Source organism: Notolepis coatsorum (genome assembly GCF_963971535.1).
Source record: "Notolepis coatsorum genome assembly, contig: SCAFFOLD_1333, whole genome shotgun sequence".
NCBI classification, from domain to species: Eukaryota; Metazoa; Chordata; class Actinopteri; order Aulopiformes; family Paralepididae; genus Notolepis; species Notolepis coatsorum.
Window position 1 is genome coordinate 1 of NW_028174703.1, and position 55,307 is coordinate 55,307.

The following is a 55,307-nucleotide window of genomic DNA, read 5'->3' on the forward strand; positions in this document are numbered from 1 at the left end:
GGTACTTCTCTGGCGTGGGGCAGCAGGTGGAGGCTCTGGGTAGGGAGACGCTGCAGTGTTTTATTGATGGATTTTCTTTTCGTTCTTGTATTTGTTTTCTTTTCTTTTTCGACTTTGTAACGGACAGACTTTGGCCGTGGTGGAAGAAGTACACAGTTCCTTTACTTAAGTAAAAGTAAAAATAAAATTTGTACTCTGGTAAAAGTAAAAGCCCTCCATTCATTTTCTACTTAAGTAAAAGTAGAGAAGTATTTGCTATTGAATGTACTTAAGTATCTAAAGAAAAGTATGCATTCTACATGATGTTTGTGTATTCTAGTGCTTGGGAGCATTCAATACTTGAACCATTGACCTCTACAGGTCATGTTGAAGTGGTATGTGGTCCAGTTATGCTGCTCTGACTAAAGGTCATGTTAAAGTGGTATGTGGTCCAGTTATGCTGCTCTGATTAAAGGTCATGTTGAAGTGGTATGTGGTCCAGTTATGCTGCTCTGATTAAAGGTCATGTTGAAGTGGTATGTGGTCCAGTTCTGCTGCTCTGACTAAAGGTCATGTTAAAGTGGTATGTGGTCCAGTTATGCTGCTCTGATTAAAGGTCATGTTAAAGTGGTATGTGGTCCAGTTATGCTGCTCTGATTAAAGGTCATGTTAAAGTGGTATGTGGTCCAGTTATGCTGCTCTGATTAAAGGTCATGTTAAAGTGGTATGTGGTCCAGTTATGCTGCTCTGATTAAAGGTCATGTTAAAGTGGTATGTGTCCAGTTATGCTGCTCTGATTAAAGGTCATGTTAAAGTGGTATGTGTCCAGTTATGCTGCTCTGATAAAGGTCATGTTAAAGTGGTATGTGGTCCAGTTATGCTGCTCTGATTAAGGTCATGTTAAAGTGGTATGTGGTCCAGTTATGCTGCTCTGATTAAAGGTCATGTTAAAGTGGTATGTGGTCCAGTTATGCTGCTCTGATTAAAGGTCATGTTAAAGTGGTATGTGGTCCAGTTATGCTGCTCTGATTAAAGGTCATGTTAAAGTGGTATGTGGTCCAGTTATGCTGCTCTGATTAAAGGTCATGTTAAAGTGGTATGTGGTCCAGTTATGCTGCTCTGATTAAAGGTCATGTTAAAGTGGTATGTGGTCCAGTTATGCTGCTCTGATTAAAGGTCATGTTAAAGTGGTATGTGGTCCAGTTATGCTGCTCTGATTACATCTTCTTGAAGTTGACAGGCTTCAAATGTGAAAGTATATAATCTTCATACATTTTTGCCATGTTTTCTATGCAAAATCTTTCAGATACATGTAGTGGAGTAAAAGTATAAAGTTCCCTAAAATGGAAATACTCACGTAAAGTACAGTACCTCGAAATTGTACTTAGTACAGTACTTGAGTAAAAATACTTAGTTACTTTCCAACACTGGTCTTTAAACCTTTTCAGCCCCAGGGCCCTAATCCTCAAACCCTGCCATCTTTTGTTGATCCTCCAATCACAACCGTTGTTTCCCTCAAAGCAACAGTTGCGATTGGAGGATAAAAAAAGAGGGCAGGATTTGAATAAACCTGTTGTTACAGTAGGACGCAGACCGATGAGCCCATATTACGTTATTATCCCGTGGAGACCAGACAGAATTGTAGTGTGACCAATACTGTCCCATGTTGTATACCATAGTAAATATGTATTGTTATTTTTATTCTAACTAGTGTATATACTTGACCACATCTTGTTGTACAGCCCTGGCCTATGTAGATTTGTTTACTTATAATTATACTATATTCTATTGTGCTTCTATTTAATTTAGTTTATATCTAATTTATATCTAATTTTCTTTTATTCCACTTTAAAAAAAATCTTTTTACAGTTGTACAACCCTGGCCTATTTCTATTTCATAATTATATTCTATTCTATTGTGCTTCTATCTTAATTTAGTTAATATTCCATTTTATTTTATTCCACCTTTTCATTTTATTATCTGTCCGTTATTGTCTTGTCCGTTTAACGTCGCACCGAAAAACCGACCAAATCAAATTCCTTCTAAGTGAAAACTACTTGGCACTGAAGACCTTTCTGATTCTGCTATAACAACATCAGCAGTGTGTAACGTGGTTCTGTGACCGTCCCCTTGCCCAGGGAAGGAGCTGTGGGCCGTGGTGAGCAGCGGGCTGGCTCTGGCCCGGCAGAACCCCACTCCCTTCGTGTCTGCGGTGAGGATAGTGGAGCGGGAGGAGGCCTTGGACCAGGCCCTGCTGGAGGAGAGAGGGGGAGCCGGGGGCCACAGCAGACCTCTGCCCAGGGGAAGACCTCGCTGCTGGAGGGAGCGCTTCTTCCAGGTCACTATGCCATGCTCTGGTCAAGGGCTAAGGGGACGGAACGTTTGGCACTCAAGGGAATCATAATCATAATCAACTTCATTTATATAGAACAGTTGTGACTGTACCAAAGTGCTTTTCAGATAAAAGCATAGAGCAAAGAATACATACAGTACATATACTAAACGTAATAAGTGCAAGGGTTCAGATAGAATAAATACATTTCTATTTATTTTATTTTAGAATAAATAATTAAGATAAAAGAAAGTGCAGCAGATTACAAACGGCATAAAAGGACTAGTAGCGACCTAGGAGGCAGGCTCAGCTCTGGTCAAAGGCCAGGGAGAAGAGATGAGGGAATGTTCCGTTCTTTCCATTAGAGATGCATAGATACTGGTATTGATAAGGCAATTGGTATCAGAGAATTTCCCCAATACAAAATTCCGACACCAATCCCAAGACAAACATGTCAGATATCTAAACAAAAATGTCAGAATTTTTTTACACATACAAGCCGGCTTCTTTTTATCTCAATTATACAGTAGTAGGTCAATCATTTTTTGTCCATTGACTCCAACACGAATGTTCTACAACTAACGTTCTACAGAAGTAATGGATCCGATTGGTGCTGGACATCAGCCAGTACTTAAAGTTCAGAGGTTTTAGATTTGGTGCCGGCTGGTGAGTAGGTGGCTTCAGCACAGTGTTATTCCTCATTGTTTTACGTACGTCATTGATCACGATCAAGCTTCCTGATAGGACGTCAGGACAATATCACATGGGTGTTTGTGAGAAGTCTACACTAGCCTCCTTTTAGCAGTGTTAGTAGATAAACTGCTCAGTGCGTTATAATGCAGGGGTGTAAAAAGTACCCAGAAATTATACTTAAGTGACAGTATGGGTACTGTCTCAAAATCGTACTCAAGTAAAAGTCAAAGTATCTGGCTAAAAACACACTTGAGTAAAAGTCAAAAAGTTTCTACTTTTAAATGTACTTAAGTACTAAAAAGTAAAATAAACACTTTTCGGGGCAATGAAATGTTCTGTTTCGTCCTCTTCATCACTCGTACTATCGTTTGTGGCCATCTTCTGTACCTTGTCACTCTGACTGTCTATTCTTCAGATAGCAGGTGTTTAATCAAAGATCCCTGCTTTCTAGTCTTGCACAAGGACCAATCAGCATGGGTATGGGCGTGTTAACTTTCCATTGATGGAGATTTGATTGGCTGTTTTTAAATAAAGTGAGACCGCAGGATTAATAAGTTAATAATGTTAACGTCAGTTCAGCCAGAGAAACAAATATACTAATTCAAATTGTTGGACCTGCAACATTTGTACTTTGTAGGTCTGCATTTTAAATGTAAGGAGTAAAAAGTATGTTTTTTTCCCTCTGAAATGTAATTGAGTAAAAGTACAAGTATAAAAACCTAATCATACTTGAGTAAAGTACAAATCCCTAAAAACAGTACTTAAGTATTGTAACAAAGTACTTTACACACAGTTTCATCAGAGAAGTCAGAGCAGTTTGGGGGTTCAGTGCCTTGCTCAGGGGCAATTAGGCAGAGATGATGGTGAGCACCGTACATGTAACACCAGCCACCCTTCAGTCACCAGCTCACGGCTGGAATACACTCTCCTGTCGGTGCCGCGGCATCGAACCAGCGGCCTTTCGAGTACCGGTCAGCCTCTTTACCTCTAGGGCCGTCTAGGCCAGTTTAAAGAGATGTTGTGGAAAATGTGTATATGGAGTGAACTAGTTTAATATAGGTCAACTAGCAGTACTGAAAGACGGTCCGGCTGATGTTCTTAAAACAACTTTGAGATAGACAGATAGACATTTCAGTACATCACATCTTGTGCTTTTAATCTTGTACATCACATCTTGTCCTTTTAATCTTGTAACATCTTGTTCTCTCTTTCACACACACACATATACACACACACATCTCACTCAATCATACACACACACTCATTTTAATCTTGACTCTCTCTTTCACACACACACATATACACACACACATCTCACTCAATCATACACACACACTCATTTTAATCTTGACTCTCTCTTTCACACACACACATATACACACACACATCTCACTCAATCGCATCTCTCTTCGATGTTAAATCTATGTTCTTCTTAATGTCTTTATCTCTCTTCGATGTTAAATCTATGTGTCATCTTAATGTACGTCATGTCATATCTGATATAATATGTCACGTCATCATATCTGTCATGTGGGGGCAGGGCTGAGAAGGGGTTTATCTGACAAGCACAGGGGTTGAGGAGTTAGAGTGTTTTTGTTCAAGCTGTGGTGACCGTCTGCTCGATCCATAGCTCTGCTGTTAAAACTTTCTTTCATTAAACAAATTGCCTGTTGAAATTGGAAATATCGTCTCCTGCTGTGTTAACAACCATCAGCCACAACAGAGACTTGTATTATTTTGCCTAACACGACATCTCCTCGTTGTCCACCAGCAGGGGTGTAAAAAGTACCCAGAAATTATACTAAAGTGAAAGTATGGGTACTGTCTCAAAATCTTACTCAAGTAAAAGTCAGAGTATCTGGCTAAAAACACACTTGAATAAAAGTAAAAAAGTTTCTACTTTTAAATCTACTTAAGTACTAAAAAGTAAAAACTTTTTTTCTATTCTTCTGATAGCAGGTGTTTAATCAAAGATCTCCACTTTCTAGTCTTGCACAAGGACCAATCAGCATGGGTATGGGCGGGTTAATTTTCCATTGATGGGGATTTGATTGGTTGTTTTTAAAGTACAAATCCCTAAAAACAGTACTTAAGTATTGTAACAAAGTACAATTACTCAAGTACTTTACACCCCTGACCACCAGGTGCTAGAGGAGGCGGTGTCCACGCGGTTCCGTAGCGTCTCCTACCTGCACACGCGCGGCCCGGGGCTGGCGGGCCACCTGTCTGCTCTCCAACACGGCATCGCGGCCGACCTGGCCACGGTGCAGCACCTGCTGGAGCACTGCGTCCCGCCACACTACCGCCTGACCGGGGCCTATCTGAGGGCCAGCCACCGCTGCCTCAAGGCCCACCTGACACAGGTCAGTGCTGCTCCCAGGAGCGTCCAGCAGGGGGATGTGTACCAGTCTGCTGGCTGTCGTTGTCCTGCTGGCGTGTGGCTTTTTCCAAATCCAACAGTGCAAAAATGCGGAAGCATTCGTCACCGCACGCCACTACGGTAAAGCGCCTTTCTTTTCAGGCCCGCTTTGGGAGCTGTCGCGCGGAAATAGGCTGTCTATTGCCATTCTCTTTGACAAACTCTAACCTTAACCAGCTCCTTAACAGCGCCTAAACTTAACCGTTCTAACCTTAACCAACTCCGAAACAATGCCTAACCTTAACCTTAACCATGCCTAACCTTAACCATAGAAAGAATATTGCCATTCTCTTTGACAAACTCTAACCTTAACCAGCTCCTTAACAGCGCCTAAACTTAACCGTTCTAACCTTAACCAACTCCGAAACAATGCCTAACCTTAACCTTAACCTTAACCATGCCTAACCTTAACCGGCGAAAGAATACATGTTAAAAAAAAATCACGTTAAAAAAAATATATTTGACGGGATTCAAACTCACCAGCAACTAGCTGTAGGATCCACAGCCATGGCGTCTTGCCAATTGAGCTATTTCTGGATACTGAATTTGGGGCGGTGACTTATATATATTGTTAAGGCGGGATCTCATGCGCATGCGCGAGCACCTCGCGAGCACGCCGGCGCACGCACGCACCTGAGCGAGCACGCCGCCGCTGGGCGCTGCGTGAAGGAAAATGAAAGGCGCATTACCGCACGCCACTACGGTACCTCCGGTGACGAATGCGGAAGCATTTTTGCACAGTTGGATTTGGAAAAAGCAAAAGGCGTCCTGCTGTCTCTCTGTGTGTGAGTTGTCATATTGTCACCTGGCTGCACCATGTGTGTCTGTCTCTCTGTGTGTGAGTTGTCTATTGTCACCTGTACGTGTGTCTGTCTCTCTGTGTGTGAGCAGTTGTCATATTGTCACCTGCACCATGTGTGTCTGTCTCTCTGTCTATCAGTTGTCATATTGTCACCTGTACGTGTGTCTGTCTCTCTGTATATCAGTTGTCATATTGTCACCTGTACCAGGTGTGTCTGTTGTACACGAAAGTTACTGAATTTCTTGGCCAGTGTTGGGCAAGTTACTCATGAAGTGTAATTAGTTACTTATTACTGATTACTCCTTTCAAAAGTTACTTTACTGATTACAAAGTAATTAGTTACGTTACTCGTTATGTAACTTTCACTCACATACCCCCCCCCCCCCTCCTTCTGTTGTCCAGATGTCTGAGTGTGGCCTTCAAGTTAGCTTCCATCATATTCTCTCTCGCTTATAATAAGGAATTACTTTTTTTTTAAGATGGTTAACTACGTAATTTTTTTTCATTATAAGTCTGACCATAAAGAGAGCATGTAGTTATAAATCAGTAAAGTATGATTTGGGATTAAAAAGGGGTGGGATTAAATAAGTATATACTTTTCCCCCACTCCTTTTCAATTATGTAATGACAACATTTAGTTATATTTCTTTTATACATTTATATATTTGAATGGCTTATGGCTATAATCTGTACTTGTTGTTTGTTTGTTGTTTGTGCAAATTTGAAATAATCTTCAATCAATCAATCAATCAATCAATCAATCAATCAATCAATCAATCAATCAATCAATCAATCAATCAATCAATCAATCAATCTCTCAAGGTAGCCAGCAAACGTCTTTCTCTGTCGGCAGCTTGGCATTGTTCCTTGTGGGTATTTTCTCTATAATGCTGGAGTTACATCATCACTGGTAGAGGCCTCCTCACAGCTGGAGTTACGTCATCACTGGTAGAGGCCTCCTCACAGCTGGAGTTACATCATCACTGGTAGAGGCCTCCTCACAGCTGGAGTTACATCATCACTGGTAGAGGCTTCAGCTGGAGTTACATCATCACTGGTAGAGGCGTCCCTGTCAGCGTCAGGTTTCACATTGTCGTGCTGCCGTGTCGGATGCTTCATCAAATTAGATGTATGTATGTATGTATGTATGACCTGCTGGCTCGCACGCATCATCTACCGAGGACAGCGTATAAACGTAATCAACGTTATGGGAGGGTGAAAAAACAAGAGTTAAGATAAGATATTCCTTTATTGATCCCCTTGGGGAAATTCAGGCATCATAGCAGCATGGGGGGAGGGGGGGTACAGGTAGTAAAACAACAACACAGTGTACAGGTAGTAAAAACAACACAGGCAGTGTAAACAATTTGGTCAATATGGTCAATATAATTTACTATCTGACTAGCTGAAGAAATATTCACGTTATTCACAGTGTCACATAAGGTGCAGTATGCATAAGGTAGTGTTATAATTTACTATCTACTGAGTATACATTATTCACAGTATCACGGTATCCACTGAAATATACATTATTCACAGTGTCACAGTATCCACATAAGGTGCAGTAAGCCTAAGGTAGTGTAGGTTGTCCTCCTTGGGTTCCTATAAGTCCCAGGTAGCATTAGTAACTGTAATATAATTGCTATTTTGGAAAGCCGTATACTTTACTCACAACTAGGATAGTAATGAAATGACAGAGAGTAAGGTGTTACTGCCCAACACTGGTCTTGGCGCTTACATTCATTGTATTCATTGTAAAGTGTAATGAACAAGTTTCATAAGAGACTATACATCCATTATATATTATATATATATTTTTACTTGAATTGGAAGTTTACATAAGCCCTTATGGAGCATATGAACCGTGCAAAACAACCTCATGTAAATCAATTCAAAACACTGTAATGTATTTCTAAAACAAAATGTTCAAAATTAACAAAATGTTCATATATAACTGTTGTGAAGGGCCAGATTAAACCGAATATATATATTTATTTATATATATATATTTAATTGTATTTGTATATTCTCTAATATTCCCTGATATCCCTTGTATATTCCTTGTACAATATGCATTGAATATCCATTCTAGCCTACTGAACATCCCATAATAGTCTCCATTCTACTATTGGTCGAGACCTTGGTGCCAGGCTGCCATACCCCCCAGACCCAGTTCAAACGTACCGCTCAACATGTACGAACAAGTCCTAGTTCCGCGTAGGAATCTGGCTACCGCACCACTAACGGTACTATTTGTTCATAGTGCGTATATATACTGCGCTACTAAAGTAGGACTTTCTTTTTAGTCCAGTTTCTTACCCTCCAATAGAGTGACAGACGTAAAGCCTCCCCGCGACGCCACGTGTGGGAGTAAGGCCAAGTTCGGCCTACCATCGGTATTGAGACATTGTGTATATTAATATTTGAATAGTCATATTTGGCACTATATCGTCGAGTTGGACGTAGTCTATTAAGCTAATAATAGTCTGTTAATATATAGTGCTTCGTACGGGGAGAATACTACCGTAGTCAGTACCCCATCGTTTCGGGCAGAGAACTGGCTGCTTATCCAGGATGGTCGACCCCATGTGAGATTGCATCTGAGGAGCCCCAGAGCCGACGAGCGAGTGGACCTGTATACCGGATTATTCTACCGACGACAGCCCGCCTTCCCAGGCACGGATTATGCTTTGTGTACAGTGATTATTCCATGGATAAAGACCCCCGACACTGCCGTGTGTTGGAACCCCCCCCCCCTGGAGAGGACGCAAGGTGAGGAGACGCTCTGCAAGACGAGGTCGCTTCACGTCTCTCCCCCGTGGACCGGAGAGAGCCGGCTCACAGAGAGTCCACCTGCTTTCATCCGTGGTCCAAGGATCGCTGGCGCACCGAGCTGCACTACTGTGGGTTCACCCAGGATACCCTTAGCCGGACGAGGCAGCCAGACTCTACCCCCCCCCCCCCCCCTCCTACTCCTGTTGTCTTACAAGCGACCGGATTAACCCCCCTAGTGTATCCAGTCTTATAATCATTAAAGTATCATTGCTGTTATTCCTTAACTATTCCAGGTCGTATATTTACCACCTGCGCCATCAGAGATTGGACATTCTCTATTGATATACCGACGAATACTCTTTGCCATAAAAGTGCATACTATTTCAATTCATAAATGTAATTAAGTGATTAAGTGCTTGCTCTACACACCATTGCTGTGTAGGAATAAATACATACTTCGACTTCGTACATTTGTGTTGGATCCGTTTCATCTACGTGAGAGTGTTTATCATAATATATTTATGCCGAGTACTGGGTGGCCGAATATAAAGTACAAAGGTAGTGGTAGTAAGTATCATATCTAGTAATACAGTCAGGGAATTGTACCCCTCAGTTACAATTGGTCCTTCGAGCCGGAGGGTAATTAGTGTAATATTAATATAGTGTTATTAATATTGAAATGGCCTATGATGAACACTCCACGAAACGATCCTCCTAACCAACACCCGCAGCGCGAACGACGGCTCCCTCAGTACTTAGAGGCTTACGCTGTCAGTCAACAACCTAGTCTTCTACTAACAGTAAACGCGGTAAAACTAGAAAGTAAAAGTATGTCTAACCCCAACGCCCAGACTACCCCGACCATAGAGGCCCCTACGGGTTCTAATGTAACTGACCAAGTTCACGGTGGGGACCAGTGGGAACCAGACATGACTTCACACCCCGCCAGTACTGAAGAAGTAGTCCCCGATGAGTCCCGGGAGGAATACAACGCTACCGAGAGAGAACTCGGCACGGAAGAAGACGGGGAGAGCACCGTGGAGATAGAGCTCCAAGGCCCCGCAAGGAGTACCCCGAGGGAAGGCTCCCCTATACAACCGCCTTCTCCCAGCGAGGCAGAGAGGACCCTACAGCAGGCCTTCCTCATCAGCCTGAACGCCGCTGCTGAACGCGACCGACTGCAGATCCAGCAGCGGAGCGAAGAAGAGCATATACGTCTAGAAATAAGACGCATTCAGAGGGAAGAGAATGTGGCCCGAGACCGAGCAGACAGCCAGCGAGCAGCTGCTGGTGCTCTACGGGACGCAGAGCGCGACAGACAGCAAGCGCAACTAATAGAACAGCTGATCAGACGGACAACACCCTCTCCCTCCGCCAGAGGCTCCAGGAACTCGTCTAGACACACCTCCAGGGCGGCATCCCCTAGCCGAGTAAACAACCCTGAACTTGACCAACAGACGAGGTCTATACCCCCCACAGACCACCTCCCCCCACCGGTCCAAGCGAGACCTAGCAACCGGGAAGGAGCAGCATATCCTGTGGAGAGGCTAAACCAGAGACTACAAGCACTGGATGACCTAACTGAAGACGAAGAGGAAGAGGAGGAGAACCACGCCCGACGACAGCACAGTACTCTACCGGACCAGGAGGTCCGGTACAGCCCAGGCTATACTCCCGCGGAGCTGCGCTACAGACCCCCGACTCTATACACGGGTGAGCACGACGCACGACCCGCACCTGGAGGAACAGCACCTGGACAAGCGGGCCATGGTACACTGCCGGTACCAGCCCATACCAAGGAGCGGGAGGAGACTCGCCTAGGAGGCCTCTCCCCCAACGCTCGCCGATGTATCCACAGTCAGCGTCATACATTGGCACGCCTATGGTACCCGACTTCACCCAAGAGAACCGGGCCCAGTATACAGAACTCCGCATGTGTCTGGAGACCATGTTGGTGGATGTATTGGATGAACGCCATAAATACGCCATCCTACTGAAGCACTTAAAGGCACCCCGCGCACATAATATAGCGCTCGCCTACGCGACTTCCACCACCCCATACACAGCAGCGCTGGTAGCATTGGACCAGAGGTATGGGCGCATATGGGATTACGTGATCCAGGAGATCCGACACATCGACCGATTACCCCCAGCAATAGACAATCGAGCACTGGACGACCTGTCCATCAGAGTGCAGTCCCTGGTAGGGATGTTGGGAGCGCAGAGAGAGAAGGGGAGGCATGAACTTTACGCCAACTCAAATGTGGAAAGGATCTTGGAGAAGCTGCCGCCCGCTCGACAGGAGCGTTTTAGGCGGCAGAGAGACCACCGAGACCCGAATGGCCCCGAACCGAACCTCCTCGATCTAGCAGACTTCCTGGCGAGAGAAGTCAGCAGCCTACGGCTAGATACATTCGGACGGAGCACCCCTGGCTCCAGAGAAGGAACCAGACGACTAAATGATGGAAGAAGATCGGTGACTGTGATGCACCAATCGGAGTCAGTACCGAGCAGCAGGAGCCACAGTACCCCCTCCAGAACGGAGAAGTGGAAGATAGTGTGCCCCTACTGTGAGAAAGAACACTGGCTAGCGCAATGTGACTCCTTCCCCAAGCTGAACGCGGAGGAAGCAAGTCAATGGATAAAGTCCAACAAGCGCTGTTTTCGCTGTGCGCGCTCACACATGGCAGCCGAATGCCGCTTAAAGAAAAGGTGCACCAAGTGCGATGGAGCCCATCTGGACATACTTCACGACAGTAACAGACGGCGCCCTTCACCCGCACCATCCAGCAGCAAAGCGAGCGTCATGTACAACGATCCCGCCAGCAGCAGTGGAGCCCGAGTACTCCTAAAAGTAGTGCGTGTGACACTAAGCTACCAGAATAAAGTCCTGGACACTTACGCCGTCCTCGATGACGGGTCAGAGAAGACCCTTCTGCTCGCCTCCGCTGCGGCCCAGCTAGGGCTGCGGGGAAGCGAAACCCAAATGACAATTCGGACAATAAGACGAGATTTGAAGACGATAAAGGGCGAGAATGTCTCATTCTCTATCGCAGCAAGCGGCCAGCCTGAGCGACGGTACCAGATTACAGACGCTTTCACCAGCCAAGAAATAGGACTGTCGCGGTACACATACCCCGTCGCCAAGCTGATGGAGAAATATGCACATCTGCGCAAGTTACCGATCCCGCTCATAGACAATGCTATGCCGACCCTGTTGATAGGCTCCGACCATGCAGACCTCATTGTCCCGATAGACCGGGTTCATACCGGACCCCGAGGCTGTCCTGCAGCAGTCGAGACCCGTTTGGGATGGACTCTCCAAGGCCCGCTCGCCAAATCTCTCAACCGAAGTACAGCCACTAGATGTCTCCACTCCCGAGTCACAGAGGGAGAAACCGCACTCCTGCAACACGTAGAGCGGTTATGGACCTTGGAACAAATGCCCTTTAAGAACGGAAAGAAAGACATTCGCTCTAAAGATGACATTTACGCCATTCACCTCCTCGAGACAGGGACCAAGAGAGTCCCGGTCAACGGCGTGTTGAGATACGCCACGCCACTCCTGCGGCGAGAAGGAATGCCTACTTTCCACGCCAAGACAGACGCCACAGAACGGTACCTGCTGAACACGGAGCGGCGCTTAGCCAAGAACCCCGCCCAAGAGAGTGTATACCGCGCTGAGATTGAGAAGCTCATCACAGCGGGACACGTCACAAAGATGGACATTAAAGAGGCTGACCAGACCACTGAATCGTGGTACGTGCCTCACCACAAGGTCCATCACAACGGTAAAGACCGCATAGTATTTAACTGCAGCTACCAGATCGGATCCCAAAATCTGAATAAAGAGTTACTGCCCGGTCCCACACTCGGCCCCTCCCTACTCGGCGTTCTACTCCGCTTCCGCCAGGAAAAGGTGGCCATCAGCGGGGACATTAAAGGAATGTTCCTGCAGGTGAGATTAGTAGAGGAGGACAAGCCCCTGTTACGGTTCCTATGGAGAGAGAAGCCAGGAGATGAGCACCCAGCCATCTACCAATGGGAAGTCCTCCCCTTCGGAACGACGTGCAGCCCCTGCTGTGCTACATTTGCACTACAGAAACATGTAGCAGAGGACCCAGCAGCGGACGAAGAGGTCCGACACAGCGTAAAGAACAGCTTCTACGTAGACAACTGTCTACAAAGCCTTTCAACCCAGGAAGAAGCCGAGGCTCTCCTGATTAAACTCCGCGCCTCATTGATCAAAGGCGGCTTTGATCTCAGGCAGTGGGCCAGCAGCGATCCGCAAGTACTGCGCAGCCTCTCCTCCGAGGACAAGGCAGCCAGCAGCGAGACCTGGATGGCTACAATCCCGGGAGAAGCCCAGGAGATGACCCTGGGATTGGTGTGGCGATTCAAAACAGATTCGCTTCACTACAGACACAAGCCCCTGACTACGGAGCAGGGAAGGCCGGCGGCGGCGCCGACCACCAGACGGAGTGTGTACACAACACTCGCCCGACAATATGACCCGCTAGGATGTATTCTACCGTACACCACCAGGGCAAAAATGATTGTACGAGCATTGTGGGACAAGGACCAGGGCTGGGACGACCCCATTCCCGCACACCTTGAATCCACCTGGAGAGAGTGGGAGATGGAGCTCCACTCACTCCCAGGCATTAATATGCGCCGAAGCTACTTCCCACCCACGGTGAGGCCAGAGACATGTAAAATGGACTTACACGTCTTCAGTGACGCCTCAGAGGTCGCATACGGATCAGTAGCCTACTTGCGGGCCCAAGAAGAGGGGGGAGAGATCTACACAGCATTTGTCCTCGCCCGCTCGAGAATAGCCCCACGCAAGCAACAATCTATCCCACGTCTAGAGCTCTGCGCAGCCCTAGCCGGAGCGCACCTAGCCACGCTCATCTAATGTGAGCTCACCATACCGGTGTCTAGAACAATCCTGTGGTCAGATTCCACGACAGTACTCGCCTGGATCAAATCGGACTCATGCAAGTACAAAGTCTTCGTGGGAGTCAGAGTCACCGAGATTCAAGACTTAACCGAAGAGTTAACCGGAGAAACAGAGTGGCGCTACGTTGATACAAAACAGAACCCAGCTGACGTCATCACCCGGGGAATGCCCCTAGATGACCTCACCCGTCGCAATGTCTACAGTGACGGCCCAGCATTCCTAACGCTCCCGGAAGGAGAGTGGCCCACGCCTATCCCGAGGGAAGCCAGTCAGGAGGAGGCTGAGAATAAGAAGCCTGTGTTCTGTGGATTGAGCACTGTTATCTCCGCAGACCCCAACATAGATGATTGCACTACCATAGAGAGTGCACAACAAAGGACATTCCTACTGCACTACCTACCGTCTCTACAGACCCGCCAGAAGTGGGTAAAGGAGAGAGACAATTTGACAGAAGGAACAGTCGTCATGATTATTGATCAATCACTGCCCAGAGCTATGTGGCCGGCCGGCCGCGTAAGCAAAGTGATCACCGGTGCCGACGGCAAGGTCCGAGCAGCTGAAGTGCTTGTCCAGGGTCGCACTTACACCCGTCCCGTGGCGAGGCTCATAGAACTGCCCCGACTCCCAGACACAATCGATGATGACCATGACCCTATAACCCTATGACTTTGTGAAGTTGACTGACCCCTACAGCAAACCCTTATGTGTAAATAGACAACGCGATTAATCTGTCTCTGCTTAACTGATTAGGTCTGGGACCAATCAGGGGGTGGCTGTTGTGAAGGGCCAGATTAAACCGAATATATATATTTATTTATATATATATATTTAATTGTATTTGTATATTCTCTAATATTCCCTGATATCCCTTGTATATTCCTTGTACAATATGCATTGAATATCCATTCTAGCCTACTGAACATCCCATAATAGTCTCCATTCTACTATTGGTCGAGACCTTGGTGCCAGGCTGCCATACCCCCCAGACCCAGTTCAAACGTACCGCTCAACATGTACGAACAAGTCCTAGTTCCGCGTAGGAATCTGGCTACCGCACCACTAACGGTACTATTTGTTCATAGTGCGTATATATACTGCGCTACTAAAGTAGGACTTTCTTTTTAGTCCAGTTTCTTACCCTCCAATAGAGTGACAGACGTAAAGCCTCCCCGCGACGCCACGTGTGGGAGTAAGGCCAAGTTCGGCCTACCATCGGTATTGAGACATCGTGTATATTAATATTTGAATAGTCATATTTGGCACTATATCGTCGAGTTGGACGTAGTCTATTAAGCTAATAATAGTCTGTTAATATATAGTGCTTCGTACGGGGAGAATACTACCGTAGTCAGTACCCCATCGTTTCGGGCAGAGAACTGGCTGCTTATCCAGGATGGTCGACCCCATGTGAGATTGCATCTGAGGAGCCCCAGAGCCGACGAGCGAGTGGACCTGTATACCGGATTATTCTACCGACGACAGCCCGCCTTCCCAGGCACGGATTATGCTTTGTGTACAGTGATTATTCCATGGATAAAGACCCCCGACACTGCCGTGTGTTGGAACCCCCCCCCCTGGAGAGGACGCAAGGTGAGGAGACGCTCTGCAAGACGAGGTCGCTTCACGTCTCTCCCCCGTGGACCGGAGAGAGCCGGCTCACAGAGAGTCCACCTGCTTTCATCCGTGGTCCAAGGATCGCTGGCGCACCGAGCTGCACTACTGTGGGTTCACCCAGGATACCCTTAGCCGGACGAGGCAGCCAGACTCTACCCCCCCCCCCCTCCTACTCCTGTTGTCTTACAAGCGACCGGATTAACCCCCCTAGTGTATCCAGTCTTATAATCATTAAAGTATCATTGCTGTTATTCCTTAACTATTCCAGGTCGTATATTTACCACCTGCGCCATCAGAGATTGGACATTCTCTATTGATATACCGACGAATACTCTTTGCCATAAAAGTGCATACTATTTCAATTCATAAATGTAATTAAGTGATTAAGTGCTTGCTCTACACACCATTGCTGTGTAGGAATAAATACATACTTCGACTTCGTACATTTGTGTTGGATCCGTTTCATCTACGTGAGAGTGTTTATCATAATATATTTATGCCGAGTACTGGGTGGCCGAATATAAAGTACAAAGGTAGTGGTAGTAAGTATCATATCTAGTAATACAGTCAGGGAATTGTACCCCTCAGTTACAATAACATCATATTAACACTTTCAGTGCCGGCCATAACGTTGATTAATGTCCTTGAGTGCCATCATAATATAAGATAAGATAAGATAAGATAAGATATTCCTTTATTGATCCCCTTGGGGAAATTCAGGCATCATAGCAGCATGGGGGGGAGGGGGGGAGGGGTACAGGTAGTAAAACAACACAGTATACAGGTAGTAAAAGACAACACAGGCAGTGTAAACAATTCAATTCCACTTCAATGATAGCGTTAAAAACACATAATCTATGGCTATGTGTCTAATCTGCCCGTCGCTTATCAATGACTTGTTTGCAGTCAACATTGTCGAAACGGATTGTTTTTTAATCGGTTCATATCCTTTTTATAGCATTTCAAAAAGCTATCGTTTTCTCAAAATGTTTCGGAAAATAGAAAGATTCCCTCATAAACGGCATTTATTGGAATATTCTCGAATACACTAGACACGTTGTCATTTGTCGGCCTATTTATGAATCGTTTTCAAATAAACGCTAGATTATCGATAGTATATGTGTACTTATGCACGCTATAGAATAATAATAATGGATTGGATCTATATATCGCTCTTCATGACACCCCAGTGACCCCAGCGAGCTGAGAAATCGATTACCTCATTTCCTCAACATCACACACACACACACACACACACACACACACACACACACACACACACACACACACACACACACACACACACACACACACACACACACACACACACACACACACACACACACACACACACACACACACACACACACACACACACACACACACACACACACACACACACACACACATATACACATACGGGACACGCTGTTATCTCAGTGAATACAGCTCTGATTATCCTAAAACTGGTGACATAGACTCCTTACCTTAGATCAGATGTTCTCCAAAAAGATTATTCCAATTCCTGATCGCCATTCCAAATATCGATCGCGTTTATTGATTGATTATTGGCTGCTGTAAATATATATTCCAGGCTGCTTTCCAACTCACGGTCACTTCCATGTTCATCAGATCCCTCGCCAGCATAATTATTCAGCAGTTATTATAATGGAGCCACACAGATCCACCAGTCTAATCGAATGGCCTGCAGTTACACAGGGATAGACGATAGGGGGCGGTATTTTCCCATCTGAGCTCCTAGAGGGGCTGCTGTACCAACGGGAGACTCGGTTGATGAAATATGAATTCAGATCGCTAATAAAAAAATCAAACGACAATTCGCGTCGTCGGCACTCAACGGGGGGCATGAAAAGACGACATAACACGTCGCTGGCACTCAAAGTGTACTAGGTAATGTATACGGGATGTTGTGGACCTACAGGTGAGTGGCTGGGAGCTGGAAAGCGGGGAGATCTTCGCTGTGCTGAACTGGGTGCTGCACATCTACAACAGGTGAGAGCAGGCTTTCCATATCCACATCTATCACCATATCTGCTTGGGTACGGACTATAACGTGTCAGATGATCCAATCCATGTTCATCGTGTTGGCCCTGCACGGTAATGGGAAGTGTGATACAATCAATCGATTTTCACAGATCATTTTGTGAGAAATTTGAGTTACTTTTAGTTTTTTTTGCATCGATTTAGACAACAAAATTGTGTATAGCTTTCTCAAAAATAAATGCACAATATGATATCACAGTTGGTCCAGTATTGTCCAGCCCTAGTACACAATATGATATCACATTTTGTCCAGTATTGTCCAGCCCTAGTACACAATATGATATCACAGTTGGTCTGTATTGTCCAGCCCTAGTACACAATATGATATCACAGTTGGTCTGTATTGTCCAGCCCTAGTACACAATACGATATCACAGTTTGTCCAGTATTGTCCAGCCCTAGTACACAATATGATATCACAGTTGGTCTGTATTGTCCAGCCCTAGTACACAATATGATATCACAGTTGGTCTGTATTGTCCAGCCCTAGTACACAATATGATATCACAGTTGGTCCAGTATTGTCCAGCCCTAGTACACAATATGATATCACAGTTGGTCCAGTATTGTCCAGCCCTAGTACACAATACGATATCACAGTTTGTCCAGTATTGTCCAGCCCTAGTACACAATACAATATCACAGTTTGTCCAGTATTGTCCAGCCCTAGTACACAATACGATATCACAGTTGGTCTGTATTGTCCAGCCCTAGTACACGATATGATATCACAGTTGGTCTGTATTGTCCAGCCCTAGTACACAATATGATATCACAGTTTGTCCAGTATTGTCCAGCCCTAGTACACAATACGATATCACAGTTGGTCTGTATTGTCCAGCCCTAGTACACAATACGATATCACAGTTTGTCCAGTATTGTCCAGCCCTAGTACACAATATGATATCACAGTTTGTCCAGTATTGTCCAGCCCTAGTACACAATATGATATCACAGTTGGTCTGTATTGTTCAGCCCTAGTACACAATACGATATCACAGTTTGTCCAGTATTGTCCAGCCCTAGCCAACAGCGCTGTGTAAGAGACTAGCCACCATTGCTGTGATGTTTTACATTTGACATTTACATGTAAATGTAATGTAGTGTAGTGATGTAGTCTGGTTATTCAGTCGACAGGCGGGTGACAGTGGCTCGGGAGGTAGAGCAGTCGTCTGGTAATCCGGAGGTTCCCGTTTCGATTCCCGCTCCCTCCCGGCCAGCATGTCGAAGTGTCCTTGAGCATGACACTTAACCCCTAACTGCTCCCGATGAGCAGGTTGGGACCTTGCATTACCCCATCAGACGAAGAACTACATAAGTGTGTTTGTCTTCAGACGCATGGCATTTTCAAATGTCAAAGTATTGTATACACTGACTAAAGTATACACTATTGTATATAGGCTACACTAAAGACGCTAGATGTGCTGTGTACTTTCAGGCGATGTATGAAATTCACACTCTGAACACATTGACAATACAACTGCAAGTATGTGGGTCTAACCCTTTCACTACCACACAACCAAATGGTTAACCCTTTCACTGTGACAATACAGAAGGTTAACCCTTTCACTGCCACACAACAAAGGGTTAACTCTTTCACAACCACACTACAGAAGGTTAACCCCTTCACTACCACACTACAGACGGTTAACGCCCTTTGGTTCCATGCCTCACTTCCTTGATGATGAAAAATTCTTGTTAGAATCTCGAAGGATCTAACGTGGTTGTCTTGACAGTCCAGATATGATGGGTCATCCGGACCTGGTGGCTGAGATGGAGGCCGAGGACCTGGGACCCCTCATCCCCGTGGAGGGCCTGGAGCAGCTGCAGAACAAATACGTACAGAGCGTCCGGGTGAGAGGGCCGCGTGTTACACATCCATGTGACAGAAGAACCAAACCTCCTGTCTGCATTAAAGAAAAGTGTGGGGGGGGACCTCATATCTGCACTTTGTGAGGCACTAATACCTGGTCGGTATTGTTAACACATTGGGCGCCAGATCTGAGATTTCTCGGGTTAACTCGCCAGCGGTTGAGCGCCAGACCCGAGATTTCTCTGGTTTTGGTCGTTTTTTCTTTTATTCAATATTTTTATTCATTACAGGTTCACGGACCTCTGTGTTACCATAGGAAATCATTCTGAGATCCCCAAAGTGCAATACCGTGCTTTGGTTTCTTGTTTGTTTTCAACTGCTAGGCAGTGGTGGTTACTTTGTTTTTTCCCGCCCATTTATTTTATACTGGTGTTTTGTGTTTTCTATAGCTTTTATTTGTATTTATTTTATTCTTTCTTTCACATCACTGCGATTCCAGTGGTTACCCCTCTGGGGTAACTTTTAAGATTCCCCTTTTTGTGTGTGTGTGTGTGTGTGTGTGTGTGTGTGTCAAGTCAAGTCAAGTCAAGAGTTTTATTTGTCACGGCATACGGATATACAATGAAATGCGGGTGGTCTTGCCCGCAACGATGTGCAATTGTTACAACATATAATAGAATCCAATACAAAAATTTGTGCAATAAAATTGTGCAATAACAGGTAGCAGGTAACAATACATTTGTGCAATAACGGGTAACAGTTAACAGTTAACAGTAGTAGTAATAGTAGTGCAATACACTGTTACTGTTGCTAATACTAATTTAAAGTGGCCTTTCCTTTTGGCAATAAGTGGGGTGCGTGCGGCCTGAGTGTGTGCCCGCTCATGCTAAAGTGTTACAGTGGTACTCAATGTTCATTGTTCAGGACTCTGATGGCCTGGGGGAAGAAGCTGTGTGTGTGTGTGTGTGTGTGTGTGTGTGTGTGTGTGTGTGTGTGTGTGTGTGTGTGTGTGTGTGTGTGTGTGTGTGTGTGTGTGTGTGTGTGTGTGTGTGTGTGTGTGTGTGTGTGTGTGTGTGTGTGTGTGTGTGTGTGTGTGTGTGTGTGTGTGTGTGTGTGTGTGTGTGTGTGTGTGTATTAGCAGCATTAGCATTATCATATTAAGATGTGTTATTAGCAGCATTAAGATGTGTTATTAGCATAGAGGCAGGCGACTGGCTGTTTTCAGGACAACATTTTTTAAATACACTGAGCACAGAGTGACAGTACAAACTCTGGCATATCTTCCTGGACTTTTAACCTCTTACTCTTTACGTTTTACATCGACATTTTAAATGTTTACATTTATTACTGTACATTTGACTGTATATTACTGTATATCTTTGGCTGTATATTTTAGAATGTATATACATATTTTAGAATGTATATCCCTGACTGCATTTTTATTCTTATTTGTGATTTGTGATTTTTGACTACCTAAATGTTTATTGTGAGCGATCTGTAGTGCTGAATTTCCCTCTGGATCAATAAGGTACTTCTATTCTATTCTATTCTATTCTATTCTATTCTATTCTATTCTATTCTATTCTATTCTATTCTATTCTATTCTATTCTATTCTATTCTATTGTCATTGTGTAGAAGAGCGTGTCAGAGTGGATGCACAAGGCTCTGGAGGTTGAGCTGACGGACTGGCAGAGAGACCAGGAGCCAGACACAGACCATGAGGGCTTCTATCAAACTAGTCTACCTACTATTATCACACAGGTAACCTTATACTATTATCACACAGGTAACCTTCCTAGTATCTTGTATATTGATAAATAACTTATTACATATTAATATGATATTGTAAGGAAGGGGCAGGACCAGATAAGCTTTGCATCTTTCTGTCCCTTCTCGAACAAAACCATTTCCCCTTCTATGCTGTGGCATGCTGGGGGGGCTACACCAACTCGAGGGACACCAACAAGCTCAACAAGCTGGTGAGGAAGGCTAGCTCTGTGGTGGGAGTCGAGCTACCTAGACTAGAGGTGATGGCAGAGAGGGGGATGAGAAGGAAGCTGACTGCTATCCTGGAGAATCCCTCCCACCCCCTCTACGACGAGCTAGTCAAGATGAGAAGCACGTTCAGCCACAGACTCATACCGCCTCGGACAGTCCTTCATACCAGCGGCCATCAGGCTCCACAACAGTGGGCAGGGACTGCTGCCAGACATCCAACTAGAACTAATAGGAACCCAAGGAGGACAATAACACTACCTTATGCATACTGCACCTTATGTGTGTACGAGATGCAAAGGCCACCACTTTCTCAGTGCCATCTGCATGAAATTGAGTGAATACCCCACCCAACCCGTAGTCACTTGCATCGGTGGAGATCACTGTGTGGAGAGCAGGGTCAAACAGAGCGAGAGCTGGGCTGTTTACCAGTAGCTGTTTGACTTGATCAAAACTGTTTTGCGCAGCGTCAGTCCATGTGAAGGTGTCTGTAGTGCTCACACACTCACGCATAGGGGCTACGACTGTCGCTAAATTAGGCAGAAACTTTGAGTACCAGGATACCAGTCCTAGAAAGGAACGCAGGGAGACAGCATCGGAGGGAGCAGGAGCTTTCAGAACTGCGTCGGTGTGTTCTTTGACTGGCAGGATACCATCAGCTGAGATGATGTGTCCCAGGTAGCGAAGGGAGAGCTTGTTGAAGTGACATTTATCCTCATTGAGCATTAGGCCAACATCATCTAGCCTCCGCCGCACCGTCTTCAGGTTTTTATTGTGGACGGCAGCGGTAGGACCGTAGATGATCAGGTTGTCCAAGTAGCTTTGAACGCCTGGACTGTCCTTGAGAATTGTAGCCATCATTTTCTGGAAGGCAGAGGGCGCCGAAGCCAGACCGTACGGGACCCTACAGAACCTGAACAGGCCCTCGTGCGTGATAAATGCCAGTGCTTCTCAAACTTTTTCTGTCAGGCCCCCCTTTGGCGGACCAAAATATCTTATCTCTCTGTGAATTTACAGTGCGTCCATTGCGCGTTTGGCGAGACCCCCTTGATGAGCGCCTGTAGCCCCCTCCTTTTCCCTGCCATGGCCTGCGCACTGTCAGAGCAAAAGCCCACACAGTTCTCCCATTTCAGTCCATGTTCTGTCAGGTAACTGTCAATAATTTTGAAGAGCTCATCACCTGTCGCTCTGTTTTTGACATATTTGCAAAACAGCAGATCTTCACTCAGTGACTGGGAATTTACAAAGCGAACATAGGAAATAAGCAAACAGTCTTTATTGCTGTCAGTCTTTGACAAGGCAACACACATGTCATCCTCAAGGCTCAACTTGGCCCTATATTTTGTTTTCAGAGCTGTCATGGATGAAAAGCCAGCTTCACACAGATATGTGGTGCTGAATGGTATCAACACCTTAACTGCTGCATCATGAGATACTTGGTACTCAGCACCACACTCTGAAACTAGCTCTCCAGGTGGTATCAGATGAGATTTCAATGAGTTCTTCCAAGAGTTTGGATGGAGATGTGTCAGGAAGCTTTGTCTCAATGTTGTCTGTAAATGTTTTTTTTATCAAGAGTAACTTGGTGATCCTTTTCTGTGTTTTATTAAATAATAATTTTTCAGATTTTGAGAAATGGTCAAACTTATCCAAATATGGTATTTTTATGGAGAACAGTGCAGCTGCAACAGATAGCACTTTAGTGATAATTTTCTGTAATCCAAAAAAAAAAATCGTCTTTTTTTTAAATCTCAAGGCCCCCCCTGTCATGCCTCTGCGCCCCCCCTGGGGGGCGCGCCCCCCACTTTGAGAAACACTGCGGTAAGGTCACGGCTCTCCTCATGCAACGGTACCTGGTAGTATGCATTTGCCAGGTCAATCGTGGAGAACACTTTTGCTCCCCGCAGGTTGGAGAGTAGTTCATCCATGTGTGGCAGTGGGTAACAGTCCATAACCACAGCCTTGTTCGGTTCACGGAGGTCCATGCACATGCGGATTCCACCGTTTTTCCTCTGTGTCACCACGATCGGTGACACCCATGGAGAAGCGTCCACCCTCTCGATGACACTTGCTTCCAGTAGTCGCTGTAGTTCAGTAGAGACAGCGTCCCTGACCGCGAAAGGTAAGCGGCGTAACTTCTGGTGCACTGGCTTAACAGTAGGGTACATTTTTACACAATGCACAAAGCCTTTTGCACAGCCAAATGCCGTAGGAGCTGTGACAGTAGTAGCCATCACAGGGGCAGGTGTAGACGGCGTAGGAGCGGAGGAGGGGAGGACAGTAGTTCCACTAATGCAGAGGTGGAGTGCAGTCAACAGGTCCATTCCCAGCAGGGGAGTTCCTTTATCCACAACGTAAAATGTAGCAGGGACCGTGACATTGTCTCTCCTCACCTGAGCCTGTAGGCACCCCATGACAGGTATGCTAGCCTTGGTCTACGACACCAGCCGAACAGTAGGTGCAGATAGGGTAGTTTCACTGAAGTATTTCTCATAAGTAGACAGTGGCATTATGGATACTGCTGAGCCTGTGTCCACAACCAGTCTCAATTCCTGAGCCTGGGTAGTATGTGTGTGTACATGCACATTGCACACAATCCTTTTTGTAATGTCAGAAGCTCCCAAGCATAGCACTGTAGTTTCAGGAATTTCCACTGTACTCACCGACTGTGTTTTAGCACGGCAGACACGAGCAAAATGTCCTGTTTTCTGGCATAATTTGCAAGTCACTTTCACTGCTGGACATTGTGAAGAGTTCGCCAGGTGGTTCCCCGAGCCACATCGGTAGCAAGAGCGACTGGAAGCAGAATCAGTAGCAGCAGCAGGTTTAGCTGGACGGGAGCGCTGCCAGTCCCGTTTCTTGAAAGTATTCTGAGACCGCGGCATCACAGCATGTACTGGAGCAGCACGCTCGGTACTGATAGCTTTAGCATGCAGTGTAGCTGCTTCAAACTGCGTAGCTAGATTGATAGCTTTGTCCAGCGTCAAACCTGGTTCAAGCAGCAGACGTTCCCTTATCTGTGGGCTAGCTACATGTTCAATCAACTGACCCCGGAGATTTTCCTCAGTTTTATTATCAAAGTCACATCTGGTAGCTAGGTCAAGCAAAGCAACGACGTATTGTGCAATGCTTTAATGCGGTGCTTGTGCACGCTTTCTGAACGTCTGTCGCTCGACTACTACGTTGATTCTTGGAGTGAAATGTGCATCCAACGTTGCCACGGCGTTAGCCACAGAATCACCTGTATCTGGCAATGTGTAGAAAATCCGCTGACCCTCGGTACCCAGGCAATGTAGAAGGGTAGCTCTCTTCCGAGCTTCGGACCAGCCATTTCCAGTCGCATTTATTACCAGAATTACCAGTAATTCGTGAACATCTGGTGCCAAGTCTTGAACGGCATAGTAGGTTCTCCGGGGCAGGGTAAAAACGCCGTCGGAGAAGGCACATGTAAATTAGCCATTTCTCCTGCAGTAAAAGCATCGTTAAAAAATTCCCCGGTTCAACTTCACTCGTCGCCGATTGTTATGTTGTACGTACGTAGTATTTTGTATGTAGGTATAGGTGTAGTAATAAGACTCAGGAAGCAGGATTACTCTTTAGCCTTTTAGTTAAGCATAGCAAGGTACGAGCATGGTACAGCATGGTATCATCATACAGCATCGTGTACTCTTCTTCTGCACTTCCTTCTGTATGCATAACATGGCATTGTATCAACTACGCCCCATAGTGGAGACTCTTGGGAAGTACAGCTTCAACCTGTAATGTGAGAGGACACAACACCTACCTAGTACCTACTATTAGTCTACCTACTATTATCACACAGGTAACCTTCTTTCAAACATTCACACACTGACGGCAGAATACATTTGAATCTACCTCCCGACTGCCTCCCCTCCCCCACTGGCTCCTGTATTTTGTTGTCTGTTACTGTGGCTCTATGTTCCTGTGTATTCATATTGTTCCCTGTTTCCCTGTGGTTCTATGTTTCTTTGTTTTTCTTTTTGCCTATCGTCAGCAACTTTGCGTCATTGAGAAGCACTTTACAAAATAAATGAATTATTATTATTATTATTATTATTATTATTATTATTATTATTATTACAGCACCTACCACACTGGTAACGTCTCTGCATCAATGTCACCAAGACAAACTCCAGTGAATTTGTTGTAGGCAAACTAAACTACAGACGTATGTTCATTATAAATAGTCTGTGTTTTCTAATTGCCAGTTAATGAGTTGTGTTTGTGGTGTGTCTGTGTCTGTGGTGTGACCGTGTCTGTGGTGTGTCTGTGTCTGTGGTGTGTCCGTGTCTGTGGTGTGTCTGTGTCTGTGGTGTGTCTGTGTCTGTGGTGTGTCTGTCTGTGGTGTGTCTGTGGTGTGTCCGTGTCTGTGGTGTGTCTGTGGTGTGTCTGTGGTGTGTCTGTGGTGTGTCTGTGGTGTGTCTGTGGTGTGTCTGTGTCTGTGGTGTGTCCGTGTCTGTGGTGTGTCTGTGGTGTGTCTGTGGTGTGTCTGTGGTGTGTCTGTGGTGTGTCTGTGTCTGTGGTGTGTCTGTGTCTGTGGTGTGTCTGTGGTGTGTCTGTGGTGTGTCTGTGGTGTGTCTCTGGTGTGTCCGTGTCTGTGGTGTGTCTGTGGTGTGTCCGTGTCTGTGGTGTGTCTGTGGTGTGTCTGTGGTGTGTCCGTGTCTGTGGTGTGTCTGTGGTGTGTCCGTGTCTGTGGTGTGTCTGTGGTGTGTCTGTGGTGTGTCTGTGGTGTGTCTGTGGTGTGTCTGTGTCAGATGCTGGAGGAAAACGCTCGCGTGGCTCTGATGATTGGAGAGTCTCTGCGGGACCAGACCATTCAGATGGGCCTCTACGAGATGGAGAACCTGCTCAACAGGTGTGTGTGTGTGTGTGTGTGCGTCTGTGTCTGTGCGTGTGTGTGTGTGTGTGGTCTGTATACTGTATATATATTCTTGTTTCTTTGTCAGAGAAGTGATGTAGTGTGTGCGTCTGCCTGCCTGTCTATTGGTTGCCTCTCTGCTTTGCCTTAAAGTGAGTGTCTGTGTGTCAGAGAACAAGAAGCAACACGTTGATTCCATAAACTCTTCATGTCAAAACACAGATACACCTGTATAAAACACAGTTCTGTATCGTTAGTGGCTTAGCTTGGCATCGCTACTGCACTATCTCGCGTACGTGCACGCGTACTGAATAAACCACAAATGTACCTCTAATACCAGTATTAGTCTGACCACACCCCTCATCAGCTTACCTTCATAAGCAGGTGTGTGGTCACCTGCTCTCCTCCTTCTCGCTTTCACCACAAGGAAGAGGTGCCTCGGTAGATCCCCACACTTGACACCATGATGGAAGAAATTGGATTAGGAACAGCTTGGGAAACAAGGATACGTTGACATCATATCTTTATTTTCTCTCTCACTATTTTCGAGAAAATACGGCGATATTGTCTTCGTACTGGAGTGTCTAGAAGATGATGATCATTCTACAAACCCTCCACCGGTTTTCGTATTGGGAGCACGCCGCTGCATGCTTCTCAACTGCAGTTCCTTGCTGTGTTTGTTGGGGTGAAACCTGTCAGGCCACAGCTGAACTGTCGGACATGCCGCTGTTGTGAGGAGCGGTGCGTTCCAGGTTGGGTGAGTAGTGTTTGCTGGCGGGCTCCACTTGTCTGTTAGTGCTATGGGGGCTACTTGACAAAGTTTATGGAAACCGGCCCCAGGCTAGGGTCCTTTGTTTAGCCGTCTAGGCGACAGAAGGCCTTGGTCTGGCGACCATTATAGTTTTAACTAGTGGGCCGCGACCATTGACACTGGTGATCCCTGTGTGTTCTGGACGAGTGGATTCTCTCTGTCACCGTGTTAAGACCCCATCTTTCATATCCAAATGAGAGTATTCCTTCACGAGGGGATATGTGCATGTAATGTGCGATAGCGGCAGATTCATGTTCAAAGTCAGCTATACAGGCCAGTTGGTACTGTGCTGATTCCGCCGGACGTGTTAATGTCACCGTTGTGAAGCGGTGTTGACGTCTTGTTTTCTCTTTTCTCTTAAAAAGTGAGGAGGGTTCAGAACGGCGGCCTGTCTGGGTGAGTGTTATGTCATTGTTTACATGTTCATAGCTTACGGTTAGCCGGTCGGTGGCCTGGCGCGGGGTAGCTTGGCTTCTCGCGCGCCGCCGGGAGCTCGCTCCTGATCGCGTGCGTCGTAGATCGGCGTCTCGCGAGCGGAAGCAATAGCACCCGAACGGTTGGAGCAGCCGTTAGCTTGATGCTATTCTGTTGAACGTGCTTTGATTTTTAACATGTTTTACACTCTTGACCACGACGTCATCCTTGACAGGGGATGTTCGTCGACCCTGCCTGAGCCTAGACGGGGATTGCGTCAACAAAGAGGACTGTAGCGACTGGTGGAGCGGCGACGCTGCCCGGATCGAACAACACGGGACGGTTGTGTTCTACGGTGGCTTGTGACTGCACTTCGCTGATCTGCGTTCCGGGCAGGTACGGGGTTGGCCAGACCTCATAACACGTCTTCTGGTTTTACCTTGCTAAATGTATTGTGAATAACGGTGTTTTTTCCCAAAACGTGTGTTGTTGCAATGCATTTGAGATACGTTGCGGGTTGTGTGTGAGCTGTTTTTGTCACTGGCAGTTAGCTTCTCCGTGCAGATCGTGATGTATTGATCTGGTTGTTGTGTGAGAAACATCATGGTGTTTATGTGTACCGTGTACTCACTACTAAGGCAACTAACCTATGAAGCTATGCTTGGTGACGAGTGAGTAAAAGAATGTTCTTTCTCAGACTGTAATGACAATGAACAGTGAGTTCACACATTAACAGGTTTTCCTGTTTTAACTGGCCGTATTGAGGGTAAAATAGGAGGATTGTGTTTCCCCCCCCGGTTCCCTGGGGACTTTATCACCTCCTATCAGACATGTTGTGCATTAATTGTGTCTTTTGTGTGGTAGGGATACGATGTAACTCTCAGCTTGATTGCTGAGGTTGTGCTAAATCTGCTGGAGAAACTTATTTCCTATAGGGAAATTGGTTTGGTTGCTGTCATGTGTGCTTAGCAAGGCCTGTGGTCGATACTAATCAAGAATGATGTATTCTCTCATTGTGAAAAAAACGGCGTTCCTCTGTTGAGTGTTTTTGCCATTTTTTGTAGGTGATGATGGGTTGTGTGTGTCATGTGACCTACAACTGGGTTGTACTGGCCACAGAAGCACATGTGTATGTTGGACCGGGGTTCTTTGAGCCCTCTCTATTCTGTGTTTTTCCTTAGTAAAAATCAGATAGCAGGTTAGCTCGTGCGCTGTGTGGAGCTGTGAAACGCTTCATAGAGCTGACTATGACTGTGTCATATTCTCTTTTTGTCGTTACGTCGTATCATGGGTGTGGGGTCGTAAAGGGGTGAACTGGTAACCTTTCCTCTCCCCATTGTTCTGTCGGTCAGGGGTACACCCCCTGTCCTTCAAGGTTCCCGTCACGTGGCGGTTCGGCACGTTACGGGGGGGGGGGGGGGGGGTGGGAGGGAGTTCCTGGTCCCACGGCCTGGTATATTGGGCGTGTGCACCGCAGGAATTCCCCCGCCATAGAGTACGTCACCGTGCGCGTCTCTGTTGGTAGGACTTCCGTGTGCTGTTCAGGTCCATGTGATGGATCTGTTTTCAGGGGGGGTGGTCAGGGCTCCTCCTCACCAAGCGCCTACTCAGGCCTTCTGTGAGTTCGGACTCCTTCTTCCATGTGAGGAAGCCTCCATCAGAGTACAGAGCCTTCCTCCTCAGATTGTCAAAGTGAGTGGACCCTCTAGAAGGGTCCTTTTCTATTGTATGTATATTCGATTCAATTCGTTTATTGAGTGTGTATGGGTTCGGTGCCTCTTCCCCGGAGGCCCTAAAACCAGTTTTTTACATGGCTCAAGGTGCAATATATTCTTTTCAATCTGTACAGCTCGCGTGGGAAGTCTCTCTGGGGATCCCCGTCTCTTTCCTATGGGAGGGTGGTGGGATGTAAAAATGTGAACATTTTTTACCCCGGCTGTGTAGACTGGGATACATACTGTTGATGCTTCCTTCTTTCTATTCCAGAAGTGTTGGAGTTAGGGAGTGTCACACCCCTCTTGTCGTTCCCCTGGGCGCCTTGGGGATTCAATGACAGGTCTAAATAGCCTGTTCATTGATGGGGGTGTGTCCCGACGCACGTATAGTGCTAGCTCGCTGTAAACAGGCGATTGACTGGCACGCCTTAGTTGCTTGTGGTTGAAACAGCGTTTTTATAAAGCAACTGAGATGGGGGTTTTTCCTCTTCCGGCGACCACATCCCATGACCTGGGTGGGTTGTCGACGGATTCTCGTTCATGTCTGGGGGATGATGACGGGATGGATCTGAACATATGTAGTGGGGTCTCACGCCCTTGGGGTGGGCCACCAGGCGCGGTTTGTCCCAACGTCTGGGTGGCGCCTTCTTTTCATGTTAAGATCAACACGCATATCTGCCCTTCTCCTGGAGTAGGCATGTCGGCGTGGTTAGGGCACGGGACTGGTTCTGGTCACGCTGGTCCAGATCAGTTGAACCCGTTGTCCGCCGGGGATGCAGATCTGCTGTTCTGGTACCCTGAGGGACTTGGGCTTTTTTCAGGGGGAAAAATGCCAGGTCGGTCTGGGTGTCACAGGGTTAAGCGCTATGGAGACCCTGGTTGGGTATGTTTTTACTCAGCACTGTCGTCATGGCTTACAGCCATGCCATTCTGTACGCGCTCGATCTCGTCGGATCTCGGCCGCTACACAGGTTGGTCCTGGTTAGTACTTGGTTGGGAGACCGCCGGGGAATACCAGGTACGGTGTGCTTAGGGGCTGGTTCTCCATTATTTTTCGCTCCTCTCTCACGCATGGCGAAGAGGGGCCTGTGGGGGTGGTTTTTTGACCTCCTCTGGTGACCCTGTGCTTCCCGTACCGCCAGGCCCGGTCCGAAGTGATGTTTGCGACCCGTAGGCCTGGGTTAACCCTTTTTGGAAACTGAAACACTTGTACTGCGGTATAGCCGGTGTATACCCGCAGGTGTGTTTTGGAGTTTTTTCTTGAGGGGTTATAGGAACAACCACCGCATTGGGTAACACCGAGGTGGTTGATTCCCTGGTGTGTTGGAGCAGTGTCAACTCCCGGGTTCACCGTTTGAGGGTGCCCCTGCACGTTCATGACGTCTGCCAATCGTGTCAGCCTTCTCTGCCTCGACCCCTCTGGGTGGGGGTTGTTAAATGGAGGCTTGGTCATGCAACACCGCCAGCTTACGCTCCTTCCGCCGGGGCGGCTGTGTTCAGCTGTCCCCTCTGGCGCCTGTCTCGTCCGCAGTCTCCAGGCTAGGGTTAACAGCCTGTTGCCTGGTTTTTCCCCGGTGCGCTGCCTGCTTCCGTTGGTTAACCTTTTTTGTGTGCTTACGGCCATGCTGACTGCCTATTCTGCAGGGTCAGTGTGCTAGGCGGTGTACTATTGGGGGGACGGGGCCCGCTCGGCTTACGGCCATACCGACCTGAACACGCCCGGTCTTGTCCGATCTCGGAAGCTGGGCAGGTTCTGGCCTGGTTGGTTCCGCCTGGGAATACCAGGTGCAGTAACTGAGGGGCCTTTGTCCGAATACGCTGGCGATGTGGGGGGCGGGGCACTACGTGCCCACCTGGTGGGGTCTTGATGCTGGCATCATGGACTTCTCCGGGCCCCCATTCCAGGGAGTCCAGTCCTTTTGGTGGGTCTGGGTCTTCCTTCGTGCTCCGCTGCTACGGCCTTGCCACGGGGTTGGGTTTGCCCTTGACCCCGTGATTCTGGGGGCAGTAACGAGGTTGTTCCTCCGTTCGTTCCCGGGTGGCATGCGGGTTGTGCGTGTGTGTAGTCGTGGGGTCAAGCCACGGTCTGCTCACCCTGTGCGTTGAGTTGCTTGAGTGCCTCTTCGCACGGTCGGGTCCGTCGCCCTCCCGTGACGTCCCTAATAGGGGGGCTACCCTCCATTAGGGGGGGTCGTGGGGGCTCGGCCCTCCCTGTTCTGATGGTTTTGGGGGGCTGTCAGCGGGGTGTATTTGTCAGCCAAGTGGCTCCGCTTGGCCTCCCTTGTGCAGTAGCGATGCCAAGCTAAGCCACTAACGATACAGAACGTTAGGTTATGACTATAACCAAGTTCTGTTAGTTAGGGGCGATGCTTGGCATCGGACGCCGCTGCAGCCCTTGTCCTCACCTTGTGGTGAAAGCTTGGGAAGGAGGAGAGCAGGTGACCACACACCTGCTTATGAAGGTAAGCTGATGAGGGGTGTGGTCAGACTAATACTGGTATTAGAGGTACATTTGTGGTTTATTCAGTACGCGTGCACGTACGCGAGATAGTGCAGTAGCGATGCCAAGCATCGCCCCTAACTAACAGAACTTGGTTATAGTCATAACCTAACGATACACCTATATATAAAACAAAGAGACCCCTGTATAAAACAAAGAGACCCCTGTATAAAACACAGATATACCTGTACATTCCATACTGTATGGAAATGCGTCAGAGACCTATTGCAATGTATTCAAGAGGAAAACATGCACATCCCCTGGTAGGGACCGGTCTGAAACTACTGCGCTGTTCATTTCCTGGACGCCTGTAACTGTTCCGCAACAGTAAGTGACTTCCGGGGTAGGCCTGATTGGCCCCGACAGGCACGTGACGCGGCAAACTCAGGACGCGCAACGAGGCTGCTGAGAGCTGTCGCGCGGAAATAGGCTGTCTATTGCCATTCTCTAACACAAACTCTAACCTTAACCAGCTCCTTAACAGCGCCTAAACTTAACCCTTCTAACCTTAAGCAACTCCGAAACAATGCCTAACCTTAACCAACTCCGACCGAAACAATGCCTAAACTTAACCGGCGAAATGAATGCACGTTAAAAAAGATTGCCATTCTCTAAGTCAAACTCTAACCTTAACCAGCTCCTTAACAGCGCCTAAACTTAACCCTTCTAACCTTAAGCAACTCCGAAACAATGCCTAACCTTAACCAACTCCGAAACAATGCCTAAACTTAACCGGCGAAATGAAACGGCGAAAGAATGCGAATGCACGTTAAAAAAATAAATAAATAAATAAATTGAAGGGAATCAAACTCGCCAGCAACGAGCCGTAGGATCCACAGCCATGCAGTCTTGCCAATTGAGCTATTTCTGGATACTGAATTAGGGGGCGGTTACTGGCATATAATGAGCTCCGCTCTGCCGCTCCGCGGCAGAGAAAGTTGCGCGTCTCGTGCCTGTCGGGGCCAATCAGGCCTACCCCGGAAGTAACTTACTGTTGCGGATAAGCTATAAGCTTCCTGGACAACGCCAAGTCCTAATGGCTTGTGATGAAGATGAAGGGCCACGAGACTTCAAACCGTGTCCAGTAAACAAGTGATGAAGGGCCACGAGACTTCAAACCGTGTCCAGTAAACAAGAGTCCCAGGCCTGTAACCAGCCACTACCAATACACTGTCAATCCCTGTCTCCTGAGCCGTTCAGCCATCGTGTAGTGTGATGTGTGCCTGGTGCCAGTGTATGGCAGCCATTGAACCTGCGTAGCCCAAGGTTGGGTGCTACCAGTGGTGGTGAAGGAGGCCATTTCCACCCTACATTGTGGGGAGCACTTTGAGTGTCTATAAAAGCGCTATATAAATGTAATGAATTATTATTATTATTATTATTATTATTATTATTATTATTATTATTATTATTATTATTATTATTATTATTATTATTATTATTACTGTATATACTGAGGAAAGATCCGGTCTCTGTGACTCTCCCAGGCCTGTAACCAACCACTCCGAACAACCAATCACATTTCTTTGGCCTGCCAAGTGGCGTTCCAGGGGTTTCTTCGGAAAACAAACACTACCTACCATCGCGTTCGTCGTCGAAAAGTACTCACACTGAACAAAATTGTCTGCTGATTTGAGGCCAGGACTTTTTTTTTATTAAAATGTGTAATCCAGCTTGCCTCTGGGAGTCTGTAGAAACCCGTCGCTGCATAGAACAGCTTACTCTATTACAGCTGACCATATTGTAGGCTTCACCGTAGCTCATTTCTCCTACCCCGCCATTAAGCCCTTAGGTTCTGTGCATCACTCCGCCCTCAGATTTATCACTCGTCACTGTGTCCTGTTGTACAGCAAGGTTGGGTCGGTCCTCTCTGGCAGAGATGTGATTTGCACTGGCATCCGTCTCTGTATGAAGCCATTGTTGGAGATCTTCCACCTTCTATCACTTCGTTATGGGACTGGACCTCTGGACCTCATCGTGCTCGCTCCACCGATTGGCTTCTTAACCCTTTCACCGCCGCACTACCAAAACGCTGTCACTGCGACAATACACGGGAGGTTAACCCTTTCGCTGCCACACGACAGCCGGTTAACCCTTTCACTGCCACGCGGCAGAAGGTTAACCCTTTACGGGCGACCGTCTGTTGTGTGATAGTAAAGGGTTAACCTTCTGTCGCGTGCCAGTGAAAGGGTTAAAAAACGCCAGGCCCCCCCCCCAGAGAGTTTTCACTGAACTTGGAGAAATCTGCGTTTAGCCCCTGTGCTCCGGACACACGGAACATCTTACAATGCACTTTAAAACTCAACAGGTTGGTGTCAGTCGAACCGTTTCCGTTGTTAATCACAAACCATTTCACCCCAGTCTGCAGCTGCTTTTCACTAAATAAATATGCAATTCAATTGAATTGAAATGCATCCATTTATTATAAAGGGGTGTATTCCGAAGTGATGATCTCACGTTCTCCGTTCATTCCTGCCCATTTATCCGTGTGTGTGCGACTGTGTGTGTGTGCGCGCATGTGTGCTTGTGCGTGTGTGTGTGCAGGTTCAGAGAAGCTCTGGTGGAGTTGGGAAAGGAGCACCGTCGGGACAAGACTCACAACAAGAACAAGTTCTACCTCCATTATCTACTGGCCTCCATCAGCAACTGCATCATCCTCAAGTAAGGCCGCGGGAGAAAGAATCTCACTGTGTTTATTTGTGGGTAATTCAAGTTCAAGTTCAAGTTATTAGTTGTCACAATAAAATACTTTTCTATTAAATGCTTTTTTCTGTTATGAGCTCCTGGGAGTATGCTATATAAAAATAGATAAAAAGTATAAAATAGAAAGTAAAAAGTACGTAAGCAAAAAGTGTTCAGTCAATATGTACAATATACAATACAGAGTAAAAAAGAGTAACAGTGAGTTACAGTAATACAGTATACAGTACAATGCAGACATGGGATGAGGTACAACTTAGGTACGATGCAATGGGGTATGAATTGTAGTGCAAATCTCTTTACCAATAAATATAAAGTGTGTTAAAGTGTCTGCATGAATGAATGAATAAAGTGAGTAAAGTGGGTGCTACGGTGAGTGTTTATTTAAAGTGAGTGTGTGCGTGTGGATGTGTGTGCTGTGAGTGTAGTTGATGGTTTGTTACATAGTGTTATTGTCGTTGAGCATCCTGATGAGTTCATTGGTAATCATGCAGTGGTAGTCATAGTAAAGTCCACACCCTGCATCTGTCTGTGACGGGTGTAACGGTTATACACATTTTCCGCTACGATACGAATGGCGATTTTTCAGGTCACAATTTTATTATATATGATCATTTGTATATACGCCACAGTTTGGTTTGGCTCAGAAAATGTTATTTCAAAGTCGTGAACAATTAAATGGATCCGTAAACATTATGATAATAGCAGTAGTAGTCAGTGTTGTAGTCGAATCACTAAATCTCGAGTCCCCCGTGTTCGAGTCCGAGTCCAAGTCCGAGTCACCAAAGAAGAGTCAGAGTCGAGTCCCCATTACCCTAGTCCGAGTCCAAGTCCAAGTCATCAAGGTTGAGTCCACTCCACTCTGGCAGTCAAAGAGCTGACATACAAATAAAAAAAGGTCTACATTAAACATAAATGACAAGGCGCACAATTCGGGGTGTCTCTTTAGGCATCTTAAGTACTGAACATGAGGGTATCGATGTGAATCCGCATGTAGGTGGAACACACGTGTCTGCCCTTGCACAACATTTTATAATCTCACAGTATTAATATAGCCATCAATATCTTATGCCAAATGATTTATTAAAATAATAAATAAATAACTGACCAGTCTGAGTCCTCATCTGCACCTTCCAAGTCCGAATGCAGTCAATGCTCGAGTCAAAGTCATCAGTGCTCAAGTCCCAGTCGAGTCATGAGTCCTGAAAATCAGTCCAGGACTCAGACTCGAGTACTACAACACTGGCAGTAGCCATAACATAACCAGCAGTTAAACTGAGGGGAAGAAAGGAGAGAGCTGGGGAAGAGAAGAAGAAGAAAGGAGATAGATGGCGAAGAGAAGGAGAAGAGAAAGAGAAGAAAGGAGAGAGCTGGGGAAGAGAAGGAGAAGAGAAAGAGAAGAAAGGAGAGAGCTGGGGAAGAGAAGGAGAAGAAATGAGAGCTGGGGAAGAGAAGGAGAAGAAAGGAGAGAGCTGGGGAAGAAAAGGAGAAGAAAGGAGAGAGCTGGGGAAGAGAAGGGGAAGAGAAGGAGAAGAAAGGAGAGAGCTGGGGAAGAGAAGGAGAAGAAAGGAGAGCTGGGGAAGAGAAGGAGAAGAAAGGAGAGAGCTGGGGAAGAGAAGGAGAAGAAAGGAGAGCTGGGGAAGAGAAGGAGAAGAAAGGAGAGAGCTGGGGAAGAGAAGGAGAAGAAAGGAGAGCTGGGGGAAGAGAAGGAGAAGAAAGGAGAGAGCTGGGGAAGAGAAGGAGAAGAAAGGAGAGAGCTGGGGAAGAGAAGGAGAAGAAAGGAGAGCTGGGGAAGAGAAGGAGAAGAAATGAGAGAGCTGGGGGAGAGAAGGAGAAGAAAGGAGAGAGCTGGGGAAGAGAAGGAGAAGCGGCCATACAACAACAATAATAATAATAATAATAATAATAATAATAATAATAATAATAATAATAATAATAATAATAATAATAATAATAATAATAATAATAATAATAATAATAATAATAATAATAATAATATATTCTATTTGTAGGGGCCTTTATAATTGTGGAACAAATCTCAAGGCGCTACAGTGTAAAAGAACATAAAAACTAGCAAGAGAGTACAAAAGAACATAAAATAAGCAAGACTAAATCTTGTAAAAGAGTAAGGGACATAGAATAAGAAGGGCTAAAACTAGTAAAAGAACATAGAATAAGAAGGGCTAAAACAAGTAAAAGAGTAAAGAACGTAGAATAAGAAGGGCTAAAACTAGTAAAAGAACATAGAATAAGAAGGGCTAAAACTAGTAAAAGAGTAAAGAACGTAGAATAAGAAGGGCTAAAACTAGTAAAAGAGTAAGAAGGGTGTCGTGGCAATATTATCATGTCATTATAGATCTGTGTTAAAATATATATTCTATCATACATTTTTGACTGTCTCTTTGACAGCTCCAAGGTGTGGGGAGAAAGATGACTTTTGACCTATCTTTTCCCAATGTGTGAGCCGTGGCAAGGTTGTTTACCACTCCAGTTAGAGACATAACAATAACACCGCCTAGCCAATGCTGTTTATTCATTTTTCCCTTTTGGCATATTTTGGTTTTACCTTTCTGTCATATCTTGATGTCTAATGTACGTCATTTCAATTGTGTATTTAATCTGTGTCTGACCAGACCTCTTGGTCACTTTCTGGTCAGACGCTTGTGTGTACACATGTGTGTACACATGTGTGTCTCTCTATGAACTGATCATTTTCACTGTGGCCACAATGAATAAATCGATGTAATTTTTTTTATTGGCAGCCTGAATCAAAAGCAGACATGTTTCGGACAATGTCCTTCATCAGTGGTATGGCTAGCCAAACCACTGATGAAGGACATTGTCCGAAACATGTCTGCTTTTGATTCAGGCTGCCAATAAAAAACATTGAACCTGTGAGTGCTGGTCCGGCTACCCTGCTTTGATATACTATCTATGGTTACCAAATACTACTGCACTAGTTTTAGCCCTTCTTATTCTATGTTCTTTACTCTTTTACTAGTTTTAGCCCTTCTTATTCTATGTTCTTTACTCTTTTACTAGTTTTAGCCCTTCTTGTTCTATGTTATTTACTCTTTTACTAGTTTTAGCCCTTCTTGTTCTATGTTCTTTACTATTTTACTAGTTTTAGCTCTTGTCGTGGAAATGACTAAGAACAAAGGATGAGCAGAGTAAATCATTCTGAGTCGAGCTATATAAAAAAAAGTACATCGATTTATTCATTGTGGCCACAGTGAAAATGATTGGCTAGCCAAACCACTGATGAAGGACATTGTCCGAAACATGTCTGCTTTTGATTCAGGCTGCCAATAAAAAACATTGAACCTGTGAGTGCTGGTCCGGCTACCCTGCTTTGATATACTGAACTTTATGGGATTACAGCACCCAGTGTGAGAACTTGTGAGCGCGGTCTAACTTGACTATAATGTAACCATAGTTTTTGCCTGAAACTGGTGTTCAAATCAAAATCATGTGTTCTAGTCTTGTAGAAACAGTCAAAGTGGAAAGATTGCCAATCAAATATAGTTTAAACCTGATTTGACTAGGGTGACAAGCTTAGAGAGTGTGTGTGTTTACAGAGACCGGGGGCTCACAACAGGAGGTGATTTGCATACAACTGTTGGCAGCTGCAGACAAAAGATCAGGAGTCACATATCCTGTGTTATCTGTTAAACTGGTCCTGTGACCTGACTACATCACAGGAAGTCGTTATCTCATGCCCCGAGGCCAGGCCATCTGGTCTGATTATTACATGTTGAGACAGATGTAGGGGAGGAGAAAAGCGTCACCATTCTCAGTAACTCAAGTACACTTTCAAATGTCTGTTTCTATACTTAGATTAGTTTAATATGAACTACACAGGGTCCTGTTATATTGTGATAACAATTCTGAATCTAATGATATAAAATATGCCATGTTTATGAATAAGAATCACAGAGTTTGAAATAGGCCACTTCTGAATCTACATTGGAAAATACTTAAATGTGTTGAATAATAACTGTATAAAATAGATATTGATTTAAGTTAAAAGAATATGATTAAGAAACTGGAAGTGGGCTTAAATGATAAAACTACTGTGATTCTCATTTAGCATCACAAGAAACTGTTCAAAAATGATATCTCTGTGTTTATGAAATCAATCTCAATTCGAATATATATATATCTTGGGTTCAACAACCAAAGTATTATGTTAGTTAGACGGTATTTATTCTTTGATTGGAAAACAAAGGAAATAGCTGGTGGGCCTCAGGGGACGGCCCCTCTTTTTCAAATACTCTGTGAAGGCTCGCGATTGGGTGGAAATCCTATGCGTGAGGTCACTTGGTGACGTCACGCCCAGGGTCTCTGGCTCATGGATAAAATGGGAAGGTGGGGAGACACTAAAAAACGAAAACCAACACAGGACGACACCCACCTTCACACAGCGGACGGCGCGGGCAGAGGAGAACCAACGGAAAAGAGCTTTTGGAGGGAGAAAAGACTTTCTTTGTTTGTCAGCCAGACAGCAAAGAACATCAACAACTCAACAACTATCATTCTTTAATCTGCTTTCTTAGTAGGACGAGCGGCATAGTGCTCCGGTACCTTGAATATTATAGTGTTCTTTATTGTAATTGAACCAGAACCATTGTGATTACACCGTTAACTTTGAATTAAACCGATGCTGTTACACCTTCGCCTTCATTTCTCCAGCTTAGCTGCTGTCGAACAAGACCAGTTGGTCTTTTGAAAGTACAAGGGTTTTTAGGAGACACAATTCACAACGCAGAGTATGATCAAGCCGGTTCTGATCTTATCAAAACCAGAACATAGACCTTTGTGACTTCACTAGTAAAAGAGTAAAGAACATAGAACAAGAAGGGCTCAAACTAGTAAAAGAACATAATAATAAGAAGGACTAAAACTAGTAAAAGAACATAGAATAAGAAGGGCTAAAACTAGTAAAAGGCCATAGAATAAGAAGGGCTAAAACTAGTAAAAGACCATAGAATAAGAAGGGCTAAAACTAGTAAAAGAACATAGAATAAGAAGGGCTAAAACTAGTAAAAGAGTAAAGAACATAGAATAAGAAGGGCTAAAACTAGTAAAAGAGTAAAGAACATAGAATAAGAAGGGCTAAAACTAGTAAATTCGTTTTGAGGCCCTTTTTAAAAGCAAAAGATACAGTCTGAAATGTATCCGATTCTGTGTTGAGATTGTTACTATCCCTCATCAGTGCTTCAGCATGTTGGTATGGTGTCCTTGTGTCTGGGGCTGGGAGGTATGGTGTCCTTGTGTCTGGGAGGTATGGTGTCCTTGTGTCTGGGGCTGGGAGGTATGGTGTCCTTGTGTCTGGGGCTGGGATGTATGGTGTCCTTGTGTCTGGGGCTGGGAGGTATGGTGTCCTTGTGTCTGGGGCTGGGAGGTATGGTGTCCTTGTGTCTGGGAGGTATGGTGTCCTTGTGTCTGGGAGGTATGGTGTCCTTGTGTCTGGGAGGTATGGTGTCCTTGTGTCTGGGAGGTATGGTGTCCTTGTGTCTGGGAGGTATGGTGTCCTTGTGTCTGGGAGGTATGGTGTCCTTGTGTCTGGGAGGTATGGTGTCCTTGTGTCTGGGAGGTATGGTGTTCTTGTGTCTGGGAGGTATGGTGTCCTTGTGTCTGGGGCTGGGAGGTATGGTGTCCTTGTGTCTGGGATGTATGGTGTCCTTGTGTCTGGGAGGTATGGTGTCCTTGTGTCTGGGGCTGGGAGGTATGGTGTCCTTGTGTGTCTGGGACTGGGAGGTATGGTGTCCTTGTGTGTCTGGGACTGGGAGGTATGGTCGAGTGCACCATTGCACCCTATATACCATTGCAAGTTATCCATCTCTACAAATACGGCGATTTTCTCGATGGCTCTCTCTGGTGCACAAAGCTCTGCTTAAACTGGTTCCCTCGTACCTAAGTGTGCTTCTGTGCACAAAGCAATATAAGTATGCCCTTCGTTCTCAAGCTGTTCTAACACTGGAAGTTCCCCATATGAGAACTGAATTGGGAAAAAGGGCTTTTAAATATGCTGCTCCTTCATCTTGGAACAAGATACAGGAGGACCTAAAATTACCAGGACTGGTCACCCTCGGAGAATTCAAAGCCATTTTAAAATCCTACGAACTCAGTTCCCTTGGTCAGTGCAACTGTGTTTGATCATTTGCCTGTTTGATAACTTGCCTGAAATTGGAGCTTGATGTAAATGTTTTATCTGTATTTTATTGTGATGTTCTTTTTTATGTTGAAACTTTCTGCTGCCTTGCTTGGCCAGATCGCTCTTGAAAAAGAGATTTTAATCTCAATGATGCATATCTGGTTAAATAAAGGATTTGATTGATTGATTGGTGTCCTTGTGTGTCTGGGGCTGGGAGGTATGGTGTCCTTGTGTCTGGGAGGTATGGTGTCCTTGTGTCTGGGAGGTATGGTGTCCTTGTGTCTGGGGCTGGGAGGTATGGTGTCCTTGTGTCTGGGAGGTATGGTGTCCTTGTGTGTCTGGGGCTGGGAGGTATGGTGTCCTTGTGTCTGGGGCTGGGAGGTATGGTGTCCTTGTGTCTGGGGCTGGGAGGTATGGTGTCCTTGTGTCTGGGGCTGGGAGGTATGGTGTCCTTGTGTCTGGGCCTGGGAGATAAGCCAAACATGTACCGATACTGACTCTGTGAATCTCTAACCGGCCTCATTTAGCCCATATTGGTGTGAAAAGGTAAGTAGGCTACATTCATCCAGTGTGTTGGCTCTTTCATTCTATGCCCCTTTTGTTCAACTGAATGTACAGCAACCAATCACATGTTGAAAAGTGGGGATCCGGGGTTCTGGGGGTCTGGGACACCTACGTGGGGGTCTGGGGGTTCTGGGACACCTACGTGGGGGTTCTGGGGGTCTGGGGGTCTGGGACACCTACGTGGGGGTCTGGGGGGTCTGGGACACCTACGTGGGGGTTCTGGGGGTCTGGGAGTCTGGGACACCTACGTGGGGGTCTGGGGGGTCTGGGACACCTACGTGGGGGTTCTGGGGGTCTGGGGGTCTGGGACACCTACGTGGGGGTCTGGGGGTTCTGGGAAACCTACGTGGGGGTCTGGGACACCTACGTGGGGGTCTGGGACACCTACGTGGGGGTTCTGGGAAACCTACGTGGGGGTCTGGGACACCTACGTGGGGGTCTGGGACACCTACGTGGGGGTCTGGGGGTTCTTTGGGTCCGGGGGCAGCTCCACAGACAGTGAACGGGGAACTAACTTTGTGTAGCGATAAACCGTTAAGCTTTAATTGAGTTCTAAGACCCAATTGAGCTTCATATTGTAGCCTCATTTGGGAGTAAGAGTAAGAGTAAGAGTAAGAGTAAGATAGACAGACAGACAGACAGACAGACAGACAGACAGACAGACAGACAGACAGACAGACAGACAGACAGACAGACAGACAGACAGACAGACAGACAGACAGACAGACAGACAGACAGACAGACAGACAGACAGACAGACAGACAGACAGACAGACAGACAGACAGACAGACAGACAGACAGACAGACAGACAGAATAAGACATACATGGAATTCACATGAATATGGTAATAGAAATGGACTTTATATAGTGCTTTTATCCAACGTGCTTAGAGTGTATAGTTACCTAACCCCTCTTCCTCCCAGGACCTCCACAGTAAGCCTGCAGCAGCAGCAGTCCTCCCGATCGGCGGGTCAGTTCTCTCGGACGCCCCCCAACCCGCTGGCGGCTCTGGACCGCGCGGTGAGGCGGGCCTGTCGCCTGGTGATGGACCAGCTGCTGCTGGACCTCCAGCCTCTCCTGCCGGGCCTACTGACGCGACCCTGGCTGGCCCAGGGAGACCCCACCCCCAAGGTCTGTCAGGTCCTGGAGCGACACCTGGACCTGTACGGCCGCGTCCGCCCTCCCTGTCGACAGGTGAGAGTTACACACAGCCCAGGTGAGAGTTACACACAGCCCAGGACAGGTGAGAGTTACACACAGCCCAGGTGAGAGTTAAACACAGCCCAGGTGAGAGTTACACACAGACACAGCCTAGGACAGGTGAGAGTTACACACAGCCCAGGACAGGTGAGAGTTACACACAGCCCAGGACAGGTGAGAGTTACACACAGCCCAGGTGAGACTTACACACAGCCCATGTGAGAGTTACACACAGACACAGCCTAGTTTCAAGTTCAAGTTTCTTTAATAGTTGTCATACAGAAGTACAGAATACTTTCATACAAAATGCTTCTTACTGTTACGCTCCAGAGACTGTGCTAGACAAGATAGTATCAAATAACATAGTATAGCATGTAATTTAGAAGAAGAAAATGGCCTAGGACATGTGAGAGTTACACACAGCCCAGGTGAGAGTTACACACAGCCCAGGTGAGAGTTACACACAGACACAGCCTAGGACAGGTGAGTTACACACAGCCCAGGTGAGAGTTACACACAGACATACCCTAGGACAGGTGAGAGTTACACACAGCCCAGGTGAGAGTTACACACAGCCAGGGCTGGACTGGTACCAAAAATCGGCCCTGGCATTTTTGGCCCAGACCGGCCCACCATAATCGGTCGGACACCACCCACCAGTACACAATCCTTGCGGTCCCCTTAAATATGCGTACCTACTGTACTATTCCCCCAAACCACTACAAAGCTGGGTAGTAAGTGCCATAGACAAGTGGACCAGTGCAAGTGGACCAGTGTAGTCACTCGCTCTTGGCTGAATCTTGTTTTGGGTGGTGATGTAAAAACACCTGCATCATAGCAGGCTCAGGATGGGCAAAGTAGTCTATAGCCTGTTCATCCCTGTCTCTCTCCCCCACAACCTGGTTTGACTAGACAATAGGAGAGAGAGATGATTACAATGAACTAGTACATTCAGGTCCAGAATTGTTGGAATTACCTGACAAAGATGTGCAAAAAGCTGTAAAATTTTAACTGGTAATGAGCAAATAGTTGTTTATTCAATTAATGCATGGAGCTGTTCCATCTTATTTCATTTGATACTAACTACTCAGTTCATACAGATTTCAAGTATTCAAATATCAATGATGAATATTGCATAAGGTTTACACAGTTAATAGATCACCGTTTTGTTTTATATTCATGTTCAGAAAGATAGTTAGATCTTTGTATGTGATTTATATGGCAATTAAATCAATGGTGTGCTTGTTTGTTTGGGGAGTTTGACCTACAGTTAATGTACCATACCACGTGAAGGTGCATGCTCAATGGACAGCACAAAAACTATTTGTGTAGGTGGAGACTAGAGCTACCACAGATAGTAATACGTTATAAGAGTAAGTAATCCATACCATATAATCCTAATAGTTACCTTATTACCATACTTGGCTGAAAATAAACGTTGCTGCCTGTTGTGAATGTGTTTTTCCCTGTAGGCTAATACATAAGTCATACATTTTTGCAGTTGAGCAAAAATTTGCAGTTGAGTAGGCTATATGTGCTGTGTTTTTATGTTTTTATGTCTTCCATTGAGGACCACCTTGGAAATAAGTGTTTTAATTAATGCTTTTAGGTGATATCTTCAGGAATACAAATTGGTCAAGATAATTTGTTTTTATGATGTGTTTTTAATTTCCAAATCTAATCAAATCAAAAAATCTGTTTTTGCAGTTGAGCTACAGGTGTTGTATATTATTTGTGCATCTTTATCATTCAAGGGAACCCTTATCCTAATAATTTTTTAAATAATATTATGATGATACGATATGGACCTAGGTCAGGTCACTCACAGCAACGTGATACCATCACAGTAGTTGACGGCCTCACTTTATGATAGCGTTATTACGAGTATGTTATCATTCATATTATTATCAACATTAATTGAATTAATCATCATGGCATGGCATGGCACACACACTCCTGCTCACTCTGTCCCTTGCCCCTGTCAAGCTCACATGCCTGCTCCACTGCCTGTGTCTGCTTCTCAGCCTGGCAGTGGGCCACCTGAGGCTGTTGCTGCACTACTGTGGATGACGACGTTGAAGCTGCAGAAAACATTTCTGTTATTTTAGTACATTTGGCAGCAGCCCAGTGTCAGTCAGTACCAATGGGCCGCTGTCCCAGCCTAGTAGTGGGCCGGTCGTTCACCAAACTTTTTTATAAATAAAAGAAATTAAATATATATATTTTTATTTATAAATCACATTTCTTTATTATTATTTTTTTTATTATAAGGGCCCAAAGATGCATCGGCCGACCGGGAAAATGCCCAGTATGCCAGATGGCCAGTCCAGGCCTGCACACAGCCTAGGTTAAAGTCACTTAATGAGGGAATCTGCCTGTGCTATAGTCTAATATAGGTCATCTGAGGGTCACCAAACCACACCTTTGAAACCAATGTTCTAACTCAGTGGTTCCAAAAGTGGGGATCTGGGACATCTACGGGCCCTTGTGTGAAATCTGGGGGTCCAAAGCAAAATTATGATCACTTATTCATTACACTGTATAAGAAAACTATCTGAATCATAGATTTTCCTTTCCTACTATACAAAGAGTTGTGCAAATGTATGCAAAACAACAATCCTCTCAGATGCGGGTCAATGGAAAAGGGGAGGGGGAGGTTGAGTTTAGACAGCTAAACTACCACCTTACAGTGTTTTATTCAACAGTCTATAGTATTTTTCAATGGTCTTGCAAGGGTGTTAGCCTCATTTGATGCGTCCAGAGAATCATCCATAGGTAATCTTTCTGAACGATCCCACCAACTCAAACCCAGCGTCTCCAGGAGGAGTGTCAGTGGCTGACCGTGGTGGAGTACGTCAGAGCTCTGATGCAGAAGAGGCTGGTGTGTCGGGGCGCTGAGGAGAGGAAGCAGCTGTCCCTGCGCATGGTCCAGGACGACCAGCAGCTCAGAGAGCTGTTCCACGGGCTGGTGAGGAGGCAGGGTCTGAACCAATCGGAGAGAAGCTGCTAGCTCTACTACCCTCAGTACCTAACCAATCAGACAGAAGCTGCTAGCTCTACTACCCTCAGTACCTAACCAATCAGACAGAAGCTACTAACCCTACTACCCTCAGTACCTAACCGATCAGACAAAAGCTACTAACCCTACTACCCTCAGTACCTAACCGATCAGACAGAAGCTACTAACCCTACCCTCAGTACCTAACCAATCAGACAGAAGCTACTAACCCTACTACCCTCAGTACCTAACCGATCAGACAGAAGCTACTAACCCTACCCTCAGTACCTAATCGATCAGACAGAAGCTACTAACCAACACTATGCTTTTAGAGCCTATTGTTCAGTAGATTCACCCAGTAGGTACAAAATATGTTCCACATGTGCAGGAGGGAAGTTCCATTCTTGTCCCACTCTGTCATGAAAAATAAATAAATAAAATAAATAATTAATAATAAATTATGTGTGTATGTCTATGTCTTTGTGTGTGTGTGTGTGTGTGTGTGTGTGTGTGTGTGTGTGTGTGTGTGTGTGTGTGTGTGTGTGTGTGTGCACATGCGCAATTTGCGCATACTCATGGATGTGTGTGTGCCTATGTGTGTGTGGTTGTGTGTGTGTATGTAGGAAGGTGAGGGGTCAGTGCCTGAGGTGAACCCCATGGCCCTGCTACCTGTACTGGCTGATTTCATCCGACTCAAAGACCCCATCATGCTCACCCTGGAGGTGTCTGGACTAGTAGCAAAGTACCCTGATATCAGGTAACTACCCTCTCTTATACACTATATATTCATGCTTTACTATATATATATATATAAACATGTGCAAACCCCCCACCTAGCTGGTGCTCCTAACATGTGCAAACCCCCCACCTAGCTGGTGCTCCTAACATGTGCAAACCCCCCACCTAGCTGGTGCTCCTAACATGTGCAAACCCCCCACCTAGCTGGTGCTCCTAACATGTGCAAACCCCCCACCTAGCTGGTGCTCCTAACATGTGCAAACCCCCCACCTAGCTGGTGCTCCTAACATGTGCAAACCACCCACCTAGCTGGTGTTCTTAACATGTGCAAACCCCCCACCTAGCTGGTGCTCCTAACATGTGCAAACCCCCCACCTAGCTGGTGCTCCTAACATGTGCAAAAACCCCACCTACTGTAGCTGTGTCTCACTATTGCCGCCTAAACTGCACAAACTACAACGTATATGGTACTGTACCTTATGTATACTGCACCTGTGTATACTGTGTACTTTACTTACTCATAGTATATATTCAGACTCTCAGTGTTGTATTGCCCATATTTATTGTAACATATAATATAACGAATAGACCCTCATCTGCACCTTTGATTACACTGCTCATATTCTTATATTCAGAGTTAATTATATTTTTTACACTACTTATTTTGATCTTTACTATAATTGTATTGACTATATCTATCTCATCTACTATTACCTGCCCATAACTGTACCCCTCTGGATGCTGCTTTATTAGGTAGATTATTTGGTTCCACGCGCACACAATGATTCTGTTAATCGCAGTGAAGAGTTGAGCATGTTCCACTTGAACTTCTGTTGCTCCCAACAAGTACTAGCTTAACTTAACTTAACTAGCTGAACCTGCAGGTATCCAGTATGAAGATTCAAGATTCAAGATTTTCAAGATTCAAGAGGTTTATTCATCACATACATACCAGGGCATATAGTGAAATGCGGTTGGCCATGCCCGCTTCGATTGTGCAAGAATACAATAGTAAATAAAATAAGTAGAAGATGATAAAATAGACATAAAATAGACATGATAAAATAGACATGATAAAATATACATGTTAATAAATCCTGAGATAAATGCAATACAATGTTTAGCTACGAATTAAAGGCATTGGGTCCTATGTACACTACTATACAATATACAGTTTTACTCTATGTCCCTATGCTATCCTTGCTATTACTAACTATACAATAATCACAACAAGTTCTTTCCTTAAAGTGACCTCCCCCCCCCCTTCCTTTAAAATGTCCTTTCTTATGTTTAAAGTGACCTGTGGTGCGTTTGTGTGTGAGCGAGTGCAGAATGTGTGTTGTGTGTATGTGTGTGTTCATGTGTGCTTGTGTGAGGAGAGTTCAGTGTTCAATGTTCTGATGGCTTGGGGGAAGAAGCTGAGCCTTAGACTCTCTGTTCTTGCTGCGTGTATGCAGAGGCACTTGCCTGACCGCAGCAGCTTGAACAAGCTGTTGTTGGGGTGGTGAGGGTCCTTCATTATTCTGCAGGCTCTGGATTTGCACCTCCTGTTGTATAAGTCCTGCAGGGGTGGTAGTGCAATACCCGTAGTGCGCTCTACTGAGCGCACCACTCTGGGCCATGCTGTTTCCAAACCAGGCAGTGATGTTCCCAGTCAGAATGCTCTCTACAGCCCCGGAATAGAAGGACTGGAGTATCTTCCCCGATACTCTGAACTTCCTTAATTGTCTCAGGTGATAGAGGCGCTGTTTCGCCTTTTTTTACCACAGTGTCTATGTGTGTTGTCCATGTCAGGTCCTCTGTGATGTGGACTCCCAGGTACTTAAAACTGCTCACCCTGTCCACAATAGCCCCATGTATCCACAGTGGCGTTTGTGTATTCCAGTATATTCCAGTAAAGGGCGTTTATCACAGAATCTTCTGAAATCTTCTGGAACTTTCATAAAACAAGCGTTTTTCAAAATGGTATAAAAACGGAAATGAACCGATTAAAAAAACAATCCGTTTCGACAATGTTGACTGCAAACAAGTCATTGATAAGCGACGGCCATATTATACACATAGCCATAATTTAAGATATAGTTAATGCGTTCGCAAATATGAGAGCTCTATCATTGAAGTGGGCGTTGGCATTCAACGGGGTTCCGGGGCACCGGACCCGTGGCACGGAAAGTGTTAAGGGTTTCAAATATATCTGGAGGGGATCTTTAACCCTTTCACTGCCACACTACCAAACGGTTAACCCTTTCACTGCGACAATACACCAAAGGTTAACCCTTTCACTGCCACACAACAGCCGGTTAACCCTTTCACTGCCACACTACAGAAGATTAACCCTTTACTATCACACTACCGACGGCAAACTTTCTATTTGACCGAGCAGGGCTGATACTAGTAGTAACATGTTGTCTCTACTGACGTGTGTGTCTCCTCAGTGAGGAGCATGTGTCTGTGCTGCTGGACATCCGTGGAGATGTCTCCAGGGACGTCAGAGGGACGGTCCTGGACCTACTGGAGCAGAGCGCCCCTCCTCTCCCCGCTGGGTACAGACCCATCTTCACCGACATCCTGGTCCCGCCCTCCACCATGTCCTTCTGTCTGTCCACCGCCAAGTGTGCCTGACCACACCCCCCAGGGGGGGAAGGCTTTCAACACATCTGTGTGTCTAGCTGCTGCTCCCCGAACTGTAATACACGACGCTACGCCGCGCCAGCCATAGACATATATATAAAGGCTCGATGACTCACCCGCACGGCTGGCCAATTGGGAGACCGACGTTGCCACGTGGCGGCCATCTTGCCACAGGCAGCACGCCCACTCATAACCTGAATGTCTATGGTGCATGTACTATGAAATAGCCATAGCTTGCACAATTTTCAACCGATTTTCAAACGGTTTGGTTTGTTATAGACGTCACAGAGATGTAGTTAGTTATCATACTGCACACTTATAATGGACTTTGATATGAAAATCATTTCAACATGTCCAAGCATCCTGAATCATAGCCACGTTAATAACGTTTGTAAATCCGTCAAGATTTCAGTGGGTTAAGAGTATTTTTGTTTGTGCAGATCACTCACCTTACAACAGGTACCATAGAACGTACCAGAATAGTTGACTGTGACAAGATGGCCGCCAGTGAACTATGCTGGAGACTCCGCCTTGCACCATCTATTTATATATATATCTATGGCGCCATCTACATATCACAGCCGGTCAAATGAATGGATAGCGAGATGAACTTAAGATTCCTCAGGGTGATGGTATATCATATAATTTCATTGTTCGTACTCTCTAGTACCTAAACATGAAATTCGGGGCATTTCGACAACTTTTGGGTGAGTGTTTAACAAATAAGTGGCCTGATCTCTGTTTAGAGAATAGTCTATAGACAGGTTTCTCGTCCACGTCAGACTCAGTGATCGCGCGCATCAAGGGGCAAAAGGAAAGTAATCCTGGTCAGAACAATGGGGCAGACTATAAATATATTTGCATTTGTTAGCCATGCTAGTGATCTAAACAATCAATCCATGCCAAAGCTAGATATGTAAAAGGTGAAAGACGCACACTCACAGCCCTGCCAATTTGGGAAAATTACATCCAGCCGTTTTCGTTTGAAACAACTGTTAGTCAGGGGAGTGTCATGCTTTCTTTCTCCATAGAGCTCCATTATACTGTTAGTCAGGGGAGTGTCGTGCTTTCTCCATAGAGCTCCATTATACTGTTAGTCAGGGGAGTGTCATGCTTTCTCCATAGAGCTCCATTATACTGTTAGTCAGGGGAGTGTCATGCTTTCTCCATAGAGCTCCATTATACTGTTAGTCAGGGGAGTGTCATGCTTTATCCATAGAGCTCCATTATACTGTTAGTCAGGGGAGTGTCATGCTTTCTCCATAGAGCTCCATTATACTGTTAGTCAGGGGAGTGTCATGGTTTCTCCATAGAGCTCCATTATACTGTTAGTCAGGGGAGTGTCATGCTTTCTCTATAGAGCTCCATTATACTGTTAGTCAGGGGAGTGTCATGCTTTCTCTATAGAGCTCCATTATACTGTTAGTCAGGGGAGTGTCATGCTTTCTCCATAGAGCTCCATTATACTGTTAGTCAGGGGAGTGTCATGCTTTCTCCATAGAGCTCCATTATACTGTTAGTCAGGGGAGTGTCATGCTTTCTTTCTCCATAGAGCTCCATTATACTGTTAGTCAGGGGAGTGTCATGCTTTCTCCATAGAGCTCCATTATACTGTTAGTCAGGGGAGTGTCATGCTTTCTCCATAGAGCTCCATTATACTGTTAGTCAGGGGAGTGTCATGCTTTCTCCATAGAGCTCCATCATACTGTTAGTCAGGGGAGTGTCATGCTTTCTCCATAGAGCTCCATTATACTGTTAGTCAGGGGAGTGTCATGCTTTCTCCATAGAGCTCCATCATACTGTTAGTCAGGGGAGTGTCATGCTTTCTCCATAGAGCTCCATTATACTGTTAGTCAGGGGAGTGTCATGCTTTCTCCATAGAGCTCCATTATACTGTTAGTCAGGGGAGTGTCATGCTTTCTTTCTCCATAGAGCTCCATTATACTGTTAGTCAGGGGAGTGTCATGGTTTCTCCATAGAGCTCCATTATACTGTTAGTCAGGGGAGTGTCATGGTTTCTCCATAGAGCTCCATTATACTGTTAGTCAGGGGAGTGTCATGGTTTCTCCATAGAGCTCCATTATACTGTTAGTCAGGGGAGTGTCATGCTTTCTCCATAGAGCTCCATCATACTGTTAGTCAGGGGAGTGTCATGCTTTCTCCATAGAGCTCCATTATACTGTTAGTCAGGGGAGTGTCATGCTTTCTCCATAGAGCTCCATTATACTGTTAGTCAGGGGAGTGTCATGCTTTCTTTCTCCATAGAGATCCATTATACTGTTAGTCAGGGGAGTGTCATGGTTTCTCCATAGAGCTCCATTATACTGTTAGTCAGGGGAGTGTCATGGTTTCTCCATAGAGCTCCATTATACTGTTAGTCAGGGGAGTGTCATGCTTTCTTTCTCCATAGAGCTCCATCATACTGTTAATCAGGGGAGTGTCATGGTTTCTCCATAGAGCTCCATTATACTGTTAGTCAGGGGAGTGTCATGCTTTCTCCATAGAGCTCCATCATACTTTTTTAGTGCAGCAGCTCGCGCAGGTAGGGGGCAACTCAGTCACATGACTCAGTTGGTATTGCTGATTTGGCTCAAACACGGTATGTCTATAAACAAGAAACCCGTCTCTAGAATGAGTCTATAGAGTGAGTACGGAAAATGAATTGATATAATATAACATTGTCCAGGGGATCTTAAGTTCATCTCACTACCCATAAGTTGTCCGGCTGTGATATGTACCTAACGTATAGCGTAGTATTACATATTACAGTCAGGGACCAGCAATATAGTAGTTAGGGACGGCGAGTCTTTTGTACTTTCAACTACGGCTGGGGAGGGAAATAAAGCAAAAACGATCTTTTATTAACAATCGCTTCACAAATTCAAAAAATATTTTGTGATACTGTTTCAACTTTCTCAGGATCTTAGAACTGTAATTCAGTTTCAGCAGACCCAACTCAAGGAAAGTGTATTATATAGTGTCACTAGAGGTCTGCTCTCCAGAGGCACAGTTTCTCTGGACACAGAACATGTTGGTTAGTTTTATGTCTGCTCATCACATACTCGGCACGGTGGTGTAGTGGGCGGCACGGTGGTGTAGTAGTTAACACTGTCGCCTCACAGCAAGAAGGTCCAGGGTTCAATTCCCGCTTGGGGACCAGGTTTCCATGATGCCAGGTACTCAGGTGGGGTATCTCCCAGGCCTTTCTGTGTGGAGTTTGCATGTTCTCCCCGTGCTCGCAAGGGTTCCCCCCCCCCCCCCCCCGATAAGATAAACCCAATGGAAAAACATGCACAACAGATCGCTAACACTGTGGCGTCCTTGACGAAGACGGACAGGAGCACTTGGATTGGTCCCCGGGGCGCGACTCACGTTGACCGTCTAGGACGAAAAAGTCTGAAAAAGAATATACCTGGGTATATCATGGGTCTATTACTGTAAGTGGGAAAACACTGCTATTGTCCTGTTGAAAAGTAACATAAGATGTGACGTCCCTACTATACACACAGACATGTTGAAAAGCACACCTGGAGTGGAAGAGCATTAGATCTGGGTTCTATAGCTCATTCTGTAGAATCATAGACCAGGGTCCATATTCACTAAGGTTCCCAGAGCAGGAGTGCTGATCTGGAGTCAGTGACCACCAGGGACGCTTGGGTTTGCGACCTTATTCAAACCAACAGCAGGCTGAAGCCGACTCTAGATCAGTGCTCACACTTTGAGAGGCTTTCCGAGTACAGACTCCCCTTCATCCAACCATTTCATGATAATATAATTAAAATGTAAAGAAGAATATATAATTTATTTACATATCATACTTGTAATTTTATTAAATATATATGACATCTATGTATGTACACTCAGTGGCAAATGTATTCGGGTAGCCAAGTGGAAGACAGCTGCTATAGTCCCATTTGTGACAAGGAATGACTAGTTAGTTATATGTTCTGCAATGCTCTTTTGTACATCAATGTATAATAATCTAGTAATATCAGAGACCCTGAGACGCCCTGAAAAACTGTTTTTTACTCTTGACATTTACCAGACATGCATAGCGAACCTAGTTCAGATGTACAGTAGAAGGGGTGTGTGGGGTATCATGTCATTAAACTTATTAAGGTGGCAACTCCTGTCACGAATGTTCAGCATGTCCGGAGATGAGAAGGGAGACAGTTTTAGTTAGTTATAGAAAATAATTAAGATTTTAGTTAAAGGAACACGCCAACATTAGGGGAAATTAAATCTAGCTTAGCACAAATTAATGGAAGCGGATACGGACCAAACACCTCTTTTTAAGCACCACTATTTTTAAGCTAGGCTAGTGGTCTGTATCCGCTTCCATTCATCTGTGCTAAGCTAGGCTAACTTGCAGCCGGATAGCTTTCTACTGAACGCACAGACAAAATTGGTATCTATCTTCTTGTCTGACTCTGGAGAAGACCGTAAGCGCATTTCCCATAATGTTGGCGTGTTCCTTTAAAGATGTGATGAATCAGATAGGCTTTTGGACAGACAGAACAGAGTCAACCCTGTCTCCCACGAAGATTGTGTGTTCAGTTGTGTCTGTATGTGTGTTACAGTTTGATGTGACGAACAATGGGATGTTGATTTGATTAATTAAGCCATGTTAATATGTGATGTTTATATTTTACCGGGCCTGTTTGTGTAAATATTCTGAATAGTGTAAAATAAAAAAGAATACATAATGCAATCAATAATTTTGTCCTCATCTCATGTTCAATTAAAGGTAATGTGTTTTTTTCATTGTAGGTAAACATTGCATACATTGCATCAAATCATACTTTTTGCACATAACTGCCCAATTGCACAACCCTGCTAATTATCCCATCCCACTGTATTGTTATGTGTTACGGTGGGGCATGATAAATGGTGGATAGAGAGGAACCCAGGCGCAGACCAGCAGAGGATAGACGAAGGCAGGTGTTGACAGGGGCGTACCTTCCTACAGGCGATATAGGCGGTCGCCTAGAGCGCCACCCAGAGGGGGGCGCCATAACAAAAAAAAACAATTTTCTTTTCTTTTTTTTTCTCTGCACAGTTTTGGCGCCCCACTCTATATCTGCAACCATTATTTTTACATAAAAAAAATTCTAACATAAGGGAAAATTTGCCAAAAATCTAAAACGGTCGGTCGGTCTGAGCCTCAGCTTTAGGTGTTCAGTCAGAACATGCTAGAGCGCTGTGCATTGATGGGTATCGGTCAAGTGTTTATAGAATTGAGCGTTGAGGAAAGAAAGACTAACGTTAGAGAACTATGAAGAGGCAAAAGCCATCCGGCCATCCAGTTTAAAAAGAGAAGAAAAGAAGAAGACGAGAAACGTGCCAAGGTGAAAGGTATGCAATTTTGTACAACTTCCAAGACCTGCCACACCAAGAGCTGATGAAGCAAGCAGAGGCACTTGTACACACCTTAAACCATGGAGGGCAATCTGATTTGGATGGGAAGGAGCTGGCTCAGGAGTTGGACAATTTGATGTGATTGATGACTTTGCAGCGAGGAAGGCCAGAAGGATTGCACTGTAAATGGAAACCAGTAGGAGCTACAGGCTAACCTTGAAGTGTGATGATAGGGAGTGGAATGTAAATAGTTCTTTAGACGAAGTGAATTTGTAATTTTTATTTATTTGTTTGTTTATTTAGCATATTATATTTTGATTATATATGTGCAACATATTTTACAATACATAATTTTCTTTTAAAGCAAATTTGCACGTTATTTTATTGTTTGTTATTATTATTATTATTATTGTGTGTTAGCTAAGTTGTTTATTTGTTTTAATTCTTTAGTGTGCACTTTACATTTATTCTTAGTTCTTGTTCTTGCTTGTAAAAAATAAAGGTGCAGTACTTTACTGTACAACTGTTAACCCTTTCACTGCCACACGACGGAGGGTTAACCCTTTACTATCACACAACCGACGGTCGTGAAAGGGTTAACCTTCGGTGTTAACCGGAAAGGGAAAAGGGTTAACTGGTTGGTAGCGCGGCGATGTTTTGATTTGGGGGGGGGGGGGGGGGGGGGCCAAATGTGCTAGGTCCGCCCCTGGGTGTTGAGTATTGAAAAGTGAGCAATGCTCCTTTAATGACATAAAGAGTAGCTAAAAAATACAGAGGTAGAGCAATCCTTCTCATGAGCTAATTGCCCTACAAAACAAAAACACTATAAAATAAACTATCCTCCGTGACAGGAGCGATAGAGACTTTGACAGGAACAGATCATTTACTTACAAAAAAGGTGAACAGCGAACGGCTTGACAACACATGAACAACACGACAGGAGCAAGGTAACATGAGTAATGACGCGACAGGGAAGACAGGGAACTCACAGGCATATATACAGACACTGATTGACACAGGAGGGTAATTGGGTAATTAGACTCAGCTGGGAAGAACAGAGTGACACAGAAACATTACAAGGTTGAAATATAAATACACACAATATAACAACACTAAACCAGATCACAAGACCAATACAGACAGGAGAGACATTAGACCAGGGAGTGTAACATCACAGACAAGACAGACA

The 55,307-nt window shown here is 45.4% G+C and overlaps 1 protein-coding gene across 1 annotated transcript; it reads left to right on the forward strand.

Annotated features, from left to right (window-relative positions):
• Positions 1 to 2,118: 2,118 nt before the first annotated feature.
• LOC311247486 (exocyst complex component 3-like protein) lies at positions 2,119 to 49,954 on the forward strand (the record flags this gene model as incomplete). Its single annotated transcript, XM_084338528.1, has 11 exons — positions 2,119 to 2,318; positions 5,150 to 5,368; positions 17,521 to 17,591; positions 19,379 to 19,496; positions 21,092 to 21,217; positions 26,227 to 26,327; positions 34,315 to 34,431; positions 42,117 to 42,387; positions 45,206 to 45,361; positions 46,015 to 46,148; positions 48,565 to 49,954. Coding segments are annotated over 11 exons (1,700 nt in total), but the record flags the coding sequence as incomplete, so codon positions are not given.
• Between the last annotated feature and the right edge of the window lie 5,353 nt (positions 49,955 to 55,307).